The following is a 72089-nucleotide window of genomic DNA, read 5'->3' on the forward strand; positions in this document are numbered from 1 at the left end:
AGTCCATACATGAACTCAGCAAGTCTGCCAGTCAGAAACCAAAAAATCCGATTTTCAAGATCTATGGTGGTTCACTTTTGCATCTATTCACTAGAAAAATGACCTAGTATCTGATACCACTGATGGGTTGTTAGCATAACATCATTCATATGGTGTTTATGCAACCCTAATTTCTTTGATCTAGGTTTTTCTAAGTAAACATACAACATTGAATACCAAAGCAATAAACCCTAATTGACTAGCATACAAATCTGAAACTGACATGTGATTAGGGTTAGAATCATTACCTTGATTGTTATGTAGCAATAACAATCACAATCCTTCTTGATCTTGACTTCTGAAATCCTAGTGCCTCAAATGTTGCACCTCCAATGGAATCACAAACACTCAATGCAACAAGATGACTTGGAGAGGGAAGGATTTCGGCTAGGGTTTCTCATAGAACTTATGGGGCCGAAAATCCTATGTAAAGGGTTCCTTATATAGTTGTGTGGGCTGGTAGGATTTCTGAAGGAAACCCTAATTCCTGCTTAAGGCCTAAGCAGCCCATGGATTCCTTCCTTAGAGCCCTTGGACGAAATCTTATGGGCTTCCCGATAAATTTTGTCCACTCCACTCTATGGAGTCCATCAACCCAACTAGCAACTAGCAGTTAATTGCAATATCAGTCCCCTTTATTTAATCAGTCTCTTTTGATCACCAAATTAATTTATGATCAATACTAATTAAATAATATGATTTCCAAATAATATATTAAACTTGTAATATATTAATAAAACCATTTTCGAGTACCAATTTATTATTCATATAATAATTTATACTCTCTCTCCTCTTGTCATCCTATCAAGTTGCATGAGTCAAGGCAACCCAAAATGACCATGCTCATAAGCGGGTCAAGTACATACCAAAATAGTTATGGGCTTAGACACCTAATCTAACAGTGAGAACCCCTACAGGTAGCCCAATCATATGCCAAAAAGAATGAAACAAAGTCGCATACCCGTTGTAAAGGTCCGATGGAATGCTAAACGAGGACCCGAGTTCACGTGAGAAACCCTAAAAATCAAGACTTGGACATTGGAATCAAGCCATGCATGAGATATGAGCATTTTGAGATAAGAGAGTGAGATTTTTGTGTGTTTGTGACCTTATCAGTCATGCAAAGGCTTAAAGTCACTGAACCCTTATAAGTAGAAGGTGGTATATGTGAGAAACCCTACTAACGTAGAAGGGGGTATACGTGAGAACCCCTACTAAAGTAGAAGGAGGTATATGTGAGAACGCCTACTAAAGTAGAAGGGGGCATATGTGAGAACCCCTACTAAGGTAGAAGGGGGTATATGTGAGGACCCCTACTAACATAGAAAGGGGTATATGTGAGAACTCCTACCAAAACCTGACACAACTTATCAAGTCAATGATTTTCGAATAATAAAAATACTTTGACTATGTATTTCAAACCGGGATGGTAGGATTTTAGAATAATAAAAATACTTTGACTATGTATTTCAAGGGTTGCAGTGCAAGTGCAGCAATGCACATTTTATTACACAACTTGACCAAACCCTAAAATTCAACGACAGAGCGTACGTTGTTGCGCGTACCAGCTTTCTACGTTGGGCGTACTTTGTTGCCATGCAAACATTGGAGATGCTGGCTGATAAGGTCAAAAACACACAAAACTCTCACTCTCTTATCTCAAAATGCTCATATCTCATGCATGGCTTGATTCCAATGTCCAAGTCTTGATTTTTAGGGTTTCTCACGTGAACTCGGGTCCTCGTTTAGCATTCCATAGGACCTTCACAATGGGTTAAAAATTGTTAAAACGATTAAAAAATATCAAAACAAATAGATAAGGGTAAAATAGTCTTTTCATATGTAGCAGGTACCTGAGTAATAAAATGTGCATTGTTGCACTTGCACTGTAACCCTTGAAATACATAGTAAAAGTATTTTTATTATTCGAAAATCCTATCATCCCGATTTAAAATACACCCTACTAAAGTAGAAGGAGGTATATGTGAGAACCCCTACTAAAGTAGAAGGGGGCATACGTGAGAACCCCTACTAAGGTAGAAGGGGGTGTATGTGAGGACCCCTACTAACGTAGAAAGGGGTATATGTGAGAACTCCTACCAAAACCTTACACAACTTATCAAGTCAAGGATTTTCGAATAATAAAAATACTTTGACTATGTATTTCAAACCGCGATGGTAGGATTTTTGAATAATAAAAATACTTTGGTAGGATTTTCAAACCAGGATGGTAGGGTTTCTCACGTATGGCCCCTTCTACTTTAGTAGGGGTTCTCACATATACCTCCTTCTACTTTAGTAGGGTATATTTCAATCCGGGATCGTAGGATTTTCGAATAATTAACTTTTGTTTAATTTTATTGTTTAAAAATTGTTAAAACGATTAAATAAACAAACAGATAAGGATAAAATAGTCTTTCCATATGTAGTAGAGACCTGAGTAATAAAATGTTCATTGCTACACTTGCACTATAACCCTTGAAATACATAGTCAAAGTATTTGTATAATTCGAAAATCCTACTATCGCGGTTTGAAATACATAGTCAAAGTATTTTTAGTATTCGAAAATCCCTTACTTGATAAGTTGTGTAAGGTTTTGGTTATAAAAATGGTAGGGTTTGGTCAATTTGTGGACTATTACCATCCCTTTTCACGTATACCCCCTTCTACTTTAGTAGGGGTTCTCACATATACCCCCTTCTACGTTAGTAGGGGTCCTCACATATACCCCCTTCTACCTTTGTAGGTGTTCTCACATATACCCCTTCTACTTTAGTAGGGGTTCTCACATATACCCCCTTCTACGCTAGTAGGGGTTCTAATATATACCCCCTTCTACATGTGTAGGGGTTCTCACGTATACGTGGAACCCCTACAGGTAGCCCAATCATATGCCAAAAAGAACGAAACAGAGTCGAATACCCATTGTGAAGGTCCGATGGAATGCTAAACCAGGACCCGAGTTCACTAAAAATCAAGACTTTGACGTTGGATTCAATCCATGCATGAGATATGAGCATTTTAAGATAAGAGAGTGAGAGTTTTGTGTGTTTGTGACCTTATCAGGCATGCAAAGGCTTAAAGTCACTGACTTTATGGAGTAAGAGTTATTAGGGAGTCTAGATCTGTGATATGAGCCAAGATCTTAACTGATTAAGACCAAATGAGTAGAAAGAGTGAAACCGGAACGTACGATGAGCGTAATCCCAGTACGCGCCGCGTAGGGGTCAAGCATCCCCGATGCCTGCATGGCAGCAAAGTATGCCCAACGTAGAAAGTCGGTACACGCAGTGTACGCTCTGTCGTTGACTTTTGGTTGACTTTTAGGGTTTGGTCAATTTGTGTAATAAAATGTGTATTACTGCACTTGCACTGTAACCCTTGAAATACATAGTCAAAGTATTTTTATTATTCGAAAATCCTACCATCCCGGTTTGAAATACATAGTCAAAGTATTTTTATTATTCGAAAATCCTTGACTTGATAAGTTGTGTAAGGTTTTGGTAAGAGTTCTCACATATACCCCTTTCTACGTTAGCAGGGGTCCTCACATATACTCCCTTCTACCTTAGTAGGGGTTCTCATGTATGCCCCTTCTATTTTAGTAGGGGTTGTCACATATACCTCCTTCTACTTTAGTAGGGTGTAATTCAAACCGGGATGGTAAAATTTTCGAATAATTACCTTTTATTTAATTTTATTGTTCACATTCGTATTTGAGTATACTATTATTTTCATTTAGATTACTCCCGTGTGAAGAAGTTACTCCTGTATTTTCAAATACGAATGCGTGGATACAAAGATCATTAAAATCCGAGATCGTATGAAGAAGTTACGACGTTCAGAACACAAGAACTAAATGAAACACAAGACAAAAGGTCATAAGCAACCATGCACGTGAGGTCGTGGTGCCCAAAAGCATCAACAACCCCGAACATATCATTAATAATTGTCTCATGTATGATATCATAAAAAATAAACTTAAATAAATCGGTCATAAGTATTGAATATGTACAAAAACAACAATGAGTTATTTTGCAACAAAAAGTATATATTGAGGACTAAATGTGCAATATATATATATATATATATATATATATATATATATATATATATATATATATATATATATATATATATATATATATATATATATATATATTGAAGATTAAATATGTACAAAGTGAGAAATATATTACCCTATTAAGTTATTTTTTTCTGGATTATCTGGAATAAATGGTTATAAGAACTGAATATGTACAGTTAAACAAATTTAAGGAAAAAATATAGACGAGAAAAAAAAAACTTAATAACCAAATATATACAAATCAGAAAATATACAATATTACTTTTTAATATCCTTCTAATTTTTGTTCCTATTATATTCCTCCTTATTTTAGATGGTAACTAGTATTATTAAAGTTAATTTAAATTTGATTGAAATTAAATTTGTACACTTGTTAAGAAAAATATGACCAAAAGGTAGGAGGATATTTTAATTTTTGAAATCATTATCCTCGTATTTATTGACATAGTTAAAGGAGCTAAACTACATTGCTAATGGTACAACTTACTGATACGAGATTACCGTAAAAAATACTAGGAATTTTTCATATCTCTACCAAAAGATTTGTAAATAATGTATTTTTAGAAGTCAGAATACATAAACGGTAGTTTCGTAATATATTAGGAGTATTATTATTATATTTAGGTGTGTCACGAACATGGAAGGGGTGGATTAAATGCTATGTCTGCTGCTAAATCTCTGGGCCTAAGATCCTGCTCCTATAGATTACAACGTTATAAGTTGTACCCTATGCATCGAAAGTTGCACCTCAAACAAGAAAAAGTTAGTTGAGAATATGCAACTGTAGTAATAAAGTAATAAACCATTAAATTTTTTGAAAGGAATGGTGAAATATTAATTAGTGTCGATAAGTTTATTTAAGAAATTAATTTATAGAAAGTTAGATTTTGGTATTATTGGAAGTAAAGGTAGTGCAAGCTGAACGTCGTGGATGATTGAGGTCAAATGATGCAGTCCAGTATTTAATATTAGTTGTTTGGGTTATTAATGATTATGGTATAATATGACAGTCTTGATGTTGAAAGATACGAGTTCATATTAATATATTTGAAAAACAACATGTAACTTTTATTATTTTGAAGTCTTTTAATTTGTTTTAATTATCATCCTTCTTTTACACCATATCTATAAAAATAGTGTAAACTGTAAACATTAAATCCTATCCACCTTATCACATTATATTTAACACCAAAAAAATATCTAGATATATTTTTTCACATGTATCAATATTAGATATATGTTCTTACAATATAAATAAAAAATAAAAAATGAATAAGTTTAAAATTAAAGGACCAATTTGTAATACAAAAACTTTAATATTATATTTGGTGTTAATAAATAATATATGAGTATTTATAAATTGAAGCAACTTACTGTTAACTAAAACTAACCATAATATTATGTGTATTTAAAGAAAATAAAAAAAAAAATATTTTTGCCAAAATAACCAACAAGTACGGAATGAGACATTTTTGGCTGACAAAAAACACATTTCTACAATATATATATATATATATATATATATATATATATATATATATATATATATATATATATATATATATATATATATATATATATATATATTCCAAATTGCGGAATACATAACAAAAAAAAACTCATGATTCCAAGAACAAGTATAAAATCCGATGAACAATTCCGAAATTTCAAGAAAAAATTAGTTTTTTTTATAAAATTCTAACAAAAACAAAGTAAATGAAAAGCATATATAATACTAGGGCTTAAAATCAGACATCTGACTGAAAAATAATGATATTAAATACTTCAAAATTCACATTTCGAACATAAGTAAACATATTTCTTTAAAAAAAAATTTGTAAAAAGAAAAAGACAGAGAAAAAAAAGCACTCCAAAATTTAAAGAACAAGATTGAAAGTGAACATTTGAAAGAAAGTGATCATTTTTCAAAAACTAAAAAAATTTGTTATTATAATTATAAAGCTCATTTAGAATTGTTAGTTTAGTGAACTTCTCTAAAATTTATATTCAACTTTGCAATGACATTTCGTTAGAGGAAAATTATACACTAAATCAAAACAAAGTAAAATATTTATATTCAAAAATAAAAACTATTAATACCAAATTATTATTATTATTATTATTATTATTATTATTATTATTATTATTATTAAATGAGTTACAAACCAAAGATGGAAAAGTCGGTGAGTATAAGCTATTGCACGTTTAACAATGAGAAGTTGGAAAGGTACCATTCATTGATAAATAGGTTGGGACAAATATGTAGTTTTAAGAGTATATTTAGGAGCTATGACACGAATCAAAATTATTAAACAGTGTTATCTCTAAATCTTTTTACAATTCAAAATATCTTCAAATTGTCAACAAATATAAAATATACGCAAAAAATGTAAAATTAAAAAGAAGGTTTACTTGTTCGACCTAAGATAATATACAGAAAACATGAGTTGATTAGCTTCTATTTTTTTTTAAAAAAAAAAATCTAAATTCGGTAATAACTAATAACCAGATTAACAAAAGATCAGATTCCAGGCATAAATATGATTTAGTGAATCATATTCATATTCATATATGATAATTGATAAAAGCAACCGTTGAAATTTCAGCAGCAAACATATGTTAATATATACAACCCACACTTATACTCGACTGCTTATAAAATATTTCAAAAACTTGTTTTCATGTTTCCTGCAGTGATCGAAACCAAACTGTTACAAAGAAAATTCAAAAAGAAACCAAGCTCCAACCCTAGCTAGCTTCTCCACAAACTTTTACTTTACAACTGCTGAATGCAATGCCACGTCATCATTGTCCTCTTCGACTCTTGCACTTTGACATGATTGATGTTTAGCAGGTGGAACTAAGATAACTAGAGTCTAGAGTAGTGTGTGAGTATAGATTAGGAAGGGGCAATATTGTAAAATTAATAACACTACGTATACTTATACATGCAGTAAGTAATAGGTGAAGTGAGAGTCAAACTTAGGATTTTGAGATGTACAAGCTACTACCATTACTAAAGTAAGTCAAAATTAATACATATATAGCTTTGAAAAAAAAAAAGTCAAACTCGATTTTTAAGAAGCTCAGCTCAGCTCTGTTAAGAGTTAGACCATCTGCAAGAGTTTGAGGCATCCACTGGAATTTGCAGCAACCACCATTTCTGATTTTTGTCTCCAACAGACGCTTGAAACAAACTGATTGCTTTCATTTTCAGTCTCTTTTCCAGAAATAGGATCAATAGACCCAAACTTGTGGGAAGTGATAGGTATAGGCAACGATCTATAATAAGCAAACACCTACAAATAGTACATACATACATACATCTCACAATTAATTGAAAATTTCAAAAAAATTCAAAATGATAAGAGAAATAAGGGGAATGGGCATAATTGATAATACCTCATTAGTTTCTGAACCACATGCAATGTATCCATCAGCAACAGATAACCCAACAAAATTCTGAGTAGACACAAAATCAATAAGAAATGAGAAAATCAGAAAGAATATTATGATTAAGAGAATCAAATGTACATACCTTCTCATTAGTATGGCCTTTAAAGGTCAAGGTGCAACTGGTGGCTGTGGTTGGTGAACAACCAAAACTGGCAGCTTTATTAAGGTCCCAAAGCTTCAAGGTGTTGTCTGTTGATGCAGAAATTAGGGTTCCAGGATCCATAAATTTCACAAAACTAACAGCTCTTTCATGACCAGTCAAAGTACACAAAGGGGTGGAAATATTCCTCAGATCATAACAGTAAGTTCTATAATCAGCAGACCCAAAACACAGCAAATGACTGGAATAAGGCGAAAATTGGACAGAACACACATTTGCTGCACTTCTGATTGTGGTCAGGCTCTTCTTCTACATATATACATATATCAAAAACCACAATCATTTATACATATAAATATATATATAAGTAACTAAAAGGGTAAAAGGGGTATATACCTCATTAATGCTCCATAATTTCACAGTACAGTCATCACTTCCACTGGCTAACTTCATAGGATCTACCCGAGAAAAGTCAACAGACCATGTCCGCCTTTCATGTTCGATATGATTAGAAATTGCTTCACCAGTTCCGGCGTCCCATATCTGTATTTATTTATTAACATTAACATTAACATATGCTCTAATTTTATAAAAGAATGGTGTAAATTTACTAAATTATACCTTGACTACGCCATCATAGTCTGTTGAAGCTAGATAGTTTCTGATGTAGTTGTTCCAACAAATACAGCTAATCTTTGATTTGTTTGACATTTCAACGGCTGGATAATGAATGTCAACAGAATTATTCACCAGAGATTCAAAATCATAAACTTTTATCTTCTTTGACACTCCAGCAGTTGCAAAATAATCTTCATCACGATCAAACCCAAGTGAGCATATAACATTTCCCATACTACTGAAATCACCATTCCTTAAAATACCCTTCACTTCAAACTTACTATACCGAGCATATTTGCACAAACCATTGAAAAAGATTCCTAAACGGTCTGAAGGCTTGTTGTCTGCAGCTGCTTCCATCTTTTTTGGGTTTGGCCCAATCCCTGTACTGTTTTCCCGACTTGTTAAAACTTCATGTTCCTCCGTATCATAGTCCGGGTTCTTTACGGTGGACCTCACGGAAAAGTAAGCATGTTCAAGATGATTCATATTGGCTATCAACCGTGATCCACCATGGGTAGAGCTAGATTTTAGTTTATGCTGAGCTGGACCTGGAAAGGCCAGTGAATTGTTTGGCTGTCTTGACTTGATCTCTGAAATGTCGGATTCTAAGCACCTGATTTCATCAAGTAGCTTTGTGCCACATTTCTGCTTTTGTTCTTTTAAGGATGCAAGAAAATGCAACATTAAATCTGATTCGGCATCTTCTTGAGTAATGGATGATGACAGCTCTTTTATGGATGATTGTTGTATTCCGCTTACAAGCTGGGATTGTTGGATGTCTCTGATAAGAGGAGAGTTCATGTTTGTTACTTGTTAGGTTAAAAAGAGTTATATATTAGACATATGATCCATGCATTTGTCTGGAAAAAGTCATCATATGTATATATAAACAACATAATTCAGAAAAAAAAAAAAAATTAAATACCTAGTTGTTGGGCGCAATGATGGTTCGGGGTGAAGCAGCCAAAGACAAAATCCAGCTTCCTGGGGATTCTCTGACAGGAAAGATGGAGGGAGGATCCTCTGGCGAAGATCCATCATTGCAATATCATGTGCTCTAGCAGATTCAAAAGAACCAAGTAACTGGAAAACAAGAACAAGCTATATAAGTTGCAAGCACTCATCTCTATATATCTATATATCTAAACAAGGTTAAGAAGGATAAGTATTCAAAGTGAAACGTCCAATCCTATCCATGCATGTCTAGTTAGTGGGTAGTTATTTAGTAGTATCAGTGTTTCCATTTCATGTATGAACATATAACCATGCTCTAATACCAGTTTGTGGTGTGAAGAAGCTCAACAACCAAAACTTTAACACTTGTGTGTGTGTGTGTGTTTTTTGCAAAAGCTCTTCTTGACCTCTTATAAATATGTGTTTATAGAATTGTATAAAAATACCAATTTCAATGAATCTCTTTTCTTGTTTTGTGGCGTTGACATTTTATTATATAAAGTAATTTTTCATGTATATGGAAGTTAGGAAATTGCTTGATCAGGTTTAAGATCTACCACAAATCTCATTATTTATTTATTTTTTATTCATGCTTATGAATCAAATTCAAGTTTTAACTAAATATGACAATATTGTTAATTTTTGTTTTGATTAGTGGACTAATTATGATAGATTATATACAATTTAGTGGTGGTTGATACATAAAAAAAATAAACACGTAATTATAACGAGTTTATTTATATTTCAGTTTATTTTAGCAGTCTGCAAATGTTAAAAAAAACAGTCTTATTCTTGCAGACTACAGACGTTCACCTCTTCTTCTGCAGATGTGGTTCATAGACTACAAACCTTTTACCTCTTAAGAAACAAACAGCACCTCGGTCTACTTGCATTATGTCGTACATGCAAGGACAAGACTTGTGGGAAGTTGTGAATGGGTCATAAACAAGACAACTTGAGGCAGAAGATAACAATGGGATCTTACGTAAGTGGAAAATCAAAGAAGGCAAGGCAATGTTTGTTTTAAAGACAACCATTGAAGATGTACTTTAGCATATCATGGATGTGGTGACTCCAAAGGATGCTTGGGATACGTTGTCAACCTAGTTCTCTAAGAAGAAAGATACGAAGTTGCTGCTTCTTGAGAATTAATTCTTATCGGTGTCTTAAAGGAACATGACAATCACTTGGTATTTTCACAAGGTTAAGTCGAAGTGTAAGGAAATTCCAGAGCTTGATCCTCAATCACAAATCAGTGAAACAAGATTGAAAGATGATCATAATTCATGGTCTAAAACCATGAATTGGGATACGTTGTCGGCCTTATTCTCTAAGAAGAACAACTATCCAAAGTTGCCTTGAGAATGAACACTTATCCGTATCTCACATGAACATGACAATCCCGTAGTATTTTCACAACGTTAAGTCCATGTTTAGAGAAATTACCAAGCTTGATCCTTAAACACAAATCAATGAAACAAGAATGAAGAGAAGGATGAGATGGCATTAACGCAAGATACAACAAAAGAAGGAAATGTGGCTGCCTCTCGTAAAGAAGAAGCATGGGACGCAAAAGCTTTGTTCGACCAAGACAAGGATGAGATGGCATTAACGCAACAATCGAGAAATGTCAATGAATTTGAGGCGTGGATTGTAGATGTTCTAATCACATGACCAGAGAGCATGAAAAGCTCCAATACTCTATAAATTACAAAGGAAGTTGGGTGGTGGTGATCTCCGACAACTTCAAACTCAAGATTGCCCAAATTGACAATGTTGTATTTCGTCCGGAAGACAACAAACAATTAAAACTTGAAAATGCATACCATGTCCTAGGTAAGGAAAAAATCTTCTCTTCGTCTCACAATTAGCTTCCACTAGACGCTACATGTTGTTTGGTACATATGATGTTAACATCATGAACTTGTGACTCCATCAAAACAATTATAAAGGGACAAAGAATGGGCTCAATATATGTAATGTCCGCTGAAACGCTTATTAGAGAAGACAAAAAGGAATAGAATGTTGATTTGTGGCACCTTTGCTTAAATTCCTGGTTGTCTCTCAACAAGATAACAATAAGAAGAAACCAACATTGCAAAATGCCCCGTAGGTATTTTATTTTTTTGCCATAGAGGGAGTATTAAATGAAAATAAGTAGAGAGAAGAGTTTATATCTTAACCCCAAATCTAATTTTAGATACCAAAGACGGAATGAACAAAGATGGTAACTCAACTACAAGTCAAGCTGTCAAGCATTCAACTTCAATTAGTTCATGCCGATGTATTTTTTCCAACATGATGAGTCACACGGTCTCTTAGTCTTGATGCGGGAAATAGTCGTAGACGAAGAGGAAGACCAAAACACTCAGGAAACTCAAAAAAAAAAGAAAAAAAAAAAAAAACAATCTTTGTTCTTTCCAAAACGTTGTTTATGTCTACATGTAGCTTTTGTTTAGAGAGTTTGTAAAGATTTAAGGAGGCTTAACGCTTATTATCAAGCTCATACATTCTCTACCCCTCATAGTTTTTAATGAATCAAGTTTTTGACTTCATAGGTAGTTACAACTTATACATATGATAATGGCAAGTACAAATTTTGATTAATAAAATAACTTTTCAATAGTTGTAACAACTTAGGAATGACTCACCCTCTCTCTCTCTCTCTCTCTCTACCATATATTGTTTGTTCAATTTATTTATCCCTGAAAACCTCTCTTGTTGTCAGTCTACCTTCGTTTTCATTACTTAATCTGATCATTTGATTAACTTATGACTTTTTATTTTATTTTATTTCTGTCTAAATTTGGTTGTGGTATGATTTATCCTGGTTTATCTTCATTTTTTGGTTATTTTATTCTTGTAATCGTTTTTATTTTCTTTTTGGTTTGCAGAAAAGGCAAATTATGGACTGCATGATTATTTTCCAAGTTAGCACACCACATGTATTATTGTCAGTAATCGTTGCTATATATTCTTTACACCATTTATGAGCAAGATACACTGTAATTTACTCAACCGACAAATTAGGGCACCATCAGCCACATCATTCCCACAAGTTTTAACATTAGTCCGAGTCGACTACAATTAGCAAAGCTTCACCTGAGCATTATGAAAAAGTAAAGGCGAAAAAGCAATTCATACCTCAAATAGAAGAACACCGAGAGAGTAGACATTTGATGCTGATGTGGCACACATCCCTTTAGGATCCTCTGGACTGGCATACCACTGCTCTTCTAGCGGATCACAACCAAAGTTAGTCACCATTTGTGATGTAGGGGACCCACGCAGCAGATTGTTGGACATGCATTGGATTATATGTGTATTACTTCTTGTAGGGATACTCTCTCCATTAAATCCATATCCAGAATCTTGAGGAAAGCCATTACCAGAAAGCATTGAAAACTGAGGCCACCTCCTGAAAGACTTCTGGTTGTCCACATGCTTTCGTCTTTTTGAGGTTTGGTTAGCACCAAGAACAAGATCATGTTCCAATTGTCTCTTCTCACTTCCATTATTTTCCAAGAGAGGTGAACCCAAGTACAAAACTTGGTTTGATGTCATCAACTTGAAGCATGATGGGCGTAAGGTTTGCAAAGCCACACCTTGAGAATGAGATGAATCCACCAGATCTAGAATCTGTTTGAATATATAAAGGCTCTTGGATTTGTCTACCTTGTTATGACCAGCTTTCAGCCATTCTCTCAGACTCAAACTGTCATGAACATGAGAAACATTAGTTTCTTTAATGGAATCAGGTGCTGACTTGGAATCTATCAAACCAGCATTTGGATGATTCTGACCACGAATATGAGCAAGAAGACCATCACGAGCTGGGCCATTGCAAATGACACCTTTACCCTTCAATGTATTTTTCACAAAATACTGAGAAAACCCCGATTGAGAAAGAATCTTTGTGCGAATCCCACCAGGAGATAACAACATATTGCCTGAAGTTGAAGCAGGCTGTTTGTCTTCACGGAGTGAAAGGTCAATTGTGTCATTTTGATTTTCGATTTGTTGGTTATTGTTCATGAGTTCTGGGAAGATAGTTGAGCCTGAATCTTCCCAAACACCAGTTAATTTCCCTTCAGCTCTTTGATGCAGATGTTGCCATTTGATTTGTGCATTATGCATTTTGCCTTTCATGCTTGAGGCATCTATCTTCAAGTTCCCACTGTCATAACTTTTTACTGTTAATTCTTCAACCATAACCCCGGGATCATTCACACATCGTGGGCTCGTGCATGCATGTGCTGACGTATCAACCCTAGCTACGTTCTTTCCATCCAAAACATCTAAATATAAACCCATTGTGTTCTCCTGAACATTAACATCACCAGGTATAAGCATTTCCTCCATTTCAAGCATATTTGAGCTTCCACGCCTCAAGAACAGTTTGTTATCAATGTCAGTTACTGCAGTCCCTTCATTACCCACTAATTCATCCATTTGCTCAGACCAAACTTCATTAATTGCTGATGACTCTATTCCTACATAGAAATTCAATATCAAATGTCAGGAAATCTAGGTTTCACAAACATAGATCTGGATTTAAAAGGAAAATCATGCATAAAAAAATCAATTGCTAGTAGCAGATTATGTATTCATAAATCTAGGGTTTTAAAAACGATACTTGCTAAGCAGTTTATGGCTCAAAATTTCAACCATAAAGAAGGACATCAAGAGAATGCTTAAATTGCTGTTACCAAAGCAAATAAAACCGAATCCAATTCCCCAAACATATACTTAAATCACAAGAACCCTAACTCAACTCCAGCCACTTTTTTTTCAATTTTTTAATCCCAGCTACTTTTGTATGGTCTTCAATCGTCGAGGATGTCATCAATCAATCTAAAACTCAACTCATCGAAGCTCCTCTACTTATATATACATACATGGATTGCGCTTAAAAAACGTCCGATAAGAAATCATAATACGAACCTAAACGTCTAAAGATAGTAATCAGAGTCAAAATTAACCTACCAAGTTATACACAAATCCATGAGAATTTGAAAAGCAAAAAAAAAAAACACAAAAAGAATCATTGCAGAAAACAAAAAGTATAATGCAATTCAATACCTTTGTCGTCCTAAACAAGAATTCGAGCAAGAACATATCGATTTAGAGAAAACTAGTACAAAAAATCAAGAAATTTTGGAGCCAAGGCTAAAATTAAAACCCTATTGAGAGGTTTTTTTTACAATATTCTTTTAAACAAAGAAATTGCAAGAGATATCTTAAGGGGGAGGTTTTACAGTTTTTCTTCTTATAATATTGTTTGTTTGCAACTTAAAAATCAAAGCCAAAGCTATATGACCATTGACCAGCCATTTCATTATCTGTTGACCAAAATGTTCACTCCTCTTAAGCCTTAACTAACCAAAAAATAGATAAATCCAAAATACCTTTTTTTCTTACTTAAGTACTTATAATACTAGTTTACTACTAATATACCATTATTATATTTGATTGTTTAGTTCAGCTACACAAAATATTTTAAAATGATTTCTTAAAAACTATTATATTTTGTCTATAAATTCTTAATAGAGTATTATTTAAGAAATCACTGGGTTTATGAATTAATTTAATGTGATTAAGATTTTATGAATATAAGTTTTTGTATCAATAATATTGTTTTGGAAATGTGATTAACTTTATAGGGTGGGTTATTTCTTAAATCTTCAAAGCATTACAATAACATTCATGTTTGTTTTGATGTTTTAAAAATCACATATATAAAATATAAAAGAGAGGTAATGTAGAAATTCCAAATGATGTATTTTAGTATATAAACTATAGTCATTAATGATAAAGGGTTTATATATATAATATAGTCTTATGATTGAATATGTTCGTTTAACATATAAATATTTATTATATTCGGCTCTTTTTCTAAAAGAATGATTTAACCCTTGGTGAAAAGAATAACAAACATAAATCGGGGAGACATGAATATTATGAATAGAGAGATAACTGAATTAAGATTGGAATAAAATAAAAATATCAGATAACATAAAGCTAAAAATATAATAGAATATGATTGAGTGAAAGATAGTAATATAGTATTGAGTTGGTTAGGTTGTGACCAGAGATTTTATGTGGGCTCTGAACCACACACGTAGTCATCAGTATTAAAAAAGACCACCTGGGCCCACTCTACATCCACTTGAATCCAATCACAGCACAAACCATCCCAAAATAGGAAATAATTCAAACAACTTGATCTTTTCATTTTCTGTGCAAATTATTTTATCATTTATAATAATTCCAAATTCAAATTAATCGCGAACATATCTTTGGACCAAAAGCGATCGATAATACAAAACTGATTTAATACTTAGGTTATTATTTCTTGATTAGGAAAATAATTTAATTGAAAACAGAAATTAACGCTCTTCAAGAAGCACCCAATATAATTAAGGTTTTGACAAGGTTCGAAAATTTTTAGATAACAAAATTACACGAACAACAGAGCATGATAAAAAAAAGTACAAATGTTGATGCGTGAAGTACAAGCTAGAACAGCTTGTAACTTGGCGTACGTAGAAGATATCAAGTTTCTGTCTTCTTGTTGAAATGTGCCAAACATAAATGAGAACTTGTGGTGTTGACGTTGCAATTTTGTTTGTCACAAAGTTAAATTTTCAGGATAACAAAGGTAAGGGAGTGTTTCGTTTTTTGGAATCTGCCAAAATCTTAGGTATCGTTTGGCTCACGGAATGTTTTTTTTAATGTTAGAAACTTTAACTAAAAAGCTAGCTAGATGCTAGCAAACACGAATAATATAGTTCAAAATTACATGACCGGGTTTTTGACCCATGCAATCCAGCTACGGCCGGCCTTAGTATTTTTATAACAAAACCATTTAAACGCAGAAGTTACAATATTATCAAACATGGAAGCTTTTCTACATTGTTGATGCTGGAAAACTATAGCGTTTCTGTAAAACCACAAAAAATGTTAAAAAAATCGATTCCAAGACTTTTGGTTTGAAGTCACCCAAGGACTCCAAATTACACATCCATCTATCCAAAGAATCAATGATGATGACATCCACAAGCAAATACATCAAAGTAGAGAGTTGAGTGCTCTCTTCACCATCCCAAATATCATATCTCCAAGAAAATATTCAATTCTGCATAAACTAAAAGTCTTTGACAGCTACATTTTGATTGTTCGTAAGAGCGAACAATCTACAAAATGGAATCTATCAAAGAATTTGAATATGTGAGGGATTGTAATCAAACTCCATATTTAGTTGCAAGAAATGGAATTGTAATAATGTAAGATGATATAGTTACGCTTTTTCTTTTTTGGCTTAATTTTATTTTATTTTATAACTTGTATGTAAAAATCTATTATATAAATTATAAAATTTATAAATGATGGTGGTGGTGGTGGTGGAGGTGACGGACGTGGTGGCGTTGGAGGTGGTGGTGGTGGAGGTGGTAGTGGTGGTGGTGGTAGTGGTGGTACAGGTAGTGATAAAGGTGATTATGACAGAGTTGGTGACGTTTAAGACGGTAGCGTTTGATATGTAGTCTTAAAAATAAAAAATTGTCATATGGTAATCTTCAATATTTCCATTTGAGAGAGATTTTAATCCCCATATCTTTTAGGGAGGAGGGAGTCGTTCCCTCCCAACCCACTGCCACATCAATTTTTGTCTCTTCTTTTTTTTAATCTTTCCCAACCCACAACATACGGAAATTCTATCTTTTTGAACCCACTCAATTAAAAAAAAATACAAAACAATCAAATGTAAAATCTTAATTAACAATAGACTTATCGGCGATACCACTCCCGCTTCAACGAATAGGTTGATTGGTTTCACTAACCCAGTTCATCGTCTCTCTACTTTCTCTTTCTTATTTTCTCTTGTACCATGTGTTTTAAAACTTGTACCTTAATTGTTTTGTATTTTTTTTTAATTGAGTGAGTTGAGTGTGTTCAAAAAGATACAATTTCCGTGTATTGTAGGTTGAGAAAGATAAGAAAAAAAAAAGAAGGAACGCTCCCTCCTCCCTTAAGATCCAAATTTTAAACCAAACATAATAAAATGTGGGAATTAAATTCTCACTTCCTTCTCATTCCAAAAGACCACCTTACGGAATTGGGATTCAATCCCACCCTATAAAGATGTTTTAGTTGAAAATACTGATAAAATTAAATTCCATTAGCGTCAAAAAGGTTTCCTTAAGGGTTTCATTTTTCTATCATTTTGGTAAAAGACATTTGAATTTTAAATTCTTTCCTTACTTGTTAAAAAGACCAAAACACCACTTAAAAACTTTGTAATTATGTTTTATAATTAAGTTTAGTATTTCTTGTTTGTTTAAAATTTTTGGATTTTTTATTTTTATTATTAAACTTAATATGTAACTTATGGTATAGAAAATGCTTCATAGGTTCTTTTTGTGCATGAATAGATTTGGGTTTACTAATATTATACTAGCTTACTTTCAATATAAACAAACAAGAATAAGTAAAAAAAGAAACAATTAAAAACTCAACCATTCTACCATTTGTCATTTTTTACGCTTAACAGATTTACAACCCAAACATAAACACATAAAGTCTGTCAATTTAAAAGCCTTTCACAAGAACTAAATGCCCCCAAAGATTTTAAATTTGAATCACACAATATAGATCATAGATGTATCTATAAACAAAGGGAAAAAAAAGTTTCATTAGTTCTTGTGTAGCCTATAAGTCAGAATGCACAATGATGGAGCCTCAAAGACTTAATTTGAATCAAAGATGTGCCAAAATGATCATATAATTGTACCACATAATCCACCAAGCATGTGTATTTCCCAAATTGTAGTGATAGTGTGATATGCATACAATATAACTACAATATGTAGGAAAACATGCTAACTAATCTGTTAACTAAAATAAGCAAAGACACTATATGAAAATCAAACTTTAAGAGGCAATTTAGTTCAAAAAGTTGAAAACTTTTTTGCAAAGACAAATATACCTCAGATTTCATATTCACATTTCACACCACTCTTAACATATCCTAGTCAGAGTACTATTCTACTTTCAAGATGTTTCCTATAAAATGCTAATAAACTTCACAAAAACTTAAGATTTACAGACAATTCAGGGATTAATTTGTAGAAATCTGGTCTTTTTTCTTAACTTCTGGAAGGAGGGAAGAAAGGGTCATCTTTATTCTTGAATATATTAAAGATCTGAACTGCATACTTTTTAGCAAACACCCTACATTCATCAACATCAGAAGGATTCACTTCTGAAGCTGTTTTTTTCAGCTTTTGTTGTGGGTCCCCGTTGATAAGCAACAGTGCCAGTTGGGTGATTCTAGAAACAAAAAAAAAAAAAAAAAAAAAAAAAAAAAAGAGGAAACATAATCTTAATTTAGATATACAAGTTTGCCAATTAGGAAATCAAAGTTAAATAGCAACTTAAAGATTCAAGATTGTACCTTGATTTATCAAAAAGTGGAAGAACAGTATGACTTTGTCTATGTAGAGCACAAATGGCATTCATACAGAGCTCATCATCTTTATCAAATTCTTCAACCATCTCAGATTTGAATCTCCATTTTCCTTTTATCATCTTATTTCTAGCAATTATTGATTTGTATGCTCCATCAATGATTTTGGTATTTAGATCAGAAATGGAGGCTGGACTATCCAAGGAAGACATGAGATTTCTTGGCTCAACCTGTGGTGTGATTCCTGATGAATGAGGGGTAGAATGGGGATTTGAAATTATCGGCTGATTATGCAAATGTTGAAGATTTTTCCTTTTTTGAGTTGCGGGTTGAATGTCATCAACAAAATCACTACTATACTTTTTATCTACTTCATTAGAACTCTGTTTTCTTTTCAATGTCGAGTGACACTTTAGATCATCATCATCATCATCATCATCATCATCAATCTGTATGATCTCTTGAAGCTTGGGTTCTGCTTTTATCTTGTTGTCCCCCTTTTCAACAAGCAATGGTGGTTTAATATATTCTGTGATACAGAAGTAACAATTAGAAATCCTCCAAATTGGCTGATTTTAGATGCATATTAAGTACACAATCCAAGATTTAAACAAACAATAGAAACCTGTTGTGTATCATTTGACAATTCAAGATAGAAACATATCAAGTAGCATTTTCATATCTAATAAATGTGTTTTGAATGTAGACCAGTTACGTATCATTAGACTAACGATCTCTTCGAATAACAGGAAATGTAATTTGATTCTTATATCATTGGATAATCATATGCTTGTTGAAACTCGCTAAGGAATTTCTTAGGGCTAATCTTTGTTAGATTATGCAAATGCAGCATATCATATTCTGATTACGACTTCAAATCACAATTAATGGTTAAATGACCATTTAAACACCCCTTAAGAATACATTAACATCGTAGATATATCAAATCTATACAGAAGTAAGAATTTATACCAGCAGTAGAATTCTTTTGTTGGCTATTCTCCAGATTGATCGAAGAAGATCCCGCTGAAGTTATCAATTCTTTGGCTGTTTTCTCTAACTTCAAAACCCTATCGTATAAATCCGTCGACTGCTTCTTATAAAACCTAAGCTCAGCCTCTTTCTTCTCATACTCGACATTCAGCTTCCTCAATGCATCAATCTCACTTTGTTTCATTTTCAACTCATCCTCTAACGCAGATTTCGAAACCCTACATTTCTCAGAATTCAAAATCTTAATCTGATCCTTATATTCCAAATTTTCCTTTCTCAATGCGTCAATTTCCTTTTGTTTCTTTTTCATCTCGTCGTTCAGCTTCTGATTTTTTAAAAACAACACATCCTTCTCCTTCTCAAACGCTTTAGCCTTCTTCCTCAACTCATTACACTGCTTCCTCATATGATCCTCACGCTCCACCAATATTTCTTCAACATCTTGAAACTCCGACGCTAAGAAGGATGATCGGAGGAGAGAAATGAGCTCCGCCACCGTCGGAGATGCTGCTGCCGACCCGCATTGCGCCATCAGGTTAGCCTCCGAACTCATTTGGCTAAAGTTTGAGACAATCAAATGGTTGAAATGGGTAGAAATGGTGTAGATTACGAAGAGGGAGGAATGCAAGCAGAGAACCCCTGAAAGAACGTATCTTCTCTGTAAAGGTTGCTTTGGTGAGGGACATGGAAGTTGTACGGTCCCTCAAGTGATACACAATTGTGGAAAAACACTTTTACAAAAAGGTCTCATCATTTTCCAAGACGCTGATTCCTTTTGAAAAAACTTCGAATATTATATAAAGCACAATTGAAAATCTTTTATATACTTGTTGGATGAAAATCTTGGCAAAATATTGCTTTAGACATTTTTTTTTTGTTTGAATTCCAAAACACAGATATAAAAAATTGAATTCTCAGGTATAGATATGGATTCCGTGAGAGTAACCTATTAGGGCTCTGCGGAATTCAATGTAGTTCCATAAAATGACAAAATCGTAAATAAATCTGAATATTTAAAGAAAAAAAAAAAAAAAAAAAAACTCAAGATCCAATAATGAACTCATTCCGCGGAAGAAGCTCCTAGGAATGGATCCTCAGAAAAAAAAAAAATCACCTCCAATAATTCTTTTATGTAAAGATCTTCAATTAAAAGACTAGTTTTTTCCACCCTACATTCATTTCTGTAACAACCCGAAATTTTCATTCTGAACAAACCATTTGAAGCCAATAGTGATGGGTTTTTGGTCATAAGACATCCTATGTGCTCATACAAACCCTAAAGCTTGGATCTAGGTTTCTCTATTGTACATACTTTGAATCCAAGACTTGAACCCTAATTCTAGCATATGGAAATCAGAATTCACATGTAAATAGGTTTAAGAACATACCTTGATTGTTATGTAGCAATAACAATCCAATTCCTCCTTGAATTGACCTTGGAAAGCAGAGAGTCACAAGTGTCACTCCTCTAATGGCTTACAAACACCATAAGCAAGTGGAGAAGGTATAAGGAGAGAGGAGGGAGGTTAGAATTCGTATTTGGGACCTCTTGGGAAGGGATACACGAATTCATAACCCTAGGGGTGTTTATATAGGTGTAGAGATAGGGTTTCAGTCATTATCCTTATCTAGTTGATTATCCATTAAGCAACCAATAAGATAATCCTTGAATCCTTATCATACTCAAATTCTAAGGCTTTCCAACCTTAAATTCGTTCACCATACTCATAAGATAATCCTTACCTTATTTTGTAACTATCACATAATTACAATTCAGCCCCTCAAGTTTAATTAATTACACTTGATCACAAAATTAATTCTCAATTAATTATTGACCAATATTAATTAAACAAATATGATTTCTCCTTTAATATATTATCCTTATAACATATTAATAAATCATATTATCCTCTCTTTCTATTTATTTCTCCAATCAAGTTGCTTTGGTGAAGGCAACCCAAAAGGACCATGCACCATCGGGTCAAGTACATACCAAAATAGTTATGGACTTAGACACTAATCCAACAGTCTCCCACTTGGATAAGTCTAATAACTATTCTGCGTATGACTTCGGATCCCGATCTGCAATCGTAGCTTTCCAAAGCCGCTGTCAACTCTGATCATATCAAATACGCGTGTCCTTAGATAAGGGATCATATATTCCTCCATTCTAGATATCAAATGAGATATGATTTCAAATCATTCTCTTTGTACTATGTCTCGATTTCCGATTTATGACGACTGACTAATTGAACAAATCAAATTAGCCCTAGCCCGGCCGAGCATTTATGTTTGTCATCACTAAACCATCGAGGGGCCCAAAGATATCGCTTTTATTCTACTTTGAATAAAAGGAACGGATAAACTTTGATACAATGCTCGCTTGCACTCACGCACCGAATCACACACAACAATATGTTTTATAACACCAAGTTACTAGTGCGTTTACATATTATCAATGTGCAACCGATTCGCAAGATACAACTCACACATCTCGGTTTCAAGAATATAAGATGTTATCGTCTCACCAATCACTCGTGATACAATTCATGGAGTGATCCAAGTGAGCGTGGGTTTGATCCAATGCTCAAATCATATTCATAAGCACTCATGAACGTTGCAGCAAACATTTGCTTATGTCTAATACCTTATAGACAATCCACACACCAATTCATGACAATCTTCATTCATATCTACTTCCAACATATGAACGACTGTGGCCCGTTTGAATAATTCGATTATTCTTAATAAACTCAATTATTCTGGAAGTCAAAACATGCAAAGTGAAACACAAGAATAATACTAATCCCATATGGCCTCAAACCTTTGAGTATAAATAAAACGCCTTTTATTTATCACCATATTGATTACTCATTATTTGTCATTTCGGGTAATCAACTTCTTATTTGAATTCCAACACATGTCCCATGCTCCTAGCATGAACACAATGTTTACCTATGGTTCTTACTTTGTGAAATAGATCTCATTGAATACATTTCCAATCCTTCTCATTTCACAACTCCAAATCCGTTTTTCATAAGTTAAAGAATATCAAATTCTTGCTACTTATAGAATATGCTAGATTCTAACATTCTATGCAACTATCCTTTCGTAATGTCACTGCACCAAAGTCACAAAGACATTGCCAATGATATTACAAAGTCTTCTATCGGAGATTGTTACAAGACAATTCCATAGATGTGATGTCTCTCACTCAAAGTACTTTCTTTGAACATCCTTTTGCATAGAAGTTTCTAATCTAGTCATAGATTTCTCAATATTCAATTCCCAATATGGACACACTTCCATATTTTCCATATGACAACTCATTCTTAATAGAATCTTATCTATTCGTAATGATGTCGATGTGGTCCATCCAATATGGACACATTTCCATATTTTCCAATACTATACTTCCAACTATTCACAAGCGACCAATCCTCGTCTAACTTTGGATTGTCCTTTGATAGTTGTTTAATTGTTTTTAGTCAAAACCGATTCTAGTCCTTTTTCCCTCTAAATGTGCTAGACATTTGGAAAATGGTCAAACATTAAAGCATTTGCAATCGATCCTATACCCGAAGCGTATGGGACACGACGCATAATGTTTTATTTGCTATGTTCTCAAAATTCGAATTGTGAAGAGGGATGCCGTAATCATAATCGAAATTTTAAGAACACACTTTGTACCTTTGACTAAATTTTATTAACATTTCTCAACCTAAACCTTTAGATTTGAAATGAAGCATAATATTCTCTCCCTTAATTATAGCAAAACAACTCTTCAATTATTGCAACTTTGCAAAGTATGACTCTTGTTTTCTATAATTAATATTGCTAATCTTGCAATACTTTCCTTAATAATCATAAAATCATAACTTTTATGCTCCCACTATCTTGATGATTAAAACATAACACTTATGCTCCCACTAGCTTCGACATGTATTCATAAACATCTTAACTTTCAGAAAAAAAAAACAATGCTTATTGAATTTCTTAAGTTCATGTTTCTAATACTTAGTGCTTTGATAATCTTTTATCAATGTTTCTTGAACTTATACACATTTGCCTTCGATATTTCATATGTGTGTCTAAACAATTAAGACTAATTGCCAAACCTCACAATTCAAATTATGGAAAGGGATGCCGTAACCATAATTGAATTCGAGAATGCAATTTTATAATCACTATCTTCTTAAAATCTTTCTTAGTGAAAGCATTTTCTCACAATCATTTTCATGAAGGAGGAAATCTTATGACACTTAGATTTAAATAGTGTATAAACGTTCCTATCCATGTGAATTTGTCAAAACCAACGTTTACGACAAATTCAAACTCATATGGATCGAACTTTCTTAATCTTGATTTCTTGCCTCATGGTAGCACAGCTGCCCACCACGTCTTCCAAGTAATTAAGCATCTCACCCTTTCTTATCAATGTACCTTTCATTGATTAAGGTCCCTTGCCTTTTATGCATTCAAGATGAGAACTCATAGAACTCATATGCATAATTAACTCAATTGGAACAGCACATAATCAAAATAATGTCAATACGATATGTTGTCAACCTCAACTCGTGTGCTAGTGATGATTGGTAAGGTTTATTTGATTTGTTCTTGAAACCTTTCAAGACCATTAAGACTCCCACTGACTCCTTGACATATACGATTCTCTTGTCAAAACATTTCTTGACAAACAAATATTCAAGAGTTAGTGTAGCTTTTATCAAAACACTTCATAAATTGGTCCAAGTTGGTCTTTGTCTTATTCAAGACATCACAATCTTACCACATTTAATGAAAGTTACAAACCTTCTTAATACTTATCACTCATTATCACAATCTTAACTTTAAGATTTATCATTGGAACGAAGTATGATTGACTTCTTGATTTAACCATTTCTTCAATTCTTGATTCCTCTTCTTAGACATACAATTGTACTAAGACTCACTTAGAGGATCAATTGAGATATGGTTCTTAATCATTAAGACCTATCATAAAGCATAAAAGGTACTCTCCCATCTTCTTAGAATGGAGAAACTTTTATCTTTCTGCCTACTTGATTCTTCTTATTCGTTCTGCTATTGATCTAAACCCTTTAATCAATTCAAAATTACACTTAATCTTGTAAGTATAATCATATTTACTAAACCTTTAGTAAATCATGACGAATGTCTTTGTTACTCTTATGGTGGTCTTGATCAACACGCAACTTTGTGTACTCGATCTTCTAGTCCTTCACTTGACACTTTGTCAACGAATTGGTCTAATTTCCAAATATGAAATTTCTCATTCATCGTGCAACCAAGTCGCATGATTCCAAATTTCTGTCCAATTGAAACTTGGGCGATGAGAAAACTCTCCCTATTTGGTAAATTCTTGACTTTTCCATAAACACCATAAATAAGAATCATATCCATTTGTTGTAGAAATATGCAAACACCAATTTTCATAACGATTTCATTGCAAGGAAATAAATAAATAAATAAGTCAAACAAAAAATTTTATTTTATTTATAAAAGCAGCGGAAAACATATGTCCTTACAATGCAAAATCCATTGAAAACTATGTATTTCAAAAGAAAATTTTCTAACAACTCTATCATAACTATCTAAGATCAAAATCTAATCTTCAAGTCCATGCGATCAAGATCCATTCCTTGTGATTAGATTCATCTTGCTCTTTCACCAAGCTTCCTTTCTTTTCACCGATCCTGTAAAACATTCAAATGCAATCTTATTACATTATGTATTAAGAATTAATGAATAGGAACTTAATGGAGTTAGATAGTGGATTTTACCTGAAGCGCAGCCATACTCTTTGACTCTCCCAGCTTCTGGACTCTTCAGGCTTTTTGGGCAGACTTGTATCCAACGCCCTTTCTTTTGGCAGCAAACGCAGGTCGGTTCTCCTAGAACGTCCTCGGAAGTATGGTCGGTTGACTCTCCCAACAAATACGCTCCATTGCTTCGCCAAATCATTTCTGATTCAGTAGCAATGAGCATGTAAGTTAGGTCAATGAGGTTGTCATCATGATTCATCATATAATACTTTCTTTTGAACTCATTATATGATTCTGGAAGTGACTGCAAAACCCAATTCACAGCCAACTCATTCGGGAATGACACACCCAACATTTTTAACCTATCGATGTGTGATTTCATTCCTAGAACGTGGGCACACACGGGTTTACCATCTTCATGTTTCATTTCCAATAGGGCTTTAGTGATATTGAACCTTTCAATTCTTCGATCTTGTGGGTTGGGGAGAACAATAGGAGGAGGAGGAGGAAGTGAAGCATGATTTCTTGTTCCTCGATCGAATCGTGGAATATCATCTTCATGTGGAATGCTTGTTCCACGGGATTTGAGAAGACCATAGTTGTCGAACTTTGACATCTACAAAACGGGAGAAAAACGAATTCAAGTTAGTTGATAGATTGAGTCCTTGGTAGATCACCCAAATGAAATTCCAAGGTTAGGACCCAACACAATACACTACAACCTAGAAAAGGGATGCCGTAATCTAGTTGCAGAATATTTGAAGGTAAGTGAATGACGATTCACTAATTTCCACCATGAAAAACGAAAAAGAAATTTAAGTTTTAAATCTATGAAAACTCCTAGATCCTTTGAGATACATTGAACTTTCAATGGCATGTTTATATCTCGATATGCCCCTCTTGTTTGTGACTGGGATGCCGAGGATCACAAAGCGGGTGTGAATAACCATGCAAACCACATGGTGCCCTCACATGTTACAGTCACCTATTCGATGTGCCGGTAAACCACACACGCTCCACCGAACTATGACAAACATTGAGTCACCCTTTGCTACCTTTGCTTAGACCCATTTAGTGTGCCGGTTAACCACACACGCTCCACTAACGTCTTCGCAAGGGCACAAAGTGTAATTTCATGGAATTGCATCAATTCACTTTTGCCTAAGTAACTAAGATTGGGAATTTTATGAAAACATTTAGTTACTTTAGTAATACATTATACTTATAATGGAAGGTTTCGTCCTATCCTACCCGTTCGGCTAACGACCCTCCACTAGTCAAGAGTGCGGTGGGTAAGAGTGGATACCCATTCAATCGCCATTTTATAGGCAATTTCCTTAAACACCCCTTATAGACCAGCTTCGTGAATGAGGCCTACTAACGGTAAGACTGACTTTTAGTTATACATATATATAATGTTAGACTTTTAATGTTATATATAGTATAGGGTGTATTTTATAACTTTTAAAATACTATGTGGTTAACTTTAACAATTACACTTTTAATTCTATTAAATGGTTAACCTAAACTTTTATGGATTTATTAAACCTCTTTTAATTATACACCTTAATTAATTAATAAAACCATAAGGGTGTGATTTGAACTTTTTCAAAACAATACTAGAGTTTTAGAATTTAACATTTCTAATTAAACTTTTAATCAACCTTTAAATTCCAAAACTTGAGGGCAAGTTTTGAAACATTTCAACACATTAGGGTTTCAACTATTTAAATTTCAAAACAACAAAACTTTTGGGTTCAAATTTAAACTATAAAACCTAAAGGGCAAAATATGAAACTTTTCATAACAACAAGGATCAAATAACAAATAATTCAAATTAACATTTAATCACATAATTATCCATATTTGATGATTTCTTGCAAAACAATTTATCAAATTACTCAAAATAATTAATCAATTATCTTATAAGGAAACAATTATCTTATTAATTGATAAATATCTTCAATTAGATCAAAAAATATAGTCAAATATATCATATAATCGGATTAATATTGATTTAACATGATAAGGTAACTATCCATAAGCAAAAACAGCAAGAAATCCCGAAGTACCCTCCTTCCGACGAGTTGACTCGTCGAGTCAGACTTGGACTCGTCGAGTCACCTTGGACTCGGCGAGTTCAGCCATGGACTCGGCGAGTCCAGCCTCCAGAATGCAAAAAATCGAATTTTTTAGTTACAACAAGCATCAATACAATAGAAACCAATCAAGGCTCTGATACCACTGATGGGTTTTTGGTCATAAGACATCCTATGTGCTCATACAAACCCTAAAGCTTGGATCTAGGTTTCTCTATTGTACATACTTTGAATCCAAGACTTGAACCCTAATTCTAGCATATGGAAATCAGAATTCACATGTAAATAGGTTTAAGAACATACCTTGATTGTTATGTAGCAATAACAATCCAATTCCTCCTTGAATTGACCTTGGAAAGCAGAGAGTCACAAGTGTCACTCCTCTAATGGCTTACAAACACCATAAGCAAGTGGAGAAGGTATAAGGAGAGAGGAGGGAGGTTAGAATTCGTATTTGGGACCTCTTGGGAAGGGATACACGAATTCATAACCCTAGGGGTGTTTATATAGGTGTAGAGATAGGGTTTCAGTCATTATCCTTATCTAGTTGATTATCCATTAAGCAACCAATAAGATAATCCTTGAATCCTTATCATACTCAAATTCTAAGGCTTTCCAACCTTAAATTCGTTCACCATACTCATAAGATAATCCTTACCTTATTTTGTAACTATCACATAATTACAATTCAGCCCCTCAAGTTTAATTAATTACACTTGATCACAAAATTAATTCTCAATTAATTATTGACCAATATTAATTAAACAAATATGATTTCTCCTTTAATATATTATCCTTATAACATATTAATAAATCATATTATCCTCTCTTTCTATTTATTTCTCCAATCAAGTTGCTTTGGTGAAGGCAACCCAAAAGGACCATGCACCATCGGGTCAAGTACATACCAAAATAGTTATGGACTTAGACACTAATCCAACAAATAGAACTATAACAGTTATAGTGAAAACTCAGATTTCAAGTATAAGTTTGGCAGTTTTCAGGATTTTACACTTAAGGAGATATTAGGAGAGTGGATGCACAAGGGTTTTGTGCAACACTATTATTCCAATACTCTAGAACATTAGAATTTGTTTCAGGAATAAAAATATTTCTGCCAAAATATCTCAGGACTATAAATAAAATTTTGAACCAAATTGGTTCATTAGTTGAATTCCAATTAGAGAAAAGCCAAAATTCTCTCTCACGGATCTTCGGGTTTTTATCCCAAATTGTGAGTAACTCTTTCTAGTAGTGTTAGAAAGCTTTAAATGTGTTCATAACATAGATTACATAGCTAAATCATCCGATTTAGGAGTTTACTCCCCAGGGTGTTCTTGGGCGGTAAACTCCCGAAACCAAGCCTAGATTGTCCCCCGTGATTTGTAACTACCTTGGACTTGTATAGGAGTGTGTTAGGGACATGAAATCAACCAAGAATCACCCAAGTTTGGGAGTTCACGGCCCAAGAATATCTTAGGCCGTAAACTCCAAATAACATGCTCAAATGGTGCTTTTAAGGCACCTAAGGCTTAGACTTGAATTTAGACATGTACCCTAAAGTGTTTAAAGCCTAGAAAACATAAGGAATCACAAGTGTTAAGGAGTTTACGGCCAAGACAAGTTCTTGGGCCGTAAACCCCTATAAAGGGGTCAAATGACACCCTAACTCCTTCCTTATGCCTAGAACCCAACATAGATCATAACCTTTAAATGTTAGAGACTTGAAAACACCATAAACACCCTCCCAAGGGATTTTATGGCCGTAAACTCCATGGGATATGGTCCCAGGGCCGTAAACTCCTTAAAGGAGTTAATGGGAAGCCCAAACACTTGTTTAAGACTAGAAGCACTTCACCACTTGAGTTGTATTAAATCTAAGCTTCAATTAGAGACCTAGTTGAGAGTTTACGACTAGGAGTTTACTCCTCTGGGCCGTAAAATCCAAAACATATGGTCATTAGACCTTAAACTCCCATTAGAGGCCTTGCACTCCTTTGTTGCAACCCATTAGCCTCCTAGCACTTGACCAAAAGTGTTTTCCTCGCGTTTAAATGTTTATACTTGTATAATTAGTGTTTTAATCACTAAATATTTATATACATATGTCTTCATATGTAATTAGGATCATTGTGCGTGTCTAAAGTCTTCACTTGACACCAAGCACTTGTCCGATCCTTCCTTACGATAACAGTCCGTTCAATTCCAGTCACATACTGCAGGTGAGTTCATACCCCTTAAATAATGTTCCAAACTATTTTTAAATGTTTTATGGGGGGGATACAAGTAGAATTATGCTAATTATTATATCAATCACATGTGATTAATAAGCGGCATTCAAATGATTGGCTACTCATTAGTCGTTTTACCAAACAATTTCCTTCAAATGTTTTTCATAAACACTTTATGTGTTTAAAAACTCCTTATTACACTGTACATTTTATTCTGTATGGTACATTTCAAACTTATTTACAATTGCGTTTCAAACAAATGTTCTTTATACTAAATTGTTTTATCAAACCCATGCCTTCGAAACCATTTTATAGATCGACATCAAGTCGATCTTTTCTTAGAAAATATTTATGTTCAAAGGTTTTACAAATCTTATTTTATGCTTTTATATTATAAATTGCATGCCTCAATATGTATAGTTATATAAGAAATGTTTAAAAGACTTAGGAAGGCAATCCACCCTATTTCCTTTTCGCGCTTGAGATGTGGTCTGGTGGGATATCGGGTACTTGTCCGAAGGTCGTTTAAATATTAGTTATATATCATGTGTACATATATAGTCATAAAGGCCCTTCCAGTTCATCCCATGCCCTTGGGTAGCAAGGGTATACATCCATGTTCATACGTACCAGTTAGATTACTAGTAAACTACCATATGGGTAGTTTAGGAAGATACTAGAACTATTACTAGAACGCGATATCATACAATGAGTCAGTTCATTCATGAGTCTATACTTGCTAGATAGAGAGCACATACATTACAGCTAGAACATTTCATTACTATGAGTACGTATACAACTATACTAGGAAGAGAACATATACAACGATACTAGAACGAGTACGTTACTATACTTGCTAGATAGAGAGAGAACACACATTACAGATAGCACACGTCGAACATTTCCGTACATTACACTTACATTAATACGTTCATAAAATTGTGATCCACTGTATCGGAGCATGCCTTAAATGTCATGGCCCGAGTTGTAGCCAGAGTCTCTTGAAGGGAGAGTGTGAGTTTGCGTATAGATCTATACTGGATTGACTATCCTACACCTTGCTGCTAGCTACAGCCGGACCTGCAGGTCTGCGGGTGCCAAACGTCATTCCGTTATTACGACCATTCTTATGTCGTTGTTACCAGTCAATAGTATGGTACAATTAATCACATGATGCCTTAATATAAATTTGGTTTAAGGTAGTTAGTACAGCAGTAGTTCTTATAGCGCTACGTTTTAGTACTACATTGATTTTCTCTGTACATATATTTAGTGATCTTTTCACTTAAACTGTAGATGTAAAAACTATATTTTGTTAATAATAGTTACACTTGGGAAAATTACACACTTTTACATGACACGAACATTTAGAACAGTTAAGTCTTGGTAGAAGACTGCATTGAGAACAGTTAGGTCTTGGTAGAAGACACCCTTATATAATAGTAGGAATCATAAGGATTTCTAGAGTTTTTCAAACGTTTACAGTTGTTTTACAAACATTTTCATACTTACAGTTCATATACATTTTCAATACCTACAATTCATTTACTTACAAATTCTTACATACAAATTAAGACACTAAATACTTATGATCTCACCAGCTTCAAAGTTGATACTCGCTTTCAAAATTACATGTATCCTCAGGTCATCATAGACAGGTACCGATGCAAGGAGAAGGGCAGATGGAGCTTGTTCAAGACTCATCTTTCATTTTGATTTCTGCTTTAGTGTTTATCAAAATTTGACAGAACACTTGTATAATAATTATATTATTAATGCAATGGATGACGTTGTTGCTTGTTTACTACTTTTCATTGTTGTGATACTGCACATGACGTCCTCCGCCCCAGAACGTTTCCGCCGTTCTTGGTTTTGGGGTGTGACAGATTGGTATGAGAGCATTGTTTATAGTGAATTAAGTATATCAACCCATAAAAGATATACTAACTATAAATACATAAGAGATTAAAAATACTCTAACCAAGAGTTTATAATTTAAATAATAAAATTTTTAAGTAAGTATACATGCTGCATTCATACTAAAATCAGTGTCACTAGGACAGTACAAAAGAATTACGATTGTTGGGCAACACAAGTGGGCTTAGAGACATATGGTCAAAACTGGGAAGATATAGCCTGATCACCTATATTATCCGAGGGTTGACTAGCATGTGCCTAAGTGTAACTGTGTGGTTGCAACAATGCTAAAATCTTACCAACCCTACCACAATGAGAACAATAGAACATAACATTAAAATTAAAATACTATAGGAGTATTTGGTGTTACTATAAGTACTTTATACTTGAGAACTAAAACGGGATCTTCATTACTAAGTTGATAGTTGCTAAGTGGATACACTAAGGCTATATGTAATTAGGATGTTATAGACTTAGAATCGGTGGAAATTTTACTTCACCCCTATTCTGTGTGAATACGGAGTTAAGGTCACTTATTCGAAGGTCTATCCTGTTTAGATTACACATAGCTGGTATGCACTTCACAAATAGCGATGTAACTAATGAAGGTTTTCTAAATAATTATCTAGATAGTTCGTCTAATAATTATTCTCTTACCCTAAATTCTCGCATAGAAAACATAGCTGGACTCCATCCCCTCGGCAACCAGTATCTTCCGAACGTAGTCAAAACTGGTTGGTTTGGAGAAGAACCAGAGAATGATCATCCTATCCCCTTGAATGATCACCATGATGAAGACCTTTCGGACGATGCTAACTCCAAACCAGAGGTTGAGAACCTACCCCGAGCAGCTCCCTTTCCAATTACTAACCCTCGTCCGGCTTTTCATGGCCCGACCCTTAGTGAGTGGAATGCTTGGAAACATGGAGCCAAGGACAAGATCATCCCATGCCATTTAATGGCGACCGAAGCTTTTACAACTTGAGCAATGGGGGCTCAACAGATAGAGTCTTGCCAATCTTGGTCCGCAGAGTGGCCCGAAATGAGATTCAAGGTAGGACAACCTTACATCAGATTACCGAAGTTGTCGCCGATGCGAGAATGCATACCCTCCGCACCATCCGTCTAGAAGATGCTCATGAGAGATCAGAGAGAAACCATGAAACCCTGCTGCAAGCACTAGCTGAATCACGAGCCGAAGTCATAGAGCTCCGAGTACACCAGAGGGTGTACGAAAAACACCTACTTGATGTAGAACGTCAACTGGCCGAACTGAGAGTTCACCAGAGGGATGACCGTCGCCGGTAGTAGACGCATTACTTTATTTTTCCTTGTTAAAAGGAATCGTTTTTCTGTCTATGCCTGATGTGGCATTTTCTATGAAATTATCTTGTACTGTAAGTACTTTTGTTAAGTCTTTATGCTGTCAGGAACTATCTTCTCTGGCTATGATGTAAGACCTTTACAAGGTCATTTTTCCTGAATCTTTACGTCGTGAATATCAAAGATATTGACAGCCGGCTAACTTCTGTATCATTCTTCATTCAAGTACTCTTATCATACTTTCATTGGGGTCTATCTGAAACATGCTTTAGTCAAGTCATTGGACTATAGTGAATTATCTCCAGAGACATTTCCATGTCTCTTTCAGTGGTTGGATCCTGTTATTCACCAACCCACGATACCTCGGCTTGAACGACAAACTTCTTGAGACCATTCTACGAACGTACTTCTACCCATTACTAGTATTGCATCATAGGGATGTAGGTGAACCTCCGCGAACATACTTCCATTCCGTGCTAGGACTGCATCATAGGGATGTAGGTCAAACTTTCGAGAACATACTCTTACTCTTTTCTTGAGCAATCGAAGTACATCTAGTTTCAACCAGAATCGCTCACAAATCCTTATCTTTCGTGTTACAGAATCATGTCGTCATCAGGAAACAATCAGCCGAGCAACGAAACCCCCATCCTCCATATCGACACCGCTACATTACAAGCTGCAGTAGCAGCTGCTGTGACAACTTTCTTACACACATCAACTCAGGCAACACAAACAAGACTGAAAAAGGAATCGAGAGTTTATATGGTAGTACCAAACCGGGAAACCAACAAATAGTAACAGTCACTGGCTCGCAAAGCCGAAAGACAGAGAACAAGAAACGAAAGCGTTAAGCTCAGAAAGAACGCAAGAAATCCCAAAAAAAAAACTTGCTATGCAACAGCAACAAGTGGAAACCCCTGCCATCCCAGTACCGAGCAGGCCATACGAGGGAAAGATCCCGAAGTGTGATAAGTGTAGTTTCCATCGTCATGGGGTTTGTCATGAGATGCAATGTTGCAATTGCCTAAAAATAGGGCACCATGCTAGTAGTTGTGGAGCACCGGCACGACCCATCACTCAAGTCTCTTTCATCGGGACTAATCCTACACACGGGAGTAGTTATAACGCCGAATGCTTTAGGAATCAATTTTCAAAGTGGAGTAACGAGGAAGGCAGTCGTGTCCACATAACATTTGCTATTCAGCGGAGCTACGGTGGATTTCGTGGAACCCTCATAATTTACATCCGCAGAATCCATGTCTATACCCGGAAATCCAATTTTTTGTGTCTATATTTTGGAATTTAAAAAATGTCTATAGACGGTATTTTTCTGAAAATCTTTCATCAATAAGGTAATACTATTTATTTTAATTTTAACTACTTGACTATGAATATAAAATGTAATGATGTAATAAAATCAATTATAAAGTTACAAAAAATACCAAAATAAATATATCTATAAACATAAACATAAGTAATTAAAAATTTAGTCAGGTGGTGTTTATTTTGGAAAAGATAAAATGTCTTCTATCTTTTTTCATATCTACGGAATAAGATATGCACCAAAAGTTTTTTTTCATGTCTTTAGTCTTCATAAAAAAATTGTTTATTTTTTAAATCTCCTATAAAAAAATGGTGGGTTAGTGTTGGTATTGATTGCGGTAAAGGGGTGATGGAAGAGGTAGGAGTGGGGTGGGGTGGGTGGCAAAGGTGGCGGTGGTAATTTTGTCTTTAATTTACTTATATAATAAAAAAGTAAAGAATATTTAAATAATAAAATAATTAAAAGTAATATTAAAAATTAGCATTGGGGAGAATTGTAACAATCAGTTTCTAGAGCAGATCGGTTTAGGGCATCAAGGAGTCAAAGGCATGACTTTTAGGAAAAATAGGCGTCACGACGTGACCATAGGAAGGTCACGACGTGACACATGAATAAATGAAAAATACATCCAGTTGAGCTCACGATATGACACATGGAGTGCCACGACGTAAGAATAGTTGTAGCCCAAGCCCACAAATTTTTTGGGTTCTCTAAATATTTAAGGAACTTATCTCATCACCTAGGGGCTAGGGTATCTTATTCAGCATCCACTTCATTCAAACGAAACCCTAGCCCCATCCTTGAGTTCTTGAGCATTTGGTGGTGTTTTGGTGACTTGAAGAAGAAGGGATCATCTTTGGGGCATAGATCAAACTTGAAAGCTTCATTAGCATCTTCTAGCAACTTCTTTGGAACCTTGTGAGTATTCAAGCTTCATGCTTTATGGTTGCTTGTTGTTAGATCTAGGGTTTTATGCATTATGGTTCATGATTTGATGTGTTAAGAGTGTTGGGACTCCATAAAGTTGCCAACTTTATGGGTCCTTAGAGTCCCTTGGTGATTATATGTAGTAGATCTAAAGTTTAGTTGATGTTTGAGCTCACGTTAAGGTTTTGAACTTTTTTCTTCATAAAATGATATAATTTAAGCTCAAGTCTTGCATTGGACATGCAAGACCTTAAAGCACCGATTTTTATGGCTTTTGGGGCTTTTGGGGTGTAAGGAAATCTTCTGGAGGAGGTGGATTAGTGGCTTAACGGATTAAGGGATTTAATTCTTCAAAATGCCATTCAAACAATTCTCACGACATGAGACTATGTCTGTCACATCATGAGGATCGAAGGACCATGACTTTTTTGCCTTGTAATGGCTCACAACGTGACCAATATATTGTCTGACCCAAATTTCCAAATAAAATTTTCATTTTTAATTAATCAAAACATTCCCATAAAATATGAAATATCAATAACAATTGTTTTCAGAATCCATAACATCAACATTTTATTTCTAATATCAGAGTGTCCCATCAAATCAAATGTCGGAGAGTGCATGTTGCGCCATCAAGCCTTGCATTTGCCCTTAGGCTCATAAGTACCTGAAACAAATCAACAAATTGTAAGCTGATGCTTAGTGAGTTCCCCAGAGCATACCCCACAAAGTCCACATAATCACATAATTCATATTAGCTATAAAAGCTACATAAACCATATAAGTCATGCATACAATAGATAAGGATGTCATGGATCATACCACATAGCACATAATACCATCCTATCTACCAGGATACCGATCTAACAGATCATACCGTATATCATATAATATTATCCTACTATCTATGATACCGATCTAACAGTTCATAACAACATATAACATCGTATCTACCAGGATACTGATCTAACAGATCATAACAGCAAATAACATCCCATCTACCAGGATATTGATCTAACAGATCATAACAACATAACATGACTAGATAACCATCCAAAGGGTCAGCCTTGGTGCCTTAGACTCTTGAGTATAGTGAGGATAACTCACCTGGCACACTGCTGAAGTCCCGCAGACAAAACTCCAGTTGCTGGTTGACAAATCCCCAAGTTGTCAACATCAAACAATACCCAATTAATAATTGGGTTCCAAGCCCAAGGTCCAACTCACACTCCAAATGCCCAATAGTCAACCAATGGGCTAAATCCTAACATATGGCCCAATTTTGCAAATTGGGCCCAGACCTCTACATGGTCTTTCCTTAAGGCCCGTTCAATTATTCTAGTCCAAACTATTTGTATTCCCATGGCCCAATATCACATAATCATAAGGGCCTAGTTATGGCCCATCTATGGCCCAATTTTCCAAATTAGGCCCAATGCTCTCACATGGGCCTTGTCCTAAAACCCATATAATTATTTAGACCATTTGCTTATTCTTGGAAAGCCCATTAATAGTCCAATCGCCAAAGCCCGATAGAAAGGCCCAACATAAAGTCCAAGTGAAATTAGGGTTTCACATAAAATGACAATTAGGGTTAAGTGTTTCTCACTTAACCCATTAAGGACTTAATCTATTAAGTCCCTCACTTTACTAAATAAGTCATATGGTGTGATTGGGCTTAATACACAATTACATTCCAATAGCCCAAACATGGGTCCCGATAAGTCCAAGCCCATAATCTCAAAATTAGGGTTTTCACATGAAATAATGATTATGGTTAAGTGTTTCTTACTTACCCATTAAGGACTTAATCCATTAAGTCTAATATTGACTTATGTTAATTTGCCAATGATTATTATTGAATATTTCAAGTTTATTAAATAATTCTCGTGTGTGTCCCGATAAATTCCCAAAATTAGGGTTTTTCAAACCCTAATTGGGGTTTCCAACCCAATACTAGCTCATTAATCAATTGGTTGGGCTTTTAGGTCACTTTGGGCCTCATTGGGCCCATTAGGGTTTCCTTGGGCCCATTATGGCCTTATTGGGCCCATTAGGGTTTCATGCATCCCAACGAATCAACCTCACGATGGAGGTTATGGATTTTCTATTATTATTTCGGGCACCTTTTACAATTTACAACTCAATCCAAATAAAACACACACACATACTAATAATACACACAAACACTAATAACACACACACACATCCACCCTTATGTTGGCCGATGGTGGTGTGGGGGAAGAAGAGCAATATCCGACCAACAGCCACCATGGTTGGCTGCTATGGTGACTCCAAACGTGTTTCGGTCACAAAACCTCATACCCGACCTTGACTGGATCACTCCCGAAGGTACACACACACACAAACCCCGAAACAGATTCACCACCACCCACCTAATGGTTTGCGGTGACAACAGCCACAACTCTAACGGCGGCAGGTGACGTTGGCAGTAGCTTCACGGAGGAACAGCCGCATGGCAGCGACAACAATGACGAATCCAACAACCGCAATTGCGACCGGTCCTCCCACCACCACCACGTTGATCTTCTTCTTCTTCAGCCACCACGGAAACGGCGACATTTGATGGCAGTGGATGCAATAGTGGGGCAGTGGTGGTCATTCGTCGGCCTCAATGTTTGCCTCGCGGCCGTTCACGACGTCCGGCAGTGAGGTGGTCCTTGACATGGTCGTGGCTATGATGGTTCTCTGGCTTTGACAGGTCAAGGGAGGCAGTCAGAAGGATGAAGGTAGAGAGAGAGTGGCGACTGAGATTGCATCAAGTTTAGGGTTTGATACTCGGTGGTGTTCAGTTATATACCCGGTTCCATAAGATTTATCCCATAATAATAAGAATGTCCCCTCCTTGCATTATTTCTTTCAAAATTGATACATACTTTATCATTTCAACCCCTCCTTCTGAAAACCCTTACGAATCAAGTCCAAATAATACCAAACACCCCTTGGCTTATGAAAACCTTACAAATTAAGTCTCAAAATTACACTTTAACCCCTGGATATTCAAATCTTGATATTTGGCTTCCCGAAACCAACACATTTCTAATTATTATTTGATTTTGGACTATAATAATATAAAATAATAATATTAAAATTACTTCTCGGGGTTCCGGGTTCATCATTAATTATCCTATTTTAAACAGGATGTTACAGACTCTTTCAGGCAAATAGTTATATCCGGCAGTACACGCTGCTTTGGTTGTTGTACCCTGGGAACAGACAACGAATCTGTTTAAGTGAATCGAGTCCAACCCAAACCTCAGCCACTGTGTTATTACTAACATTTTTCTTGCAGATTATTCAATTTAGAAACGCAATCAAGAACTAACACTTTTTCAGGTGTAATTTTATCATTAGAAGCAGAAGACCGATAGTTATATGTATATTATCAATAAAAGCATATTTGGTATGGGAGCTGATCCGTACACAACAATTGGTGTTTTAAAATGTTGTATTGTACAACTATATAATGCATGAATTGTTGTGTAAGACAAAAAACTGTTGTGTACGAATCACTTCCCATTTGGTACTGTAGAAGATTTGTTGGGAAATAAAAATGGTAAGAAGATTCGTGATATGAGGTTGGTACGGTATTCGATTTAGATAAGAAGTGAGATTGGGATGGCATTAGTAAAACAGGAAGGTTGGAATTGTACTTTGTGTTACTAGTATTTTATCAAGTATTGGTTAAAGAACATAATGGACTGAACAATGGCATATTCATTTGATTGTATGTAAATTATTTAATTTGAATACCTTATGTTTTCACCTTTTCGTATGTAAGTTCTTTAAAATAACTTTTTTTTTGGGTATTTTATCTAAGTTTTTTGTTTTATTCTTGCAAAAAGAATGTGTAGTAACTTATCTACCCGAAATGAGAATTAGGTTTTTAGTTTTTAGAATAATAAAATATGTTTTTATTTTCGGTTTTCAAAAGAAAATATAAAGAACTCGTTTAGTTAAAACTGAATGAGTTTTTATTTTCTATTTTAAAAAATTAAAAATCGTGTTTTGATGTTTATTTCTATCGGTTTTTATTTTCAAAATTTTGCTATTTAAAATAAGATAACGCGCACAGCCGCACACACATATGTATTGAAAAAAAAAGTTGGTTGCAGACTTAGTAGGCTAAAATAATTGACATAGGAGTGTACGTAGGAATATTGACATTCTAGTACACTAAAATACCTAACACTAGAGCTATAAAGCTTTAAATTTCAGTATACTTAAGTATCGGATGATATAATGTTTGGCTGCTTAATTACGGATTGAAATTTCAATATGCTAAAATACCTGACACCTGATGGTATAAAGCTTAACATTTCAGTATGCTAAAATATCCAACAACGGTATTGGATGATGTTTTTTATTTTGAATCTTCTATAGATTAACAAATTGAGGAGAACTTGCCTTATAAACATTTGATTGTGTGTTAATCAATTGTTATTCTTTTACTTGATTCTCTATTAATCTATTTATATTATTTTGTAATATAATTTGGTAGATTTGTCATTGTATATTGCGAATACGAGAACAATTGAAATAAGATGTTATAGGAGAAAATAAAATCAATTTATTGCTTTTTAAATTTGTCAATCTATACACTAGTTTTGATTGAGAAACTCATCATATCAGACTTGAAGGATAAGAAAGAGGATTGTTTGTTTGACCATCAAGAAGCCAAGAACCAAGGGAGACTAATATAGGTGTCGCTATTTGTGACTAAATTTGTCAAACTATATATAACCGTTAAATTAGCAATGCAAATAAATAAAATTTGTGACTAATATAGGTGTCGCTATTTACCACTATTGCTAATCCTTCCATAACATTTACACAAATCCATTACGAATCTATCGTTTTTTTGGTTATTTAAAAAGAAAAATGCTAAATTGTAAAGTATTTGTTGTGTGTAAACGTCTGTTTTATTGACTGTTTTGTTAAAAACATATCCCGTTTTTATCTATTTTTTTATGAGTTTCTTTCTAAATTATCAGTGACAATAATGTGTTAACAATGTTTTCCTTTATAGATTTTATTTTATTTATCTCTTTTAAAAATATTGTAAACAGTTAAAACATTTCATTAAATTACATATCAAAATAAAATTTTATTTATTTCAAAAATAGAATAAATGTGTAAACGTCTGTTTTATTGACTGTTTTGTTAAAAACATATCCCGTTTTTATCTATTTTTTTATGAGTTTCTTTCTAAATTATCAGTGACAATAATGTGTTAACAATGTTTTCCTTTATAGATTTTATTTTATTTATCTCTTTTAAAAATATTGTAAACAGTTAAAACATTTCATTAAATTACATATCAAAATAAAATTTTATTTATTTCAAAAATAGAATAAATATGTAATAAAAACTGAAACTTAACGGGCATTTATGCGTACCACACTGTAACGTGCGCCCATTTTCCGCGTTCACCAGTTTTATTGATCAACCAAATGTGACGTTGCTGGATTTGGTGATCGAAGGAACGTAATCTCAATCAAAATTTTCACTCTCTGATTTCCTTTGCAAATGGATGTTCTTCGTTTTTCTCCCTCCCAATTCCAATCCAAGGTAACTTTATCTACAAATTATGCGTTCAATTTTCATTTTTCGTTCCTGTAACTCCGATTTTCATAAGATATTTGCTATTTATCTGTGTTCTTCATGGAATTTGTTAGAAGGAAGCCGAATGCAGAATTTTTTTGTTTATAATCATGTATTTGCATTGTGTTTCCTTAGGTTCATAATTGCATGCATCTCTAATGCAAACGTATATCTACTTTGCGCATCTCTAGCTGTAATGCGTCTGTGATACGCAATGTTTTGTTGATGAGAAAAATTAGAATAATCTACTCATTACCGATCGTGTTCTTAGCCTAAATTTTGTTGCTGAGACGTTATTTTTATATGATTACTTACCTACGAGAGATAGAGAGACGCAAAAACGTACAATATGTATTTCTTATTCTTCCATGATATGGTGTCATCGTTGATTATTGTTCTTCGTTTTTACTTGGATTTGGATAATTTAGGTTTATATGGCTTGATTAAAGATACGCAAGTTAATTCAACTTAATCTGCAAGAGTGAACCAATTTTCACTGTTTTGTTGTTACCTTCCGATTTTCATCTAAGTAGCTTAGGTAAATGTCAACAATGGCCGTTTTTTTCAACATCCAAAATTTTTTACTCCCGAATTAAATGGATTTGATCTTAAACCTTTTTATATTCTGAATTTTTCAGATTTTAGTTTCTTGCTTCTGCTTGAGAGGGGTTACCCTGGGGCATAGGAATGATTTAAGTTTAGATGGAATGGGTCAATGAATTTGTTTCAGGATCATGTTGATCCAGCAAAAGAAGAACAGCTGAAATGGACCATAATAGGTAATTATCTACATCCAGCAAAATGATCCTTAGAATATTTTTATAGAAACCCTACTAGGAAATAGGAATGATCCCTTTTGATGGATATTACACCTTAGCTTTGTTAAACTTAATACATTTGGAAATGATCATAAAGTAGTTGATAGTTTTTTTATATGATTTTTGTATAGGCATTGCTATGCAGCATGTTCAGGTGTCAGATGATTCAATATCAAAACAATTTTCGTTTATCACAAGACCTCATTTTTTTTTTTGTTTCATATGCAGAAACTGATACTAAAGTGACGAGAATTGTGAAGCTCATCAAGGGTATTTTCGGAAACAGAGAAGTAAACCAAACGAAAAGTACTGAAGCTCTTGACCTGATTGAAGATTTTCACAATCAGTACCAATCAATGTGTGCTATGTACGAAGATTTAAAAGAAGGTGTAAAGAAAAAATGCAACAACGAAGAAGATAAAGAAGACAACGAGTCTTCCACTTCTTCATCATCAAATTCATTAAGCATGGAATCAGCAGGAGGATATTTTTCCCCAGGTAGTGGATCAAAAACACCAAGTCTTGATAACATTCCAAAGGCGGCAGCAACAACAACAGATGCTCAAAGTATGAAATCTGAGAATTCATGTTATTCTTTAGAAGATGTGAGTGAAGTTGTAAAAGAAACATTAAGCGTTGAACCTGTTTGGAGTTCATTTAAACCAGAAGAAAGAGAGGAAGAAGAAAGGGGTAGAGAAGTAGAGAAGCTCATGAAAGAAAATGGTGATTTAAGAGATAAATTGGGTGAAAAGGAGAACAAATATCAGCATCTTGAAAACAAATCATCTAGAAGGATGAAAGAGCTTGAAGATAAAGTCGTTGCTTTGAAGCATGAGATTGAGGAATTAAATCATCAGGAGGAACGGGAAGGAGAGTGCAAGGGTAGACATGATAAAAGAAAAGACAAAAACAAAAACATGGGATTTCAGATTGAATCTGATGCATTCAAAGAGAAGGCAGGTGATGTTTTGAAGAAACTTGATGAGTGTGAGAAGATTCTCAAGTGTAAAATCGATGAATCCATGGGTCGTGTCCAGAATGTAAGAAAGGAATTGGATTTGTTAAGGTCTGGAAATGATGAAGATCGAAAAAAGTTGTTGTATGAAAAGGAAAAAGAAGTCGAGTCTTTGAGGATTCAGAATCAAGCATCAGAAATGGAGCTCAAGGGTAAAATCGTCCAATCCATGGAACGCGTCAAAAACATGCAAATGGAACTGGATTCCTTAAGGCATCAGAATAAAAAGCTTCTACATCAAAATGAGAAAGGAGTCCAGAGTTTGAGGATTCAGAAACAAGAAACAGAAATGGAGATAAAGGAAAAGAGTGAAAAGGTTGTAGATGAGTTTGAAAATATTCTCAAGGGCAAAATCGTCCGATCCGTGGATCGGTTGCAAAATATGCAAATGGGAGTGGAATCTTTACGATCTCAGAACGTTGACGTTCGAAAAAAATTATACGAAAAAGAAAAGGAAGTCGAGTCATTGAGTATACGGAATAAAGAATCAGAAAGTGAGCTTAAGAAAAAGAGTAAAGAAGCTGCGGATTCCCTTGAGGTGGTGGAAAAATTATCAGAGAGATTGCAGCAAACGACCTTCAACCAAGAGGATTTGAAACAGCAAGTAAACGATTCCTCTGTCATGATTGCAAGGATAAACGTCGAAAACGAAAAACAACAAACTACGATTTCTCAACTAAACGACGAAAATGAGAAACAACAAGCTACGATTTCTCAATTAAAAAACGAAAATGAGAAGCATAAAACTAGGATTGCTCAACTCAACAACGAAAATGAGAAGCAGAAATACACAATTTCTCAATTGAACTCCCAACATGAGAAGCAAAAAGCTACAATCTCTCAACTCGACAATGAAAATGAAAAGCAGAAAACTACAATTCTTCAATTAAACGACCAGGATGAGAAGCAAAAAGCTACAATTTCTCAACTCAGCGACGAAAATGAGAAGCAGAAAACTACAATTTCTCAATTAAACACACAACATGAGAAGCAAAAGGCTACGATTTCTCAACTCACCAACGAAAATGAGAAGCAGAAAGCCACGATTCTTCACTCTAACGACCAACTTGAGAAGCAAAAAGCTGCAATTTCTCAATTAATGGACGAACATGAGAAGCAAAAAGCTACAAATTCTCAACTAAACGGTGATAGTGAGAAGCAAAAAGCTACAATTTCTCGATTGAACGGTGAAAATGAGAAACAAAAGAGTACAATTTCTCAACTGGAGAAAAAACTCCAAGCGAAAGAGACTCAGATTTCTAATCTGGAAACAAAATCGGAGGGAGTTAAGAAGGAACTATCAAACAAGTTGAAAACGCTGGAGCACAAATTCAGATCCATGGAGATGGACAAAAAGGAACTGGAAGTAAAGAACGACGTGTTGGCGGTGACACTGGAGCAAAAAGACATGCAGGCCGATAAATTAAACGACGAGGTGAAATCAAGTTTCCGGGCGGCGGTGAAGAAAATGGGAGATATGATGACCGAATTCCGGAAGTGTTCCGAGGATAACATCCTTATTTTGAGCCGAAGAATCCGTGTGGCCGAACAGCTTCAAAACGAAACGCGAGAGTGGTGCAAAAAAACAAAAGATAAATACGAGCAAGACAAAATGGACAGCGACACCAACGTTCGCACAATCAAGGTCCTGATGACGATGGTGAACGAGACATTGAAGGTGACGGAGGCTCTAGGGCTCCGATTCGTGGAATGCTGTGAGACTTTCATGAATCGTGTGTCCAAGGTGTCGTGTGAGATAAACTCTGCCAAGGATTGGGTGAGAAGAAAGAATGTGGCGATGGTTCAGTTGAAGGAGGATTTGGATGCAGTTGTCGTGGAATTGGATGGTAAAGAAGAGGAGGTGCTTCGATCCAGGCAAAAAGTCTTGAAGTTGGACACTAAATTAAGGGATTTGGAGAAGACTGTGAAGGAGAATCATGAAACTATAATTGTTCTCAAAGAGGAGAAAAGGGAAGCAATCAGGCATTTGTGTGTGTGGACTGATTATCACCGGAGTCGAGCTGATTTTCTCACTAAATCGCTTTCCGATCTCCTCGCTAGAAACCACAGACCGGTTTAGTTTCATTCTAACATTGATTGGACCAGGTTAGTCCTTGAAATTTGAATCCCAGCTTCTTCATAGAAACTAGACACCGGTTTTTTCTACCGGACCGGATTTAGTTCATGTATACATACACATATATGATGTTGTTTATAACCCAACCCCTCCCCTCCCCTTGTGCTGTTCATTTTGTTTATAAAAAGTTTCATCCACTTTGTTTGTAAAAATTTAATTGCATGTGTGCTGTGTGGTGTGGAATCAATAACCAACATAGAGAGAATTCGAAATGTTTTTGAAACATATCTATTACCCGACTTTTCCAGATAAATCATAGATTTTTGAGTTTTTTTCTGCAGTTTTGGTCCAAAAATATACTCAGTTTTACATGAGTCAAAAACGCTATAAACACCTCAAATAGAACAACCAACATGATTCAAATAAAAGGCAAAAATCCATGATCATAAATAATACTAATAAAATTAAACAAACAACTCGTGTAGCAAATAAATATCCTTATTGGGTGCCAGGTGTTGGTGTAATTATGAATGACAAACACCAAAAAACCAGAGCACAGCACAGCAGAATTGGGTACTCACAGTGGTCGACCACTCTCTATCAACACTAACAACTTCTACATCTCTTCATTGAATAACAAAGAGTCAAAGAGAGAGAGAGAAGAGAACAAAAATCCTACCCCTTCCTTCTGCTCGCAAAAATAACACCACCAATTCTCTCCAACATTATTATCATCTTTTCTTTTCTTTTCCTTTTTTTTTTTTTTTCCTTAATCAGATATCCTCATCTCTACTCCAAGTAGATCCTTAACAACCTCGTACGACACAAACGCAATCGCTATCGAAGGAACCACCTGCCACACAAACCAAATACAAAAATGACCAAACTACCCTTTTGGCTTGTTCATAATTTTATATCAATGAAAATGACGAAACTAACCTTGACCGAGTTAGGAACGAGGCCCTTGTACAAAGCTCCAAAACCTTCATAGCGAACGGTTTTCCTAAAGGCATCAACCATTCCAGTGTACTCAAGTGCTGACTTTCCATCTGCAGTAACAACCGAAGCCGCATCTTTCCAACCAACCATTTGCATTCTTCTACGGATCACATCAAGCGGGTAAGCAACCGTTTGACCAACCGTCCCAGCTGCAGCCCCACATGCAAGCTTTGTGGTCACACTCAACTCCGTTCCCTCAACCAACCCAAACGGTCTCGACTTAACCAACCAGTCTTTTAAAGACTCATACACCGCAAAATTAAGACCCACATACGGGACCTACAACACAAAAAGACACAATTACCCTTCAAAACTCAAAACCCTATTATGATGTTGTATTTGAGTTTTGAGTTTGACTTACGACACCGATGACAGAAGGAAGCCAGCCTTTGTATAATGCGCGTGGACCTTCTTCACGTAGTACTGTTCTAAGAGCATGGGCAATTCCTCGATACTGACTTGGAGATGTATCGGTCTGCACGCAAAATTTGTAAAATTAGTTGGGGAGAAAAATAGAAAAAGAAAAAAAAAATATTGAAAATAATAATAAATACCTGGACAGTAAGACGACCACGAACCAAGTCCATGGGGTAGGTTGCTGACATGGCAATTATTCCAGCACATGCACCGGCTCCAAGACGTAAGAGAGGGGTGAGTTCAGCATCCTCTGAAAAACAAATCCGAAAAAATTACTATTAATATCGTAGTTAGTTTTCAAGTGTAAATACTAAATAGTAAATACCAATAGATAAATAATAGTTAGAAAAGATTGCAATCTAAAGTACCATTTCCAGGTTGCTGCCGATACAGATACAATATTCCCCTGTTTATCATATCACGATGTGTTACTTATCAAGTTGAAATAAAAAAAAAAAAAAAGGAAAAAAAAAAAAGGAAAATGAGATGACATACTTTGAGGCCTCCTCATAGCTAAAGAACTTAACAGCAGAGTTAGGAACAATTCTAGCACAATTAGTACCATTTCCTTTAAACAGCCCACGAAAACCCTCTGTTCTCCATATATATTTCAACCCTTGGATTGTACCATTATATTTGATTGCGTGAGGGTTTTGAACCTGGAGCAGAATTTTCAATCGTTCTAGAGGAGCAACAGCAGTTCTTGATCTGAAACATAATCAAATCATAATGAATAATCATATTCATCTATATCATAAATTCCTAGTCTTATTATTATCTTGATTCTTTCTTTCTTATGGCTGTCTGGCTGATTATACATTTATCCTAGGGATGATACATCTTCTTATACAACAACACTTTAATTTAAAAGACTATTGATTATGACTTATGCCAAAATCACATGCTCGTCTTACCTTTTGTGTTCAAGCTACCTCGCTAGACTCTTCTAAGTTCTAACAACATCAATTGCAGCCACGGTTTGTATAGACTATAGAAGAAGTGAGAATCATGGATACGTTTACCAGGGTTCAATCATTTCAATGTTCGATTGGGTCTAAGTAAATATAATATTCAGAATAGAACGACGGCCAAACCCTAAGAACAAATCCAAACTCAGTTGTAACCCATGCAGTCAAAGTTCAATTTCTGTGGATTTTGGCAATTATAGATCAAATTTTCGATTTTGGCAATCTTTAATAGTCTCATGTTTCTGTTTTTGTAGATTAAAGAGTCCCATATTTCAATGATTCAAAAGGGGAGAAAAAGTGTTAGGTAAGAAGTTTATTGATAGAGATATATATCGAATGTAGAGATGCAAATCTATTGCCAAATACTAAATAATCAGCTCAAAACACAATGTATGTATAGTGTAAAATTACTCAAAAACATCGAAAGTGACATGAATGAGATCAGTGACGGATGGATTGATCGATTAAAAATGGAAGGAGAGGGATGAAAGAACTAACACTCCACCGGCGACGCCGCCGGCCACAAGAGACTTGCAGATGCTGAGTAAAGCGTGGCGGCTGGGAGCCTTGACACCTTCACTGGCAATCTTTGCTTCTTCGGCGAGATTAGCGATCGTAGCGCTGGTCTTCCCTACTACATCCTCCGACGCCATGTCAACCGGCTAAACCCTACAAATGGAAATTATAAATTGGAGCGGAACCCTACCGCAAATTAATAAAGATTCGCCGTCGCGAGGCCTCCTCCGGCGATCTCAGTGGATGTCAAATGGGGAATAAATATAAAATTGAACCAAATGAGAAGAAAACACGATTTATGCGATGCGATTGTGTTTGTGCGAGTGTCCACGCGCGTGTTGGATTTATCATTTATGCGATGTGAAATTGTGTTTTGTGTTTTGTTGGTGAGAATTTTGCATTCATGACTTGGTAATTTCATATTATTGTAATTTATTTATGTAAAACTCAATTAATTTATATAACATATTATAAATATTTATAAAATGTAACTTATGTTTAGTGTTGTAGAATCACTAAAGTTAATAGTGTTCATGATACACGTTATCATTCTCTACAGTTTATTTTACCCGAACATATTATCTATATTTCATCCTTTTATTCTCATAGCTTCCACACAGGTTTCTGCCGGATGGAGGGTTTTAATAAAAGTTGTATCGTTTTCTTAGGCCTTCTGATTTCTGTGTTATGGTTTCTATTTGCCTAATTGCTTCTTTTGATTTTTCATGGACTTCTTATCCCTAGGGCTTCTGGTTTTTGTTGTGCTAAAATTTTGGTCAAGTTTGGGACACCAATCTAAACCCTCAGCATCGGCACCAACATGCATCTCAGAATCTTTATGTATTAGTGTTAAGGTCTACGCCAATAAAGCATCCTTTAAAACTCAAACTTTTATGACATATGTGTTTTCATACTCAGAATCTTTCCGTATTAATGCCAACACTTACACCACTAAAGCATCCTTTAAAACTCAAATTTTTATAACATATGTGCTTTAGGAACAAGTGCTAAAGAAACTTATAAAACTGTAACTTTTATATAGTATGTTATTTTGGAACTACCACTAAAGAAAAGTAAAAGAAAAGTAATGTAGGTTGAAAGATTAACATCATCGCTTTTCTGATGTGCATCATAGATTATATGGGTTTGTGAATTACTCTTCTAAGTGCTTAAGAAAAGTGATGTACGTTAAAAGATTCATAATATCACTTTACTGTTCTTTATTAAGTTAACATCTTTCTGAATTGTTTTTCTAAGTTTGATGGATCTATGATCGTAGAGACATTAAAATTTAAAAATGATACCGTAAATGTAGCTTCTAGCTGCTAGTTATAAAGTATGCTTGTCAAATGTGTTAAATTCTTGTTGGGTCTTCAATTTTCTTCCCTTTTTTTGTCATCGTAATTTGTCACATACTTAATTATGCATGATATATCTTATGTTTTTTTTTTATCTAATAAGGTTTCAAAGTTGTGTTGGATATTGTTCACTTGTTTTTAGTTGTGATAAGTATTCGAAATCCCAAGTATTATATTTCTATTTCCCTTCGTTCTGTATCGTTGGTATTTAGCGCATACTTAAATATTTATGATATATCTTTTTTTTTAAGATTTTAAAGTTGTGTTGGATATTGTTCATATGTGAGTTTTAAAATTATGATGGATATTGTTCAAGTTTGTTTAGTTGTGGGGAGCATTCGAAATCCCAAGTTTTCTATTTCTATTTCCTTTTATTCTTATATTAGGTGATATATTTAACGTGTAATCGCAACGGTTTGGAGCTATATTGTTATATTATAATATTTTTAGCTATTGTCTAAGTGGTTACTCATCGCTATATTTAACATATGTCAAATCAAGGTAAGCTCCTTTCTTCCTCAAAGTTTATTGGTGGATCTACTTACCACTTTTGCCTCAAATTAGTTAATGTTATACGAGCTGCTCTCCCATTTATAAATATGTAATGGATAATCATATATGTATGACAATACAAGAAGTTGTGATATGATATATTCACTTAATCCACTCTCATTATTAATGCGCAACAAAACACGTAACAACCTGCAGCAAAGCATAGCTAAAATACTAGTTATTACAAATTGTTATAATGTATCAAATGGATTATTACTTTAAATCAAATTCAGTTTAATCAATGTATTATATATATATACTAGCCGTCTACCCGCGCAAAGCGGCGGGCGGCGAATAATTTGACTCTTTAGAGCTAAAACTATTTTGCGTTGACTTCGAAAAATGAATATTAAATGACATCTATTTTTCAAGAGCATTATCATACCATATTAAGGGGTGTTTGGCTAAGCTTTTTTAAAACAACTTATTAGGTTCCACATCACTATAAGTTAAAAAGTGTTTGGATTAAAATAACTTATTCCGGTGGGGAACCTCTGATACGTTATTTTTTCATAAGTTACCCTACACTTACTTATTAACTTATAAGCTAATAAACTAATAAGCAATAAACTTTTTTGCCAAACACCCCCTAAATGGTTATTACTTCCATTTATACATACCCAAACCACTTGTACTGTTTATCGTCCCTTCTTTTTCGTTTTCCTTAATTTCTTTATTAGTTTAATGTCCTACTAAGTAAAATGCTAAAATATATAAATAATAGTTTATAAAAATAAACCTTTAGAATATCAGGTGTTGTGATTCAAAACTCGATAAATAGGCCTTTGAGAAGGCCAAAATACTCAGGTGTCAACTTGTTCATTGTGATTTTAAACCAAGTTTGGTCACAAATTAAAACATTTTCAATAATGGTATGTAATTCAAGGATTCATATTGATTTAGGTTCTCGAAACCTTAAAATATTGAACAAAATCTATATAGAACCTTATAATAAGGACAATAATCATCGTAATCAGGAAGTCCATGTGATGAAACTTGATATTATACGGACCAATGATGAAAAAGGTTTCATTTTTAGACTAAACAAGATGAAAATTATACAAACTACATTAATCATGTCAAATCTTGTGTTTAACCGTTCTTTATTGCAAAAGTAAGATGCCAAAATATATAAATTAATGATAATACAATGCTCTAACTGGCCTATTGGTTGAGTTCTTTGAACCTGCAAAGCCAACACATTAAAGAAACATAGTAAAAACCGTTTTATGAACAAACCTAATATAATAAAGCCTTCGCCCAATATATTTATAAGATAAAAATACAAAAAGTTAAAAATGATGAAATCAATTACAAGTAAAAATTAAAATAAAAATCTGTTAAAAAAGAGCCATCTACAGTAGGGATATTTAAATCAACATGTACTTTCTGATGGTTTCAAATTTTCAATTATCCGAAATTCAGAGAAGGAGATAGAATTTGTTGAGAACTATAAGGATTCAAAACACAAGTTAAAATTTAATATTATTTTATTGATTACTACTTGTACTATTAGCTTAATGATTTGCATGTCTTAAAAAAATAATATTATTATATTCAATCTATTTTTAGAAATAGTGAGATTTCTTTTATAAGATAGTAAATATATATATATATATATATATATATATATATATATATATATATATATATATATATATATATATATATATATATATATATATATATATATATATATATATACACTTCGGTTTTCATACATTTCAATAAATTTCATCAATTTATATGATACAATAAATGATAGTTTTTATCCATGTGGTTTATACTTTAACATGGCTCGTCTATATAGTTTCCAAAGTTGCATACATGGCCCCTATGATTGATATTATCTAACATATCCGGTTAAACGCATGTGAATGACAAAATTACCTTTATATTTGTCATTTTCTTATTTTCTTATTTTCCTTATTTTTTATGGATTATTATTTTAATACAACATTTTGTTATTAATTATTAACTAAAAGAACCACCAATCACCACACCAATACAAAAAAAATCACATCAATCCTCCACCATCACCACCTACTTGCAACCGAAAAACCAACCACCTGTCTTCGAAAAAAACAACTACAACTATAATCACCACCATCACCACATCACCATTGTTGCCAGCGGACCCATTAACCACCACACAACAATCACCACTACCACCAGTTTCAAATTCCTAACCTAAAAAGAAAATATTAACCCTAAATCAAAATGAAAACTATAATCCACCACACAACCATCAACATCGTTACAATTACAGCCATTGGACCACTAACCAAGTAACCATCACCACCATCATCACTTTATGTTAGGTTTTTATAGCACCAATACACTTTTCTAATGTAGAAGAAATAATCAAAATTTACCTAAGTGTACATGCACCTTAAGATCTAGGTTTTACTAGTTATAGCAACGAACTTTAAAAATAAAGTAAATGGGAGATTACTAACCTCTTGATTGCTTGATCACAATCTAAAAAGTACTAACACTTGCAAAGGATGGAGGAACCAATGAAGAATCCATCGAATGTAGTCAGGCCCAAGACTTTAATAAACAAAACAAGGAAAACCCTAGAGAAGGGATAACTAGAAAATCAATAACCCTTCAAGATGGGTTATATTTCTGTCCATGTAGAGAGAGGTGTGAACAAAATTTTGAGGCTCCAAATGAATGCTAGGGTTTAATCTCGAGCCCTTTATATATAGTTAACAACTAAAATCCTTAAGTTGATATATTTCCTAAAAGATAATAATTGTCCTTATCAAAACCTACCATACAATGATATATGTCCTTATTTTCATCCCATCATCTTCCAAGAGGCTTCTAAAATATTTGTAACTTCATGATTTTTACTCAATTTTTTTAACTTTAACAACCTTGTTAACGGAAAAATGCAACGGAAGACTTTAATTTTTTATTTAATTATTTCCAAACCATTCTCAACAAACCACATATTACCACTTTCAAAAAACAAACATCCAACCGTTTAATTATTGCGGAAAAGTGGTTCCAAAAATAAAAACCAAACATGCTCAAGTGGCATCTTCATTAAAACTAACTACCCAAAAGGAACCCAAACTCACCAAGCCATGCTCCTAAGCTACCTGTACTAATCGAAAGGCATTCAACAAAGAAACAAGTGTCAGCAACCGCCTCGTGAGCCGACAAGTTGTACACAACCAAAAAGAAAACACATCATTCCCGTAAGGGTGATCCATGCAAATCATGATAACAACATATTCAAGAAAAAGCACAAATAACATGATATAATAATTTATTTCAATTGTATAGTTTTCAACTTAACTCAACCAATTATCACATATAATTTAATTCACCATTTATTATATGTAATTTTTAATTCAACCGATTAATTACTTTGGGGTTCCTTAGGGAGAGTCTACCCAACAAATTAATCCCGTTCACTACTCGTGTGCTCAGCCAATTTAGTGTTCTAAGTGGCTCATAACTTCCACTCGAATACACCAACCCCAAGACTTCCACTTTCGCTACTTCGACTTTGCAAAGTACAAGTACCCCGCGGTGTCGTTCAGGATCGATACAAAAACGGTATCAATTCTACTGATACACCTCCTGATTCTCATGTGATGTTTGACCCGGCCACACCATAAAGCCAAAACCACTCCAATTCTCGTACACTGAGGTGCACACGAACCACGTGTCACACGGCCATCTAGAAAGTTCGTGCAACTAACAACCGATAACGTTTAAGCTCTTTCAACCTATTAAACTTGCAAGGTTCTAACCATGTCACCATTATACCCCACAAACTCATGCATACACCAAAATAATCATGTTACTCATACAACTTAAACGAGTAATTGTCATGTAATGAAGTTCATTAAGATGTCACCATACATTAGCATATAGCTACCAATTCATGATACATCATATCCGCATGCAATTTACAACTATCACATAACATGAATATCACCATATCAACCGATACCAAGGCACAACCATACACAAGATACAAACAACATATTTGTCAACAATTATCACAAGCATATATAAATCTAGCATGAATCCTAATTTGCATCAACAATCCACCTATGAGATGTAGTTTTCGGTTATGCAGTAAAGTCAAGAAAAATTATCAACTCACCTTGTGTTTGAAGTGATTTCTCCTTTTTATTTCAAGTCTTGGCCCTTCTTGATGCTCTCAAGCTTTCACCTAATAACTAACACCTTTAATTTCTTAATGAGTTACATATTTTTTTTAAGTTTCACAGCTTGACCATTGTTTAGTGTTTTGGTCATAAAACAGAATCTGTAACTCCGATTGTGCTTAATCTAGACTTTCTGAAAACTATACTAGATTTCCTACATTTTATCCAGAGAGGGGCATCGGACAATTTTGCTCAGATTAGCAGCTACAGCCCTTGCAAGATGGGGCAAATTTGTTGTGCAGATTTCCAATAATTGCCAAAAATCAACATATGATTTATGACTTGGACAAAGAATTAAAAACACACGAATTAACACACCAAAAGCTTGAATGTAGGTATTAAGACATAAATTAAGTGGTTTATGAAAAGACCAATAACTGACTAAAAGATGATTGAAAGTAAGATGCCCTTATACACCAAACACCAAACATCTTCATACACCAATACATACTTGGTTCACATTCAAGATACATATAGGGATGAACTTTGAGTGAACTTTAGACACACATTATGTGGTTTTCAAGTTTGTTATTTCTGCCTCCAAGTCATGGTTTTGAAGACCAAAAATACAAACAATACTACCAAGAGTTGTGAGAACTTTCAAGCTAGACTTTTGATGAAATATTTGCTAGCCCAAACAACAAAATAATTACCCACATATCAAGGCCTTAAGGGGTTGTTTTGAGGGTCTTAAGGAGTGACCAAAGCATGACTTAAATGTATGAAATCACCCACAAGGATTTGAGATAAAAGGGACAAGAGATATAACAACAGGAAGAAAATTTCTTTGTTTTTTTACTCCAACATTCCGATTATCATTTGAGTACCAACACCAAGTGTGAATTCTGGTTACAAGAGGTTCAATTCCTTGGACACTTGGGTGGTGAGGATGGGATTAAAGTAGATCCAACCAAGATTAAAGCGGTAAAGAAGTGATCAAATCCGAAAACTCCTACCGAAATTCGGAGTTTCTTGGGTTTGTCAAGCTATTATCGGAGGTTCATTAAAAACTTTTCTAGGATTGCTGCTCTTTTGAAAAAAATTGACAAGGAATTCAGAGCCATTCATTTGGACTGGCAATCAAGAACAAGCATTTCATACATTGAAGAGGCACCTTTGTGAGGCTCATGTTCTTTCTTTACCTGAAGGTAATAAGGATTTTGTGGTTTACAGTGATGCATCCTATTCTTATTTGGGATGTGTATTGATGCAGTGAGGGAAGGTGATAGATTATGCTTCCCGAAAACTAAAAAGTGTTGAGGTGCATTATACAGTTCATGATCTAGAGTTGGCGGTCATGGTCTTTGCCTTGAGGTTATGGTGCCACTGTTTGTACGGGATGAAGTGTACGTTATATACTGACCATAAGAGTCTGCAACAGATACAAAACCAAAAGGAGTTGAACATGAGGCATCGACGTTGGGTTGATTTGCTCGCCGAATATGATTGTGAAATTAGTTGCCACCCTGGGAAGGAAAATGTAGTAGCCGATGCCCTGAGTCGTAAGGAGCCAAGTCCGTCCTACCATCTAAAGCATATGGGACTAGTGGTTGTTCCTAACATTTTTTATTAGATTAGAGCATCATAAATTGAGGGTTTGAAAGAAGACACTGTGAAGGAGGAGGTAATGGTGAAACAACAGGATCTACTGGTGGAGGATAGACGAGGTCTCAAGACCTTTCGGGGGCGACTTTGGGTCCCTAAGGTTGGTGGTGTACGCGACACATTGTTGTGAGACACACACGGATCTAAATACTCGATTCACCTAGGTACAACGAAGATGTATCATGACCTAAAACTGAAATATTGGTGGCCAGGCATGAAGAGAGAAATATCAAAGTATGTTTTATAGTGTGTGACGTGCTCTCAGGTCAAAACTGATCATCAAAAGCCCTATGGAGAATTGCAGCGACCTGAAATACCTGAATGGAAGTGGGATAAGGTCACAATGGATTTTGTCACAAAACTAATGAGGACTTCGTGCGGAAACGATATGATATGGGTGATCGTTGACAGGTTGACAAAAAGTGCTCACTTTTTGGCAACCAAGGAAAAGGAAAAGTTGGATGATCTAGCAAAACTTTATGTTGATGAGGTGGTTACGAGGCATGGAGTTCCACTATCCATTATTTCTGACCGTGACAACCATTTTGCTTCGCGGTTTTGGAATAAACTCCAAGAGGAATTGGGCACGAGAGTTCATTTGAACACGGCCTATCATCCGCAGACAAATGGCCAAAGCGAGAGAACCATCCAAATGCTTGAAGATATGTTGCGGGCATACATGATTGAGTATGGTGGTTGTTGGGATAAATACTTACCTTTGGTGGAGTTTACCTACAACAACACTTACCATTCTAGCATTGACATGGCACCCTATGAGATGTTGTATGGGAGAAGGTGCCGTACACATACTTGTTGGCTTGAGCCCGAGGAGAAACAATTTTCAAGTTCAGAGATCGTTTAGATTACAGGGGATAAGGTGAAAATAGTTAGAGATCGCTTGCGAGTGGCTCGAGAAAGACAAAAGAAGTATTCATACAAGAAGCATCGACCGAAGACCTTCAAGGTACGAGAAAAGGTGATGTTGAAAGTCTCACCTTGGAAGGGTATCATTCGATTTGGGAAGCGGGGTAAGTTAGGACCTCGTTTCATTGGTCCCCTCATTGTGTTGGAGCAGATCGGAGATCAGGCTTACAGGTTGAAGCTACCACCAGAACTGGAGGGAATACATGATGTGTTCCATGCTTGTTATCTTCGAAAATGCTTAGCAGAAGAGCCGAGTGTCTTACCTTTGGACGAGTTGCAAGTGGATGAATCAAAGCGCTTAGTGGAGGAACCGGTGGCTATTCTAGAGCAGGAGACTAAACAACTACGTAAGAAGAGGGTCAAGCTTGTTAAGGTTCAGTGAAAGAACAAACATGGTGGCGATATGACTTGGGAAGTTGAAGACGACATGAGAGCTCGTTATCCTCGTTTGTTCGTGCCGATACCTGATTCCAGGACAAAATCCTCTTAAGGAGTAGAGGATTGTAACGACCCAAATTTTCTTCCATTAGTAAGGCTAGTTCCATTAATCGATTTATTCTTTTATTCTAAAAGAAAATAAATTAAATAATATTTAGTGGGGAAAATATAATAACAATTTAGGGAGAAATAAGTTAACTATGTGATTATAATTCGTGAAAGGATGTAAATCAAGTTTAGGGGTTAAGAAGTCATAAAAAAGAGACTTGTATTGTCAACTTTCCTAGGGTTAGGGTTGAAAGGTGCTAAAAAGCAAAATTTTAAGGGTTGGGAGGTAAAAATCGGGTATAACCCCCCAAGGGCGTGGAATCGAGCAAGGCGGAGGTTGAAGATCACATTAATGAACTCCCACATCTGATTATCCATAAACCTAGCCCCAGAGCCTAAACCCGAACCATCACTGGCACCATAACCACTACCAGAACCTCCTTGAGTGACTACCGTACTGAAAATAAGCCATTCAAACCCTCAGGATATATATATATATATATATATATATATATATATATATATATATATATATACTCAAAGAATCCCATATTCTACAAGCTTCCTGGTATCATTGTGACTTTCCTTAACTCGAGTACGGATCCTCTGCTTCCAGCAGTACGGGCCTATACTAGCTTCCATATCTATTCGTACTCTCCTCAAGGATCGCCTTGAATACCCCAAGTTTCTTCCTTATCAATCCAAACAACCTCAAACATAGTAAGCTCTCAGCACCAAATCACCTCCGACGTTTTCCTAGGGCTACCACCACACCACTCCTCGCCATCCACTGTAGAAGGAACTCCCTCTAACACCCTCTAACTAGCTTACAAACACAATTACATATCACCGACACTAGATAATTATTTGAATAAAGGGCCTCATCCTTCAACGGTTGGACTCAGACAAGAGATGCGCAATACGGTTAAACCTAACCTTCTAAAATTATCTAATCTTAGTGATAAGTAACTTAGTGTATTCGCTTACTAGTTAGATGATGTTAATGGGAACTCCTAAAAGCACAAATCAAGCAACATTCGAGCATTGAGTAATCTAAATCAAAGCATAACCTAAACATGTCATCCTATCATTGACTGAATTAGTACTAGCATACAAGTCTACAAGCTCATACAATAAGTATATAAAGGCATCTCTCCTAGCATTCTACCATGTAAAATCCTGAGCAAATCCTTAACCATAGTCTAGCATGCAGTTCACAAATTCATAATTTAAAGCATATCACATAGAACATGTATGGTATTTTGGGAAAACTTACTTGAACCTGTCTCCCAACATCCCCCTTGTGATTCCTCCCACACATGGCACAACGGCCCCGACCCTGATGGCCTCTTAAATGAATCCTGAGTCGTGGGCCTCTTTGCTTGGCCCACTGCGGTCTGAATCTGCTCTGACTTCCTCTTCCTAAGGTACTCCAAATTAATCTTCAGCTCACGGTCTCTAACAATCATATCATTCAGGGTCTCACACCCTGACAAAATCGCAAACTCCCTGATGTCATTCCTCGACATGTCATGATACCTTACCTTCTTCATCTCCTCGTCCGCTGCATACTGCAGAACCAATAAAGCCCTCTCCCAGAACTTGGCAGTGATCTCTGCCACAGTCTCAGTCATCTGGTGAAGGTCCTAAAACTCCCTCGCCAACTGTTTCACCTCAATAGTTGGTGAAAACTCCACCCTAAACCTGGTCACAAACTCATCCCAAGTCATAGTCTCCAGGGCTTCGCCTCCCAAAGCGAAGTCTACCTCTTCCCACCAATCTTGAGCTCTGTCTTTCAAAATACATGAAGCAAATCTAACCTTCGACCCCTCGGGGCAGAAACTCATCGAGAAAGTGTTCACCATATCCTACTGGCAATGGGGTCCTTCTCCCCAAAGAACTTGGGAGCTCCACGAGCATGGAACTTACGGAAAGAAAGAGTGCAAGATCCAAAAATAGCAATAACCTCAGTGTGTAATGCGCCTATATGCTGATCCAAAATCTCCATAATCCCCTCCTTGACCGTACCAAAGATTACTGGAGTCTGCTCCAAAATACCACGGGTAATCTCCAACGAGATGAACTCCCACATCCGCTCATCCATCAGCTTAGTACCTGCACATGAGTCTGAACTAGAACCTAAATCTCCTCCATGTGTGTTCATTGCCACTCAGAAACAAAACAATCATAAAAATGATCAGAACATACCCAATAATCCACATCCTACAAGTTTCCTAGATTCTCCATGACTCTCCTTAATTCGAGTATAGATCTTGTGCTTTCAATAATATAAGACCAATACTACCTTCCACACCTATCCATACTTCCTCAAGAATCATCCCGAATCCTACAAGTTACCTCCTCAAACTGATATTCCAGATACCGCTAAGTAGTGCAAATAAACCACTACAGCACACCCTAGGCTCTCGACCCCACATTGCCATCAGTTGCATAAGCTACTACCGATTTACGACCCGTACATACCTTCCTTGCTTGCAACCCAACTATAATCCGACACCTGTCTTTCCCATCTCCTAAGAATACGGGTCCTTGCTCGCATTGCTAAGGTACTCATGCCACATCAATCCATCTGCGCACATCGGCGCTGACATACTGTCGCCAACCACTGCGAACAAAATACCCTAAGCTGATAACTATGTAGTTAATATCGGCGATTTCCACGTGATTTCCAGGTGGGATATCGGTTATCGGTACCTTTCAAAATATCGGTGTCAAATATCGGCCAAAATATCGGAACCGCAAAAATCAGTGATATTTACCGTAACCGATATTCATCGATATTTCCAAATGATTTTCAGGTGGGATATCGGTTAAGTAATTTTAGTTACTTTTGTTAGTGTTAAATCATTGTCTTAACTCTTATAATCTTAACTTATCTGAACCTTCTCTTATGTTAAGTACTTAATTGTTAGTTTTAATTAATAGAATCATGGTTTTAAGTCTTAACTGATCCTATTGTTTTGTTAATTGTTAAATACTTAAGTGTTAATGTAATAACGTAAATTTGCAAAACAATTTTTCACTTTAAAAGTATAATTTCATTCATAATATTATCAAATCTCAATGTACCACATGACAACTCCATAAAACAAATCCCAATATCACAATACATAAAAACTCCGCAAGTGTGTACAGATCATGACGGCGCCTTCTCGCGATCCTCACTGGTCCCTGAAACACATAACACACAACACGGTAAGCATGAATGCTTAGTGAGTTCCCCAAAATACTACATACAACACATACGCCACTCGAGGCTATAGTATGACCCTCCGGTCGATGTGTCTCAGCGGGACCCTCCAGTCCCATAGCTCGTTGGACCCTCTGGTCCGATCATAGCTCGTTGGACCCTTTGGTCCGGTCTGTATCGTTGGACCCTTCGGTCCGGTCTATATCGTTGGACCCTCAGGTCCGGTCTATACAACACATAGCATACATATATCAAAATGCACTTAATCTCATACATACACATAACATACAAGACCCTTTGGTCTGCACATGGATACCACTCTAGGCAATGTATAGTGAGAAGACTCACCTCGAATGAAGTCGAATAAACTCTCGTGCTCGACGTCCCGACCTAGCCTCCTCTTATCATCCGAATAACATTCCTGATCAATACCCTCTCATTGTCTCATCTCTAAAGATTGGGTAGAAGGCCATTCTACCCCTCCCCGAACTCTCTTGAATCAGCTTGACCAAAACCCTAAGGTCAACTGAAGTCAACGGTCAAATTTTGACCCAACTCGTCGAGTGCACATGGACGACTCAGCGAGTCCATGCGGGTCCTCAGAATCCTGCTAGTCTCACTTGGCACGTCGAGTCATCCCTTCACTCGACGGGTTACTCCTGTCACGAATCGGGGGGCAACCCCGACTCGACTCGTCGAGTCCACTTATGGACTCGGCGAGTTGCTTCCATGATCACACTCAAATGACCTTCTGAGGCTAGATCTGCTTCTTTAACCTATATATCTGCCCTTCCCATACACAATAATCACGTAAAGGTCCAGTCTTGACATTCATGCAATGCACATAAGGCTTTCCTTGGTGAAATGGCTTCTAAAATGGCAACATAGTCTCATTTCCTCCATGAACCAACATAAAGCATAATGGATAAGGCCCTCTGGACCTTTAAAGGTCCAAATCCAGAGTCTAACACTCAAAGGGACAACATACACAACAATTCAAGCCAATAAAGGGTATAGAAAACCCTAAAATTCAAGGATCTTAAACAAAACAGAGAAAGGATCGATTTGCTACCTCAACATTGTAGATCTAAGCTTGGAAATCACGGATTAGCAACCCTTTTGACCTCCTCTAGCTGGAAACACCTTCTTCTTTGCAAAGCAACACCAAAAAGGGTTAAAATGGCTTTCTCTCTAACACAACTCGCTCAAGCTCTCTAGGGTTTCTCTCTATGGACTGGTAGCCGCAAATGAGGGCTATAAGGACCCTTAAATAGGGCACATGCCCAAAGATTTAAGGTTTCTGCTGTCAGCACAAACTCGTCGAGTCACCTAGCCGGCTCGTCGAATCCATTCATTAATCTAGTCAGCAAAATCGCGATCCTACTCGACGAGTCTAGGCGTCGACTCGTCGAGTCCCTCTCTTTAACTCAAATGAATAATATAGAATACCTGGGAATCCGGATGTTATAGTTAACTTGCTAGTTTCTACAGGTTTGATCATCTTGTTGTGTTAAGCACTTAATTCTTAACTGGTGATGATGATGATGATGATATTAGATTTGATGTGGAAGATCTTTATAAAATAATTGGAAACCTTGGTTGATGTGGACTTGGAGGAATATTCCATGGCTTACGCATGTTTATGCTTGAAATATTGACACTTTTGAGTTTTGACTTTTCATATTACTATTATATATGTCTTATGTGTGTGTGTGTGTCTATATATATATATATATATATATATATATATATATATATATATACACACACACACACACACACATATATATATATATATATATTATGCATGATATAAAAATACCGATATCCCACCGATATCTCACCGCGATAACCTATATCTCAAATATCGGCCCTTGACCGATATTTGATTTTGGACCGCTAAAACTGCCAAGGCTGAGAATCCAACCTAACTCGGGAGGTCACAAGCCTGCCCACTCCTTCTAACTTAGAAAATAAACGGAAGGGCAAGATCCATGCCACAGATAACGACAATCTAATCCAACAATCTGCCACTTTAATCCCAGATGCGATTTCCAAGCCGATCATATCAACAACTTCCTCCCCATGTCTCGACTCCCGAGGCACGACCTCTAACAAAACCCTCAAGACCTCCAACATATTCATTTGGGTCTAAACCACTCAACCCACATCAGGTGCAAGAACAAAAGAGCTACATATATAAGCATGAAGTTTAGCTGCTTCAAGAAGTTGGGACTTGACTTTGATATGCTTGTTGAAGGATGGGACACAAGCTAGTAAAATATAGTGTCAAGTTAGAAATAATGAGAATGTAAACTGGTGTGTGTATTATCTTCATGTATTCACTTTGAATAGAAAGGGTTCAATCCTTAGTGAGAACCTGATATTCGAATATTTGGATTAAGTAATATACTAATGTGAAATTCAGTCGTCACGACATTTCATTTATGCATAAGTTTGTTGTTGTTTATGTTTTTCTTTAAGTTTAATCAGGATTACACTTAAATGGGGGAGGTTTGTTGGTAATTTTATATCATCAATATTATTTAAGTGTAATAGGATTAAATTTGTTGACCAAAAGTGATCTTGTTGAATATTAAACAAGCTAGGATGGTGTAGGGGTGCACACTTGTTCAAGTTTTTTCAAGATTCAAAGTACACTGTTATTTAGGGGTGAAGCCCCTAAACGAACGGGGGTTTGGGGGCAGCGCCCCTGGGAGCAGGGTCCCAGGAGCAGCAGCCCCTGGCGGGGTCCAAGTGGCAGAGCCCCTGGCTGGGGTCGAGTGTCAGTTTTTCGAAAATTGTCCCTTTTTCCCTGAGATCCGTTTAATGACAAATTTGGTAGTTTTTTATGACAATTTGTAACTGTATAGTGACAGTTTTTAGACCGGAATCATATAGCAGTTTTGGTCATTTTTCAGGTACATTTTTTTTGAAGAACATTTCACATACATTCTATGATTTCGTATATCTAAATTTCATCCAATTGAGTGTTCGATCTATACCATTGAAATACTTCAATTTGATAGTGATTCACGACTTTCAGAGAATCCAAGCAATATGTACATCCCCTTTTTCTAGCTCATCATATCGTCACATGGGCCTGAACAAACACAAAAACAATCCTCTCTTGAGCAGGCCAAGCCAAAAGATCGACAAATACGAAACCACTACCTTAAACCATGGTATCCAACCATGCTATCTTTCTTGAACAGTCCTTAGAACCCCCGAAATCTTCCTTAAATCGATTATGGATCTTGTGCTTCCAGTAGTACGGGCCCAATAATACCTTCCACACCTATCCATACTTTCCTCAAGAGTCATCTCGGGTCCTCTAAGACCTAGTCACAAAATACTCCTTAAACCTGCTCAACAACGAAACAACTGCACTAAAATACTCCCTAGGCTATCATAGGGTTCCACACTTCTCTGCCATCAGCTGCTAAAGAACTCCTTACAATGTCAATTAGCTATTCCATGAATACAATCACATGCAACAAAGCTCAGATAATCCTTCGAGTAACAGACTCATCCCTACAACGGTTGGACTTAAACGAGAGTTACGTAACAGGGTCAAATCCGTCACTCTGAGATTATCCAACCTTTTTCACATGTAACTTGACATATTCACCTAATAGCTAACTCACATCACTGATGAGTTCCACAAAGCACAAAGCAAGCATCATTAGTGCAGATGAGCCGACTGGCACTAAAATGCAATAAAATCAGACAGATCCTTATACGAAATCCTCGATCTTTAACTCCCCGTACCACAGGTGCATCTCCACCCTTCTCTCACTCTCCCCAGAGTGGCTAATCATTCCTCGCACTGACCCAATAAACATTGCACCCACTCATGAAACTTCCACCAACCCTGCAACACTCGTGTATGCTAGCCATACATAATACTGGATCCTATAGACAATCGAATACTTGATCCTACCCTAAACTCTTCATCAAACAAGAACATGAAATAAGGTCAAACCAAACATTCTCAGGCTACAGAATTAGTTGTTGTTATATTTAGTTTTTGATTTGTTAAGATGCATTATATCATATATATCATTTTTGATATTCATAAGTTATTTATGAATAAACGTTAATTTGAATAAAAAATTTATGCACAAAAATAAAATTCATAATTGTTTTTCGATTTATTGAAACCTAATTGTGTTCATAAGGAAAACAAAAGAAATATTAATAGATCCGTATATTAATAAATTCGTAATACGGAATAAAAAGACAATCCATTTAGTTAATAGCATATTAGTAGTTATTGTTATATTTAGTTTTTGGTTTGTTAAGATACATTATATCATATATCATTTTTGATAGTCATAAATTAAGAAAAAAAATATAATGATTATTTATAAATAAAAGTAAATTAAGATAAAAATTTTATAAGAGAAACAAAATTCTTAATACTTTTTTGATTTAAACGAAACGTAATTGTGTTCATAAGAAAACAAAATAAATATTAACAGATCCGTAATACGGAATAAAAAGACATTTAATTAATAACAACTAATTTACCATGTTCTAACAATAACTTTTATAGATACAACAATATTTAGAGGGTGTTTGGTTTGGGAGTGTTTATTTCAAATGATAAATACTTTTTAAATTATTAACTTAGAACAGGTAAAAACGTTGTTTTTTGAAGGAAATTTTAAGAAAAATCCTAATATTTTAGGAAAATTTTTAATAAAGTTCTAAATTTTATTTTTTGAATGAAAAAATCCTGAATTTTTAACTTTGAATAGAAAAATCCAAGAATCCAACAAATTTGTTCACTTTAATCCTTTTTGACATGTTCAGCAGGTCAATGAGACCAAATTGTTATTTTTTATAAAATAATGAGATTTTTTTACAGATTTTGTCAAAATTTGTATATAATGTATAAACATATTTTTTTATGTATTTATATCTATTTTTACGTATTTATATATTTTTTAAGTTTTTATATGTACATGTTTACGCATTTTTTTAAAATTTTAAATGTATAAACATATTTTTTTTACATATTTATACAGGGGCGGAACACGAAAAGTTATACCGGGGGGCCGAAATTAAATTTTTAAAAGAAGCACTAAAAAAATTTATTCGATTCAACGACATAAAATATAAAAAATCAAACAAAAAAATTAATATAAAATATTCTAACATCGCTCATTAAAGTGGAATTCGTCGATCTTTAACGTCTTTAAAGTCTTGCATAGCTAAAAGGGGAGACAAAAGATCATAACTTTTCTAGTCCATGAGGTCTAAGAAGCATCTCAAACTGATAAAAAGATGTTGAAGTCCAGATTTGAAACATGCAATTGATTAGCTTAAAGCCACAAAGCACTAGCATATGCAAACATATATACATTTATTTTTCTTCGATTATTTACTCTTTTATTATTTACGCATATAGTTAACATTATATTTGGAAAACCACTTTGAGTTATATTGTAGTTTATAACATTAAATTTGTGATGGGCTGTATTTGACACACATTTGTGTATTTATATCTATATTATATAAACAAATCTGATATAAACATCCAACCTAAATATTCATCTTCAAGTTTACTTTCTTCGCCACATAAACAAACTTTTGTTATAAAGCCAAAAATGGAATAAAAGACACTTAATTGTATGATCATGATATATTGTATTTTGATTGGGTCTTGTAGAAAACATGCATGAGAATATATTATTAATTTATCTCTTGTTTTGGGTAATTCGAATAAGATAGCTTCAAATCCAACGTATCAAACGGATTACCCATTTACTAAAGTCTAACACCCAAAAACTCAAACATGTTCTAGTACCATACAAATGCATGAGGTTTTAGCAAATTATTATCTCATATGAATTACCATTGATTATGTGTGATTAATTATTAAGAAGGTGAAAAGGTTTGGGGGTTTCAAATGCATGAGGTTTTAGCAAATTATTGTGCGGGGTTTCAAATGCATGACAATCAAGGGAAAATGCAAGGTTTATAAGTATGTAAGACTATGCGTAACCTCACGCGTTGCAATACATTTAAGTGGTTAAAATAATTATGGGAAAAAATAGAAATATGTTGAAATTTACGTTTTTAGTCATGTTTTGGGTATTAACCGAATTGTCAAATAACATAAAAATCGATCAACTTATATTTTGATACTATCTAATATAGTTTATACCTTATAAACTTTACTTTTACTTTTATAATATCCAATATATATTATAAGTTTTTGTACAACACTAATATAATCTACTTTTCTTATATCCGATAATATTTTTTGGATAAAATAAAAAATAATTTGTTTTGAATGAGCTATTAATAAACAATATTGAACTAATAAACTTTGTATTACACTATTTATATTACACCAAAACATTCAAGGTTTCATATATGAACTTTCAAATATTAAACATTGAAATTAAGAATGAAGTCATACAAAATATATCATTATACGTAAATGTCATCAAAAGTTTTAAAATAAGTCGATATATACATATATATATATATATATATATATATATATATATATATATATATATATATATATATATATGATATTTAATTTTAATTACATATTTTAAAAGGCGTACGTTTGACTCTATGTTGGTGCGCCGAGAATCCTCTTCCTTAATTTGTACCAAAAAAATTAAGGTGAAAAGGAATATAAAATAGATATTACTAAGCATTAATATAAATAATTAAAAAAAGTATGTGGATCTTCTACCACCGGTTAAAGACAACATACCTCTCTAGTGGTATGGATTCCTATGTGAAATTGAAGTAGTTATTCTATGTACATCTTGTTTTCTAATTATATAAACAAATATGAGTAACCAAGCATAAAAATGTTATCTTTATGTAGGAAAAATATTTTAGTTAACTAACAAATTAAATAATATAAGTTTAAGAGTTAGGAGTTTCAAAACATTAATATTTTTATTAATCAATCAATTAAGTAACACACGTTGAAATTTTTACAATCATTATTAAAAAACATTTGAAACATTAGATTTTAAATGAATTTTGTTTAAAATGTTTTGACCTTTATATATATATATATATATATATATATATATATATATATATATATATATATATATATATATATATATATATATATATAACAATAATGTTGTTGTTAACTTTGATATAATAATTCGTATACTAAATTGATATAATATATTGGTTATTTTGAATTATATGATAATATATACATCTATTATAACAACATTATCTTAATCGTTTAAATGACTTCTACCCGCGAGTTACACATGAATAAAATTAAATATAATATATGGTTTAATGTTATTTATAGTTATTGTTATTGTTAATTAATTTTTTAAAATTTATTTGCTTAATGTTTTAATTTCTGTCATTATAATTATTAAAAACATCAAACATTGTTTCTTGATTTTAAAGGTAACAATATAATCATTTATATAGAGTTATTTTTAACCATTTTTATTGTAAGTTATTTTACGCTACTTATGTGAAAACATTTAATGATTATAAAAATATCTCTAAGAAATATTTTACTTAAATTGAGATTACAATTTAGTTTTTGTATTTATCACTACAATTTATCACTTTTAACTATTTACAAATTATTATTTGGTTTTTTTAAGTGGAACTAAAGTTTATATTTAAGTTCACGCTGAAATGTTATATATAAAGTAACAATTTAAGTATTTTCTCTATACAGTTCAAGAGTTATACCTTTAAACTGAAAATGGTTTACATAAAAGAACATTTTAAATATAATAAATTAAGTATAATATGTTAAAAGTTAAATACATAACTTTATAAGTAGAAGTAAATATATTATTTTAAAATTGAAATTTAGTTTATTTATGATTACACTTAGGTTTGATATTTATTTAACCTGATTAACCAACTTATAATCATTATTACAAAGACACTACAATTTATCAATTTTAGCTATTTAAAAAATATTTTTTGGGTTGTTTAAGGTAAACTAAAATTTATATTTAAGTTGACCCTGTAATATTATATTTAAATTAACAATTTAAATATTTTATAAAAATTGTTCCAAAATTGTATCTTTAAAATGATAATCGTTTACATCCAACAATATATTAAAACTAATAAATTAAATATAATATGTTAAAAGTTAAAAATATAACTTTGTAAGTAGAAGTAAAGATATTATTTTAATATTGAAATTTAGTTTATATATGATTACACTTTAGGTTTGATATTTATTCAACCTTATGAACCAACTTATAATTATTATTAGAAATAAATTGAAAAGTCATGGGAGTTTCAAATGAATGTGGTGAAAGGAAAAATACATGTGAGTTTCAAATGCATGAAGTTCAAGGAAAAATGCTAGCTTTATAATATATATATATATATATATATATATATATATATATATATATATATATATATATATATATATAGTTAGGTTCATGTGAGACGACCTAATTTTGTGAGACGACCTAATTTTGTGAGACCGTGAGACGCATTTTTTTATTTTTTTTTTAATTTTTTTTAGTTAATTCAAGTTCCGAAAATAATATTTAAATAAAGAATTTTTGGATTTTTCCTTTTATTTTGCATTTTAAAATTAATCTTTAGAATATGTACAGTGTAATATTTTATTAAAATATTTCACGTATTTTAAAAAAAAACGGGATTTTTTTTTTATTTTTTTATAGTTAATTCAAGTTCCGAAAATAATATTTAAAAAATGAATTTTTAGATTTTTCCATTTATTTAGCACTTTAAAATTATTTTTTAGAATATGTACAGTATAATATTCTATTAGAATATTTCACGTATTTTTCAAAAAAAATGGATTTTTTTTATTTATTCTTATTTTTTTTAGTTAATTCAAGTTTCGAAAATAATATTTAAAAAAAGAGTTTTTGGATTTTTTCATTTATTTTGCATTTTAAAATTATTTTTAGATTTGGTCTCACGGTCACACAAAATTAGAATGACCTCAAATGAACCTAAACATATATATATATATGTGTGTGTGTGTGTGTGTGTATGTGTGTGTGTGACATCCCCATTTTCACAGCCAGAAAAGACTGATTTTGTTTATGCTTTATAAAAATCAGAATACCTCTTTTAATAAAAATGTTGCGGAATTTGTTCCCGGTAAAACATGATAAATATGTTATCAAAGCATTTCCAAAGAAAAGTATTTTTTTATTCATTTAAAACATTTGAGATGTCATCGTCAATACAAAAACATAAGCATAAACAGGAATTACATTCATTATCACTAGTGATTTATATATCCTTAGTCTCTCAGTGTAATGTGACTCCATACTCTCGGATTAATGACGAATGATTATGCCTAATCCATACTCTCAGACTATGGACGAATGACTATGTCTTAATCCATACTCTCGGACCAAGGACAATGACTATGTCTAATCCATGCTCCCGGATCAATGACATATATTAATGATCTATTCTCGAAGTATAACTCACTCGTACTCGTAAAAAGATACAACCCAATATTCCTTATGATTAATTTAGGTTTACTTTTTATCCCAAATTATTACATATAATCAGGTATGCTCTTTAACACGCATTTCAAGCAACATCAAATAACTCGCACATAAACATATATTTAATACTTCAATCAATACTTGTATTAAAATCATGTTCATGAAAGGGACTATGCACCCACTTGATAAGGTGGTGATTCCGAACTCAGACAACGCTTTGCTTCTAAAAAAAATAATTTTCTTTGACGAAACCTAGTATTTTTACGACTAGAGTTTAGTCTATTATTCGCCGATACTAATTAATAGTCTAGCTATTATTACTATTATATAAGCGTTAAACAATACTTATATAACCCATAATAATAGCCCAAGTCCTTATTATAAGTTCCTAATAACGTTACTATAATTAAATAAAAGCTATATTAAAAATAGCGTAGGCGTAGCTCACTTACATCGGGTTTTATAGAAAACCGAGCTTCGCTGGAGCAGCGTTTCCGAGCCAAAAGTTTTTCTTCTCGGAGCCGTCAGGGGCTCCTGGGCTTCCTTCTCGTGCTAGGGAGGTTCCCTAGACTTGGGAGGGGTTTAGGGATGCTAGAGAGAAGTTAGAGAGAGAAAGAAAGGCTTATGGTGTGAAGAAAATATGAGGAGTTCACCCTTTATTTATAGGAGTTTTATAGTAAAGTAGTCTCTAAGTTTCGTCCGTATCTTCCGCGTACGAGCTCCGCTTTCTACGTTATTTATATCCATGCGTTGGTATTTACGAGTACTACAACTTTCATTTAGACCCCGTCGGATAATTCTTATTGTATCTCAGATTTACAAAACTGTATTCGAATTTGCCGCTCGTAAAGTAGAGACTAAGCTTCGTCCATATCTTTCGCATACGAGCTTCGTTTTCGATGTTATTTATATCCACGTGTTGGTATTTATGAGTACTACAACTTTCATTTAGACACTGTTGGCTAATTCTCATTCTATCTCGGATTTACAAAACTGTATCGAATTCGCCGCGCTCGAAGAGTAGAGACTAAGCTTCGTCCATATCTTTCGCATACGAGCTCCCTTTGTCTTTTTTTCATTTAACTCCTATTAATGATATCTTCATTTCTCGTTTAGATTATTTTGGCTGAAAATCGACCGATCTAAAATTCGAATTTCCGGGTTGTGCACTGTTATGCTAAATGCTAGAAAAATCATAACTTTCTCATACGAAGTCAGATTTGGGTGTTCTTTTTATGGACGATCTCATTTTAACATATTCTACGAATTTTGTTTAAATTACTAAGGCTAAAAAGCCCTCCATCATAAATTCACTATTTACGTCTCCCGGTGTCGTGCCGATTTTGCCGTAAAACTTCGACGGACCATAACTTATTCGTTATAACTCGAATTTTGGCGTTCTTTATATGTACGGAACCCTTGAGACGTATTCTACATCTTGGTTAACATTATTTATTCTAAATAATCTTTTGTCAAAAAGTCGTTTTCGACCCCTATTATCTCTAAATTGACTAGCCTAGATTTACGGACGTTACAATTATCTCCCCCTTACGATATCATCCGATAGGTGTCATTCACTATCATAAGACTTTTCATTTCCTTTATTTACTCAATTCTCTATAAGTCTTCACCATGACGTTATTTTCACGGAAGCATGCCCTCAGCGCATCGAGACGAGAATATAGATAAAGAAGATTTAGACGTTTAATACTCCTTATTACTCTGAAAAGTTACATGCCAATTCTAATACCGTAATTAAACGTTTAGAAATCTGAACACATAAAATTTCCAGATCTGGTCGGAAACAGACCATAGATCCGATCAAACGATAGCATAAAGCATCACGAATCATTTAACACATAAAAGCATTTTAGGCATCTTCTCTAATTAAGCTAGTGCTTGTGTCTATTCAGGTTTACTTTCTAAAATATATTAGACACACTCCTCACGATCATCGCTTAACATTCTAAGTTTAAGTCTAGAAATAAATCCTTATTCCTAGTTCGCTTAAACTAATGCTCTGATACCAACTGTGACATCCCCATTTTCATGGCCAGAAAAGACTGATTTTGTTTATGTTTTATAAAAATCAGAATACTTCTTTTAATAAAAATGTTGCGGAATTTGTTCCTAGTAAAACATGATAAATATGTTATCAAAGCATTTCTGAAGAAAAGTATTTTTTTTATTCATTTAAAACATTTGGGATGTCATCGTTAATACAGAAACATAAGCAAAAACATAACTTACATTCATTATCACTAGTGATTTATATATCCTTAATCTCTCAGTGTAATGTAACTTCATATCAACACCTGTGATATAAATAAACTGAGTGGGTCAGGTTGGGAAACCTGGTGAGTACATAGAGATTTCAATCCCACAATGTTATATCATATATATAATTTAGAACTCACAAAACATACAATTTCACCATATATGTATAAGCAACTCTTATCCCACCCCGTCGATCCTCACAACGAGACTATCCATACTCTCAAACCTAAGATTAA

At 34.4% G+C, this 72089-nt stretch overlaps 4 protein-coding genes across 4 annotated transcripts; 1 reads left to right on the top strand and 3 right to left on the bottom strand.

Moving 5' to 3' along the window:
* Positions 1 to 7024: 7024 nt before the first annotated feature.
* On the bottom strand, positions 7025 to 14544 carry LOC111894271 (protein SPA1-RELATED 2). Its single transcript, XM_023890348.3, has 8 exons — positions 14341 to 14544; positions 12403 to 13751; positions 9230 to 9387; positions 8305 to 9085; positions 8080 to 8226; positions 7666 to 7992; positions 7530 to 7589; positions 7025 to 7426 (listed from the first exon to the last, which is right to left on the bottom strand). The coding sequence occupies exons 2-8, from the start codon at positions 13708 to 13710 to the stop codon at positions 7235 to 7237; spliced, it is 2973 nt and encodes a 990-aa protein (XP_023746116.1). The 5' UTR covers positions 13711 to 13751; positions 14341 to 14544; the 3' UTR covers positions 7025 to 7234.
* Positions 14545 to 18189: 3645 nt separating this feature from the next.
* LOC111894255 (uncharacterized) lies at positions 18190 to 20712 on the bottom strand. The gene is made up of 3 exons (XM_023890329.2): positions 19697 to 20712; positions 18713 to 19253; positions 18190 to 18588 (listed from the first exon to the last, which is right to left on the bottom strand). Exons 1-3 carry the CDS (start codon positions 20268 to 20270, stop codon positions 18405 to 18407), a joined length of 1299 nt encoding a protein of 432 aa, XP_023746097.1. The 5' UTR covers positions 20271 to 20712; the 3' UTR covers positions 18190 to 18404.
* Positions 20713 to 40763: 20051 nt separating this feature from the next.
* On the top strand, positions 40764 to 45563 carry LOC111894265 (COP1-interactive protein 1-like). Its single transcript, XM_023890340.3, has 2 exons — positions 40764 to 40916; positions 41996 to 45563. The coding sequence occupies exon 2, from the start codon at positions 42124 to 42126 to the stop codon at positions 44860 to 44862; it is 2739 nt and encodes a 912-aa protein (XP_023746108.1). The 5' UTR covers positions 40764 to 40916; positions 41996 to 42123; the 3' UTR covers positions 44863 to 45563.
* Positions 45283 to 48071, bottom strand: LOC111894266 (mitochondrial adenine nucleotide transporter ADNT1). The gene is made up of 7 exons (XM_023890341.3): positions 47742 to 48071; positions 46771 to 46983; positions 46644 to 46681; positions 46413 to 46525; positions 46220 to 46333; positions 45799 to 46137; positions 45283 to 45712 (listed from the first exon to the last, which is right to left on the bottom strand). The coding sequence occupies exons 1-7, from the start codon at positions 47894 to 47896 to the stop codon at positions 45629 to 45631; spliced, it is 1056 nt and encodes a 351-aa protein (XP_023746109.1). The 5' UTR covers positions 47897 to 48071; the 3' UTR covers positions 45283 to 45628.
* Positions 48072 to 72089: the final 24018 nt, after the last annotated feature.

Source organism: Lactuca sativa, chromosome 3 (assembly GCF_002870075.4).
Source record: "Lactuca sativa cultivar Salinas chromosome 3, Lsat_Salinas_v11, whole genome shotgun sequence".
Classification (NCBI taxonomy): Eukaryota; Viridiplantae; Streptophyta; class Magnoliopsida; order Asterales; family Asteraceae; genus Lactuca; species Lactuca sativa.

Excerpts from the sequence above, each read along its gene's own strand:
- LOC111894271 (XM_023890348.3), bottom strand. The coding sequence starts at position 13,710 with ATGGATGAATTAGTGGGTAATGAAGGGACTGCAGTAACTGACATTGAT. Across the intron at positions 8,227-8,304 it reads ACTATGATGGCGTAGTCAAG|ATATGGGACGCCGGAACTGG; the intron begins GTATAATTTAGT and ends AAATAAATACAG. Across the intron at positions 7,427-7,529 it reads GTGGTTCAGAAACTAATGAG|GTGTTTGCTTATTATAGATC; the intron begins GTATTATCAATT and ends TACTATTTGTAG.
- LOC111894255 (XM_023890329.2), bottom strand. The coding sequence starts at position 20,270 with ATGAGTTCGGAGGCTAACCTGATGGCGCAATGCGGGTCGGCAGCAGCA. Across the intron at positions 19,254-19,696 it reads ACAAAAGAATTCTACTGCTG|AATATATTAAACCACCATTG; the intron begins GTATAAATTCTT and ends TCTGTATCACAG. Across the intron at positions 18,589-18,712 it reads CCACTTTTTGATAAATCAAG|AATCACCCAACTGGCACTGT; the intron begins GTACAATCTTGA and ends TTTTGTTTCTAG.
- LOC111894266 (XM_023890341.3), bottom strand. The coding sequence starts at position 47,896 with ATGGCGTCGGAGGATGTAGTAGGGAAGACCAGCGCTACGATCGCTAAT. Across the intron at positions 46,984-47,741 it reads GGCGGCGTCGCCGGTGGAGT|ATCAAGAACTGCTGTTGCTC; the intron begins GTTAGTTCTTTC and ends ATTATGTTTCAG. Across the intron at positions 46,526-46,643 it reads TCGGCAGCAACCTGGAAATG|AGGATGCTGAACTCACCCCT; the intron begins GTACTTTAGATT and ends TTTGTTTTTCAG.
- LOC111894265 (XM_023890340.3), top strand. The coding sequence starts at position 42,124 with ATGTGTGCTATGTACGAAGATTTAAAAGAAGGTGTAAAGAAAAAATGC.